Genomic DNA, 72,089 nt, shown 5'->3' with positions numbered 1-72,089 from the left:
TGAACTGAACTCTGTCTCCTGCGTACTCTTTTAATTGTTATACAAGCAAGGTTATTGACCTCTTGAGATATAACTGGGATCATGAAACGTGATTAACCTGCGCCTGCTGTTTTAAATGATTGCTGCGTGGAGCCACTGCTCCCTGCGCTGTTCATTAGCTGCAAGCATCAGCAGGGGGCCTGATATCACGAGTGGCTAGCGCTACCTAAAGGCAGCCTGCACCTCTTAAAGGGCTGGTGCATTTTGGTGCAAGAAGTGGTGGGAGTCCTTTGAAAATGGAATCTTGCGCTGTGATACTTTGAGGAATGGCTGAACATGCGAGAGAGCGAGCACCATGGTTTTCACATACTGCACCGGAGGTCTTGGTGCAGGATTTGGAGAGAAGGAGAGACTTCCTGTATCCAAAGCGGAGCAGGAGGCCCTTCAGACAGATGCTCAGGAGGCAGTGGGAAGAAGTAGCAGCAGAGGTCAATGCCAGGAGTGTACCACCAAGAACATGGATGCAGTGCAGGAAGAAGTTTAATGATCTGATACGAGTGGTCAAGGTGAGTGAGTTCAATCTTCAATCGGCATATCCTACCAACTGCACCACTAGCCTCACCCACTGCTCAATTCGCCACAGTCCCATCACCGACCTACCAACAATCTCTAGCAATCAGTACTCAACCCTCCAATTCATATGGTTCACCTCACCCTCCCACACTTAGCATTGTTGCAAGCCTCGCACCCACAACTCACACACACTGGCATCGATGCAACTATAACAGCCACATCACCCAAACATATTGCAGGACACTCACTGACACACTTCCCTCTTTCTTGCAGGAGAAGGTGGCACATAACAGGAGGCAGCAGGAACAAAGTGGAGGAGGACAAGCGAGCCTGCATGTTTTAACCCCTATGGAGGAGGCAGTGCCGGCCATCATGGGAAGGGGCATCGCTGAGGCCGTGGCCACTGGCAGGGCTGGAAGGATCAATGATGAGGGTATCTGCATACTCAATCCTCCTTCTCTCTTCCCACTTCTCCCTCATCCCACAATCTCTTCTGACTCACAAGCTTCAGATGATGTAAGCATGCGCTTCTTACTTTCCCCTCTCACCTCACCACAACCCAACTCTTGTCCTTTTTTCATTTCACACAACCAAGAACTGAAACCTTCCCAGTCAATGGAGGAAGAGGAAGACAGTGAAGATGATGAGATACCATCACTCGATCTGACACTCGCAGTCCCCAGCTCAAAGACTGACACTGCACGTATTTTAGAGGCTAGGATAGAGGAGGGATCTGCACGGGGCAGAAGTGCTCAGGAGCCAGGACGGGGGGCAAGGATAGCACAGTTGTGAGCTCGCCGGAGGGCGAGGTCGCACACTAATTCTGCTGCAGAGGACTCAGATGAGGACTTCAATGGGCCAGACTACAGAAGAAGGCTGATCGGTGCACTGGAAAGGCCGCCAGAAAGCCTGCGCACAATGTCAAGGAGCATGGAGGAGTCTAGCACCAATTTGGCACAGGGCTTTGCGCAGAGCTTGGAGACTATCCTTTCCAACATGGAATGGGTGGTCACCTTCATCAGCACATCTGTGGAACCCACAATGATGCAGCGTCTGAAAACCTATGTCACACTTTCCATTGCGGCACAAACCACTTCCATTGCAGCACAAACAGCTTCCATCAAAGGTCTGAGTGCAGCAGTGGAAGCTCAGACTGCTGCCATCATGGCTCTGGATACCAATGTCAAAGGGGCATTCAGGGCGTCACAGCAGTCCATCAATCTGTTCTCCAACAGATCAGTAGGATTGCTGAGGCTCCACCCGAGCAGAGTGGCAGTGGCTCTATGGAACACAAGCATGTTGTCCTTTCTCAGGGTGACAGCATTCCTGCTCCCACCCCTGCCACTCCGCCAGTGCCCTTGCTGTTGCCTGTCAGCCAGCCAGCGCAGACTGCTGCCACCCAGGCCGAGATGGTGCAGTCCTAAGCTGGGCCCTCTAGGCCTAGAGCTGCTCAAAGGTCATCCAAGGTCATCTGCAGTTTCTTCAATTGAAGGTCAGCAGCCTTCCACCAGCCATGCTGCAGCCACTGAGGAAGCACCTCGTAGGAGCACGAGGATAAACAAAGGCACATGGAAAACAGGCACAAAGGGAATGCACAAGGGTGAGTAGTTTTATTTTGTATGCATTACGTAATAAGTAAATTTATAAAATTCGATTGGAATATGCATTTTCTGGTGGTTTTTATTTTTAGTTGTCACGAAGAGGATGATGTGATGGTCAGTAATGGAGGAAAGGTAAGGAGTGTGGGATTATTGGTGAATGGCAAGGTGTGGTTGTGGTTACTGGTATCACTCATGAATTATTTGATCAAGTAGAGCTCAGGCAGAAAGGGGCAGTCTACATTGTAGCCTCCCTTCTTCTTCGTGTTCCTTCACTTCCTGTGGCACCTCCTCCACTTCGTCGTCCTCCTCCTCCTGCTCCTCAGCTTCTCGCCTGACAGGTGGTGGCAAGGGCTGTTCCCTTATAATGGTCAGGTTGTGCAGCATACTACCACAAATCTAGATACCCGCTCAGCTGAGTACTGCAGGACTCCTCCAGAGCGATCCAGGCAACTGAAGTGTTGCTTGAGGACGCCAATAGTGTGCTCTATAATGTTCCTTGTGGAAACATGGCTCTCATTGTAGCCCTGCTGTGCATGTGTATGTGGGTTCCAGACTGGAGACATGAGCCATGTCATGATTGGATTACCCTTGTCGCCTCGTAGCCAGCCTGTGACTTGCCGTGGTGGGTCAAATACAGGAGGAACAGAGGACTGCCGCAAAATGAAGGAATCGTGACTGCTGCCAGGATAACAGGCATTCACCAGCATGATGCGCTGCCTGCGGTTGCACATTGAGGGAGTGAAATCCCTTTGGTTCATAAAAATGGCCGAGTTCATGCGAGGTGCTCACAAGACAATGTGCTTCTTCTTCTTAGGCAGTCCCTCGGAAACCGAGGATAACTTGCTTCCACATTAAAAATGAGTTTGCAGGTGACTGATTAGTCCAATGCGGGATCTACAGTCTCTGTCACAGGTGGGGCAGATGGTGGTTGAAGGGGCGGGTAGGTGGGGTGCTTGGGTTGACATGCGCTCCTTGCACTGCCTGCACTTGGCTTCCGCTTGCTCCCGGCGAAGAGACTTGAGGTGTTCGGCGCCTTCCCGGATGCTTCTCCTCCAGTTTGTGTGTTCTTGGGCCAGGGATTCCCAGGTGTCGGTGGGGATGTTACACTTTTAAAGGAGGCTTTGAGGGTGTCCTTGAAGCATTTCCTCTGTCCACCTGGGGCTCTCTTGCCATGCCGGAGCTCCGAGTAGAGCGCTTGTTTTGGGAGTCTCGTATCGGGCATGCGGACAATGTGGCCCGTCCATCGGAGCTGATTGAGCGTAGTCAAAGCTTTGATGCTGGGGGTGTTGGCCTAAGCAAGAACACTGATGTTGGTGCGCCTATCCTGCCAATGGATTTGCAGGATCTTGCGGAGGCAGCGTTGGTGGTACCTCTCCAGTGCTTTGAGGTGCCTGCTGTACATGGTCCATGTCTCTGTGCAATGTGTGTGCAGTCAATGGCATCCTGCACCATGGGGAAGCTGGCAGTCTGGGCAGAACCTTGTGCTCGCTCCACCTGCTTGTCTCTAGCAAGAGGGAATGAGATGTATATTTCAGTGTATAGAGAGCCTCAGTAACCTCCCTGCACTGCAAACTGCGAGATGTTGCTTTTATGTCCAGCAGCAACCTAGAAGGAGCCAGACGCATAAAATTTAAGAGCCACGGTCACCGTGACAGCCACAGGCAATACTGTCCTTGCCCTGCTTTGAAGCTGCAGTTTGTGGCTGCCGCAGTTTACAGATTTCACTCGTGACCTCTTTTGTGAAGTCTCATGGTGTTCGCTGAAGTTGAGGTAAGAGAATTGCTCCCTGAAGATCCTCGGGAGATATGGCCTTCTGCTGAAAGTCTTTTCCTTCTCCTCATCTTCCCTCTTCTGGCAGCTTGTCCTGCTCTGTGTGGCCTCTCTTCATTCTCCTAGTCATATTCAATTCCTAGAGGAAGCTCTACCAGGCTACCCATGTCTGGGAGCAACTTGTTTCACCATAAGATTTTAAACTTTAGCCAAGTATAGGAAAGCTCCAAAAATATATACAATTGCACCAGCAGCCAGAAGGAGTAATCACGCAACTAACGTGTAAGTAAAGGAGGGGATAAAGACAGTAGAGAGAAAGGATCTCGGCTCGGAAAAACAAAATGTAGAATCTGTTTGGGTGGAGCTAAGAAACAACAAGGGACAGAAAACACGAGTGGGAGTAGTTTATAGGCCCCCTAACAGTAGTTGTAGTGTCAGGCAGAGTATAAATCAGGAAATTAGAGATGCATGTAACAGGGGTAATACGGTAATCATGGGGGACTTTAACTTTCATATAGACTGGGCAAACCAAATTTGCAGTAATAGTGCAGAGGAAGAGTTCATGGAATGCATTCAAGTTAGTTTTCTAGATCAATATGTCGAGGAACCTACTCGGGAATTGGCTATTTTAGATCTAGTATTGTGCAATGAGACAGGGTTAATTAATAACCTTGTAGTAAAGGAGCCTCTGGGGAGCAGTGATCATAATGTGATAGAATTTTATGTTATGTTTGAGAGTGATTTAGTTAAGTCCGAAACTAGCATCCTAAATCTGAACAAAGCATATCATCCTATTTGATATCCCTTTTGCTCTTATAATAATGTTTCATTTGTCTTCTTCAGCTTCAATATGCAGTGGCAAACATTCAAGGAAATATTCCAAAATTCTCAATGAATATACACTCCATTGGAAAAGTGAGCCATCCATGGCTAACGAAAGAAGTTAAGGATAGTATTATATTAAGAGGCTTATAATGTTGCAAAGGATAGTAGTAGGCCTGAGGATTGGGAGAGCTTTAGAAACCAGCAAAGGATGACCAAAAAATTGATAAAAAGGGGGAAAATAGAATGAGAGTAAATTAGCAAGAAATGTAGAAACAGATTGTAAGAGCTTCTACAAGTATGTAAAAAGGAAGAGTAGCAGCAAAAATAAGCGTTGGTCCCTTAGAGCCTGAGAAAGGAGAAATTATTATGGGGAATAAGGAAATGGCAAAGACTTTAAACAAATATTTTGTATGTCTTCACAGTAGAAGACACAAAAAGCATACCAGAAATAGTGGGGAACCAAGGGGCTAATGAGAGTGAGGAACTTAAAGTAATTAAGATCAGTAGAGAAAAAATACTTGAGAAACTAATAGAATTAAAAGCCAACAAATCCCTTGGATCTGATGGCCTACATCCTAGGGTTCTAAAAGAGGTGGCTGCAGAGATAGTGGATGAATTGGATGTGATCTTGCAAAATTCCCTCGATTCTAGAACGGTCCCAGCGGATTGGAAGGTAGTAAATGGAAGGAGGGAGAGAGAAAGCAGGGAACTACAGGCCAGTTAGCCTGACATCAGTCGTCGGGACAATGCTGGAATCCATGGTTAAGGAAGTGGTAACAGGGCATTTAGAAAATCTTTACGTGATTAGGCAGAGTCAACATGGTTTTATAAGGTCAATCGCGTTTAACAAATTGATTGGAGTTTTTGAGGATATAACTAGCAGGGTAGATAAAGGGGAACCAGTGGGTGCAGTATATTTGGATTTCCAAAAGGCATTTGATAAGGTGCCACATAAAAAGTTGTTATGCAAGACAGGGCTCATGGGGTTGGGGGTAATATAGTAGCATGGATTGGTTAACGGACAGAAAACAGAGAGTAGGGATAAACAGGTCATTTTCCGGTTGGAAACCTGTAATGAATGAGGTGCCGCAAGGATCAGTGTTGGGGCCTCGGCTATTTACAATCTATATTAATGACTTAGATGAAGGGACTGTGTGTAATGTATCCAAGTTTGCTCACGCTATAAAGCTAGTTGGGAAAGTAAGCTGTGAGGAGAACACAAAGAGTCTGCAAAGGGATGTAGATAAACTAAGTGAGTGGGCAGTAACATGGCAGATGGAGTATAATGTAGGGAAATGTGAGGTTATTCACTTTGGTAGGAAGAATAGAAAAACAGAATCTTTTTTAAATGGTGATAAACTATTAAATGTTGGTGTTCAGAGAGATTTAGGTGTCCTCGTACAGGAAACAGAGAGTTAGCATGCCGGTACAGCAAGCAATTAGGAAGGAAAATGGTATGTTGGCCTTTATTGCAAGGGGGTTGGAGTATAAGAGTAAGGAAGTCTTGCTACAATTGCACAGGGCCTTGGTGAGACCACACCTGGAGTACTGTGCACAGTTTTGGTCTCCTTATCTAAGGAAGGATATACTTGTCTTGGAGGCGGTGCAGCGAAGGTTCACTAGATTGATCCCTGGGATGAGAGGGTTGTCCTATGATGAGAGGTTGTGTAGAATGGGCCTATACTCTCTGGAGTTTAGAAAAATGAGAGGCGATCTCATTGAAACATATAAGATTCTGAGGGAGATTGACAGGGTAGATGCTGAGATACAAAAAGAAAATACTGCAGATGCTGGAAATCTGAAATAAAACAGAAAATGCTGGAGATGCTCAGCTGGTCAGGCAGCATCTGTGAAGAGAGAAAAATAGTTAACGTTTCAGATCGATGACCTTTCATCAGACCTGGAAAAAAGCAGCAAATGGAACAGATTTGAAAGGGCTGGGAAATGGGGGAGGGGATGAAAGAACAAAAGGGAAGGTCTGTGATAGGATAGAAGGCAGGAGAAGTTAAGAGATATTAAGAGATATTCAAGGCAAACAGAGATAGTAATGGGACAAGTTAAGAAACAAAGGATGGCTCTAGATGAAGTGTAAATTGCGCTGGCAGAATGAAAGACAGCTGCCATGTGGGAGAGAAGAACAGAAGGCACAAACGAAAGGTGTGTATAAAAAATATATATATGATAGGGGCCAGGTTATGATCTGAAATTGTTGAACTCTGTGTTGAGTCCAGCAGGCTATAAAGTGCCTAATCGAAAGATGAGGTGCTGTTCCTCGAGCTTACGTTGAGCTTCTGTGGAACAATGCAAGAGGCCGAGGTCTGAGTGGGAGTGGAGCGGAGCGGAGAATTAAAGTGACAGGCGACCGGAAGCTCGGGGTTCCCCTTATGGACTGAACGGAGGTGTTCCGCAAAGTGGTCACCCAATCTGCGTTTGGTCTCCCCAATGTAGAAGAGACCACATCGTGAGCAACGAATACAGTATACTAAATTGCAAGAAGTACAAGTAAATCGCTGTTTCACCTGGAAAGGCTGTTTGGGGCCCTGGACAGTGGGAAGGTATAAGGGCATGTGTTGCATCTCCTGTGCTTGCAAGGGAAGGTGCCGGGCGAAGGGGAAGGGGTGTTGGGGGTGATAGAGGAGTGGACTAGGGTGTCGTGGAGGGAGCGGTCCCTACAGAATGCTGAAAGGGGAGGTGGGGGGAAGATGCGTTTGGTGGTGGGATCACGCTGGAGGTGGTGGAAATGGCGGAGGATGATCCGTTGAATGTGGAGGCTGGTGGGGTGAAAGGTGAGGACAAGGGGAACTCTATCGTGGTTCCAGGAGGGAGGGGCAGGGGTGAGGGCAGAAGTGCGGGAGATAGAACGGACACAGTCAAGGGCCGTGTCAACCGCTGTAGAGGGGAATCCTTGGTTGAGGAAAAAGGAAGACATGCCAGAAGCTCTGGTATGGAAGGTGGCATCGTCAGAGCAGATGCAGCGGAGACAGAGAAACTGGGAGAATGGAATAGAGACCTTACAGGAGGTGTGGTGGGAGGAAGTGTAGTCCAGGTAGCTGTGGGAGTCAGTGGGCTTGAAGTGAATGTTTGTCAATAACCTATCCCCAGGGATGGAGACGGAGAAGTCAAGGAAGGGAAGGGAAGAGTTGGAGATGGACCATGTGAAGGTGAGGGAAGGGTGGAAATTGGGAGCAAAGTGAATGAAATTATCTAGTTCAGGGCGAGAGCAGGAAACAGCACCGATACAGTCATCAATGTACCGGAAAAAGAGGTGAGGGTGGGGACCCGAGTAGGACTGGAACAAAGAGTGTTCCACATATCCCACGAAAAGGCAGGCATAGCTAGGACCCATGCGGGTTTCCACAGCAACACCTTTGATTTGGAGGAAGTGAGTGGAGTCAAAGGAGAAGTTGTTCAATGTGAGAACAAGTTCAGCCAGGCGGAGGAGGGTGGTGGTGGATGGGGACTGGTTGGGCCTCTGTTCAAGGAAGAAGCGGAGCGCCCTCAGGCCATCCTGGTGGGGGATGGAGGTGTAGAGGGATTGGACGTCCATAGTGAAAAGGAAGCGGTTGGGGCCAGGAAACTGTTAAAGTGGCGGAGGGCGTCGGAAGAGTCGCAGATGTAGGTGGGAAGAGATTGGAGAAGGGGAGAAAAATAGAGTTGAGATAGGAAAAGATAAGTCCCGTGGGGCAAGAACAGGCTGAAACGATGGGTCTACCAGAGCAGTCCTGTTTGTGGATCTTGGGAAGGAGGTAGAAGCGGGCTGCGCGGGTTTGGGGAACTATGAGGTTGGCGGCCGTGGGGGGTAGATCTGCAGAGGAGATGAGGTCAGTGACAGTCTTGGAAACGGTGGCTTGATTTTCAGTAGTGGGGTCATGGTCCAGGCGGAGGTAGGAGGAGGTGTCGGAGAGTTGCAGTTCAGCTTCCGCTAGGTAGAGGTCGGTTCGCCAAATAACAACAGCACCACCCTTGTCAGCAGGTTTAATGATAATGTCGGGGTTGGAGCTGAGAGAATGGAGTGCTGCAAGTTCAGAGGGAGGTAGGTTGGAGTGAGTGAGGGGAGCAGAGAATTGGAGACGGCCGATGTCACGCTGGCAGTTTGCAATGAAAAGATCTAGAGAGGGTAAGAGGCCAGAGGGAGGGGTCCAGGTAGAACGAGAATTCTGAAAGCGGGAGAAAGGGTCAGCTGTGCGGGGGAAGACTCCTGGCCAAAGAAGTGGGCACGGAGACGAAGGCGGCGGAAAAAGAGCTCAGCATCGTGCCGAGCTCGAAATTCATTGAGGTGGGGGCGTAAGGGGATGAAGCTCAGGCCTTTGCTAAGGACTGATCGTTCGGGATCAGGGAGGGGAAGGTCAGAGGGGATAGTGAAAATGCGGCAGGGGGTGAGATTGGGAGAAGGGATGGGGTCAGAGGAAAGTGAAGGGGAAGAAGGTTCCGGAGGGGCGTTGTTGTCCAAGAGTTGTTGAAGCTTGCGATCCTTGACACCTCAAATGAAGAAAAAAAGTTTTTTGTTAAAGCGCCGGATGAGGTGAAGGATGAAATGGAACTGCGGACCAGGACAGCTTTGAGATAGAGTGAGTCGGTGCTGCTGAAGAGAGGTCGAGAGTGTTAATGTGGCATCACATGGCATTCAGCGTGGATCTCAGGATACGGCGAGAGCAGTGGTTCGAGGAACGCTGAATATCTTGGAGATATCTGTAGTCCTGAGTGGATCCAAAACACGAAGGGTGGAATTTCAGTTGGAATCCATGTGCAGTAAGCCTGAACCGGATATAATTGCTGAGGAAAGATATGTTGCTGTGAAAGCGAGTTTTGGTAGATACCTGATCAAACACGAGAAGGGAGACAGAAAGCAATGAAGGTGAACAAGGTAAAAGAGACAAACGGAAATCCCATCGGAGAGAAGAGAACTTCTTCAAGGTGGGCATTCCTGGAAGAGAGGTGGCAGTGAATTAAACACTAATATAAAAAGAAAATACTGCAGATGCTGGAAATCTGAAACAAAAACAGAAAATGCTGGAGTTACTCAGCAGGTCAGGCAGCATCTGTGAAGAGAGAAACAGAGTTAACGTTTCAGGTCGATGACCTTTCGTCAGAACTGGAAAAAAGCAGGAAATGGAACAGATGCTGAGATGCCGTTTTCCCTGGCTGGAGCGTCTAGAACTAGGGGGCATAGTCTCAGGATAAAGGGTCAGCCATTTAAGACTGAGATGAGGAGGAATTTCTTCACTCAGAGTTGTGAATCTTTGGAATTCTCTGTCCCAAAGGGCTGTGGATGCTGAATCGTTGAGTATATTCAAGGTTGAGATAGATAGATTTTTGGACTCTGGGGGAATCAAGGGATACGGGGATCGGGCAGGAAAGTGGAATTGAGGTCGAAGATCAGTCATGATCTTATTGAATGGCAGAGCAGGCCCGATGGGCCGTATGGCCCATTAATATGATCCTTTCACACTCACAAGCCCAGTAACAGCACCGTTACTCATCTGACATCTAGATTTCATGATATTGGGATGTGCTTGGATTTCCTGAGCTAAGCAGACTTGCAATTCTTTGCAGATTTTTCCACAGTCACCTGCTGCCTCCGGTGTTCCTTAGCTTTCTCATTTCTTTCTGTGTCGTACACTGAGATGCTCAGCTCATTCGCCCTGCGTTCTGTTGCCCTGTCCTTGAGAAATTCACGTACCTTATGTAACGGCTTCAGCGGCACTTCCCTCTGCTCGCCGCCTGAGGGCGGTTTTTGAGCCTTCGGTGCGCTGCTGCCGTGCCTTTGGGCCCCTCTCCTCACCTGCTTCTCGAGTAATTGATCTCCTCATCAAAGTAATTAGGCTAGTTAATAAAGTTGTTTGTTTTTGTCCTTGTCTTGTCACTCTTTTGGTAGGACCAAAAAATAAACAAATAAACTGTAACTAATAGAACTTTACTTAAACGTTAATAAATCAAATTAGAATTTGGTTATCCAAATTAATTATGCACTCCAGTCCCCGTGGCGCCCACCGGTCACGGAAGTCCTCGAGCGTGCCGGTGGACACCGCGTGCTCCATCTCCAGGGCCACCCGGGCGCGAACATGGCCGCGGAAGAGAGGGAGGCAATCTGGCTGGAGGACCCCCTCGACCGCCCGCTGCCTGGACCAATTGATGGCTTTCTTAGCCAGGCCCAGGAGCAGACCCACGAGGAGGTCCTCCAACCTGCCCGCTCCCCTCCGCACCGGGTGACCGTAGATCAAGAGCGTGGGACTGAAGTGCAACCAAAAATCGAGGAGCAGCCCCTTCAAATAATGGAAGAGGGGCTGCAGCCTCTCACACTCCATGTAAATGTGAAAAACGGACTCCTCCAGGCCGCAGAACAAACAGGCGGCCTGGGAGTCCGTGAACCTACTTAAAAATATATTGCACGGGACTGCTCCGTGCAACACCCTCCAGGCCAAGTCCCCAATAGAACAAGGGAGGACTCCCGCATAGAGAGCCTTCCACTGGGGACCTCCGCCTCCGCTGGAAGGCAAGACGGCACGCCACGGCGTGTCCGGACGGTAGGCGAAGATGACAAAGTGGAAAGTGTGCAGGAGCAGCCCGTACAGGAAACACCTCCATGCAGAATGAAAAGGCACGGAGAGTATTTCCTCGAGCCGGCTCAAGTTGTGAGGCGCCGGTTCCCGAGGGGGGTTTCGGGGCTGGGCGCCGATAAGGAATTCCGTCCGAACGGGGGAAAGCTCGGACGGGATCGCCCCACGTGCTTCAGCCGCCTCGATACACCTCGTGGCGCCGGGGCGCAGCGTCGCTTTCATCGACTCGATGGCATTGACTGCGAGCTGGACGTTGGCCCAAGACATGCGCCGCGCCAACTACTCCGGCGCCATCCAGCCCGCTCCTCCGCCATCGAGCAGGTCCCCGACTCTAGTCACCTTGCCAGGCACAGCCCTGCCCTCCACCAGCCACCCGAACCCGCAGACGTGGAGGTGCGGATTCCTGAACAGCGGCTCCCGAAGGACAGCCGCCATTCCTGACGGGGGAGAGCTCCGCCTGGAAGCGACGTAGTTCCAAACCCATAGCAGTTCCTGGTAGAAGACAGGCAGCTCCCGCAGGCTGGCACGCGTGCCGCCCACTTCCAAAAACAGGAGCTGCATGTCGTAATTGAGGCCGTGCAGCTGGCGGAAAAAATACGTCGCCAGCCCACAACTTCTCGGAGGATCCTTGACTTACAGGTATCTCTGCAGCGTCTGAAGACGGAAAGTCGCAGCCTGGGTGCGGAGGCACACCAGCGCCTGACTGCCCTCCCTAAGCGGGAGACTCAGAACCGTGGCAGAGACCCAGTGCTTCCTTTTGTCCCAGAAGAAGTCGACGAGCTTCTTCTGTATCTTGGCGACAAACGCAGGGGGAGGGATCAAAGTGACGAACCGGTACAACAACATGGTGGCCACCAGTTGGTTTATGACCATCGCTCGACCCCTGTAGGACAACACTCGGAGCAATCCTGTCCAGCGTCCTAAGCGAGTGGTGACTTTGGCCTCCAACTCTTGCCAGTTTGCCGGCCAGGCGTCCTCGGCAGGGCTAAGGTAGACTCCCAAGTAGAGGAGGTGCATGGTGCTCCAGGCGAAGGGCCTGAACTCCTCCAGCAGGGAGTCCACCCGCCACTGACCCACCAGGAGTCCGGAACATTTCTCCCAGTTGATCTTGGCGGAGGATGCGTCCGAGTAAATCTGCTGGCATTCCCGCATCCTCCGCAAGTCAGCGGGATCCGTGACCGTGAGGAGCACGTCATCGGCGTAAGCCGAGAGGACCACCTCCACGCCCGGCCCTTGCAGAGCCAGTCCCGTCAACCTCTTCCGCAAGAGGCGCAGGAAAGGCTCTACGCAAACGGCGTATAACTGGCCGGACATGGGGCATCCCTGACGCACCCCCCTCCCGAAGCGAAGGGGCGCCGTCAAGGACCCGTTAACTTTAATCAGACACTCTGCGGCAGCATACAGAAGTCGGATCCGGGCGACAAAATGCGTCCCGAACCCGAATGCGCGCAGAGACCCGAAGAGATACTCGTGATCTACCCTGTCGAACGCCTTCTCCTGATCCAGGGAAAGGAAGGCGACCGACAGACCAGCCCTCTGGGAATGGTGGACCAGGTCCCGGACCAGATGGATGTTATCATGGATGGTCCGGCCTGGGACCGTGTAGGACTGGTCGGGGTGGATCATGTGGGCCAGCACGGCGCCAAGGCGAGCAGACATGGCCCTGGCAAAAATTTTGTAGTCCGTGCTGAGGAGGGAGACCGGGCGCCAGTTCTTAAGGAGGCGGAGATCGCCCTTCTTAGGCAGCAGGACAATAACCGCCCTGCGCCAAGAGAGGGGCATCTCCCCGGTCGCCAAAGTTTCCCCCAGGACCCACGTGTAGTCGCCCCCCAAGACGTCCCAGAATGCCCTGTGGAACTCCACTGTCAGCCCGTCCAGCCCCGGGGACTTTCCCCTGGAGAGCTGGTGGAGGGCGCTGGTCAGCTCCTCCAGACTCAGAGGAGCGTCCAATTTTTCGGCGCCCTCCAGGCCGACCTTCGGCAGGTCCTCCCACAAAACTCTGCGTGCATCCTCGCTGGACGGATCCGGAGAGAACAGAGCCCCGTAATAGGCGTGGGCCTCCGCGCTGATTCCCTCCTGATCCGAGACCAGAGATCCGTCATCGGCCAGCAGTCCCAAGAGCTGCTTACGGACCCCCATCTTTTTTCCAGCGAGTAGAAGAAGGGGGAGCCGCGGTCCAGGACCCGCAGGAACTGGATTCGCGACCTCACGTATGCGCCTCGGGACCCGGCGAGCTGCAGGTCCTTCAGCGCGCCCTTCTTCTCTTCGTACACCTTCCGCACGGCCGGGTCCTCGACGACTTGACCGAGACGGGACTCCAGGTCAAGCACCTCCTTCTCCAAACGCCCAACCCGGGCCTCCCACCTCTTGGTCGACCCCTTCGCGTACTCCTGACAGAAGAGACGGACGTGAGCCTTGCCCACGTCCCACCATAGCCTCAAGGAGGGGAAGCCCCCCCGCTTCCTTCTCCAGTCGGCCCAGAACCGACGAAACGAATCCTGGAACCGCGCGTCCTCCAGCAGCAGGTTGTTAAAATGCCAGTACGCGGACCCCCCCCCGCGCGCACGCAGCGGAACGAGCTCCGCCCACACTAGGTGGTGGTCCGTGCACGGCACCGGCCACATGGAAGCCGCCGGAACGCAGGAGACGTACGCCCAGGAAATATAAAGGCGGTCGATTCTAGACCGTCCTCCTCCAGACCTCACGCTAGTGAAGGCGCTGGAGTCGGGGTGGAGATGTCGCCAGACGTCCGCCAAGTCGAAGGACCCGACCAGGTCCCTCAACTTCTCCATCGCCACCGGGCATCGCTGGGGGGCCGAACGGTCCCTCGCCTCAAGGGTGCAGTTAAAATCCCCCCCTGAGGATGACGCGCTCGCCCGCATCGATGGAGCCCAGAAGAGCGGACACTTCTTCAAAGAAGCGCTCTTGCTGCGCACCGGCCTGAGGGGCATACACGTTCACTAGATGGAGCGGCACGCCCCCCAGGCGAACAGTGACCTGGAGCAAGCGACCCGGCACGTGCTCCTTAACCCCCAAGATCTCCGGCTGAAAATGCGGGGCCAGCAAGATAGCCACCCCGCTGGAAACGCTGGAGAGGTGACTCATGCTGACCCCTCCTTGCCACTCCAGGAGCCACGTGGCCTCATCTCCCGGAACAGTGTGGGTTTCTTGCAGGAAGCACACCGCATACTTCCCGTCCCGAAGGACCTAAAGGTTATTAAAACTGCGGCGAGCCTCCCTGCTGCCGTTGGTGTTGAGGCTGGCTATGGTTTCCTTCATCTCAGAAGCATAGTGCAACCTCTACCTACACCTAACGGGGGGAGGGAGCGCAGCCGCTAGTCGACTGCCACTCCCTTAGCAGCCCAGTGAGGAACGACCTGAGCCGACGCATCTCGAGCGGGCTCACATCCGCGTCCGCGCCCATGGTCTTGACGGCGGTGCAGACCGACCCGATGAGCAGCGCCAGCTCCGACCACCTGGTGAGGGCCAGCCGGGTCTTGTTTTGACGACCCTGGCACACAGCCACAAAATCCCAGGAGTTCCCTGACGGGAATGAGGGGAGACTCGGCGAGGGGCACGAGGTCATCCATCGCCTCGTCGGCGATGAAATCCAACTCGTCCTCCGCGCCCATCACCGAGTCCCCGTCCTCCTCCGGGGGGTCGTCACCGGCGGCCGACCCGTCCATCGCGCAGTGCGCAGCGAACGGCTCGGCCGCAACGGCCGGCAGCACCTCTGCCCAGATCCCAACCCCAGGATCGGTGGCAAAGGATTCCTCCCTGGGCTCCTCTGGGGGCGCTGGGCCCGAAGACAGCGGCGGTTCGGAGCCCCCCTCCGACTCAGACGCCGGAACGACTGGAGAAATCGGAGAAAAAACAAATCCGAATTCCTCCAGGACGTCCGGCACCGGAGACACAGTCAGAGGGCCTTCCTCTTCCCCGCCACCGGCCTCCGACCCAGCAGATGGGGTGTTTTTAGCTAAAACCTCGACCAGGTCGAGCAGCCCCTGGGAAATGTCTGGGTCGCTTTGGGCGAGCTCACTTTCCTCGAACTCGCCCGACCCAGACCCCAGGCCGCCCGACCCGTCGAGGGGTAACGGTACCGATAAAACATCTATATCCACCGCGGGTTGTTCCGCGACACCCCCCACGGGCAGGGTCTCGTCCCCATCCCCGGGAGGCACGTGCTGGACAGACACATCTGCCTCAGCCTCCCGAGGGACAGGCGACCCCTGCCGATCACCGGTGATGGTGACAGCGGGGGGGGGGCGCAGTACCCGCGGCAGGCAACGACTCCCCCTGTTCGGAGGGACCTTCCTCCTCCCAGTCCTCCTCCTCTTCCAGGGGGTCGCGCCTTCTCTTTAACACGCAGGGAGCGAGGGAGACCTCCATGCCTGCAGGGGCCCCCTCCTCTGCTCCCTCCGGCGGAGCAGGTTTGTCGGGTCCCTCGGGCCCGAGCCCGGACGCAGGTATTAATGTTTCCGCCTCGGCGGTCGCGACCACAGGCTTGGGCACGAGGTCCCTCCCACCCTCGTCTGCCCCGATCAACTCCGCGATGAGTGCGGGTGTCAGGGGCTCTAGGTTCAAGGGCTCGCCCTCCACGGGGGGACCCGCCCTGAGGTGTTTCGTCTTGCACCGCGACTTCCTTCCGCCCGGACGGGCTCCCTCCCCCCCGCCGGAGGCCCCGGTGGCATCGGCCTCCGACGTCGACCGCGCATCAGTGGCACCCGACGCGCGGACAGATCCGGGGGGGGCGGCGGCGTCGCCAGCCTCGGCCACGCCAGATGATCTGGCAGCCTTGGTGGCGGGGCAGTTCTATCTGATGTGCCCCACCTCCTTGCAGGCGTGGCACCGCACACCGTCCGACGTCCAGAAGACACAGTAGGCGGTCCCCTCATGGAGGACGACAAAAGCCCCGTCGGTGTCCTCCTCCCGCGCCAGCTGAATAAAAACCTGGCGCCGGAAGGAGACGACGTGCCGAAGGCTGGCTTCTCGGAAGCCGAGCGTGATGGGTGTAATCCCCGACCTCACCTCCCCAAGTTGGTGCAAGTGGGGGAGGAGGAGCTCACCAGGAATATAGGGCGGGACGTTGGAAATAACGATCCTCCGCGCGGTGGCCTCAAGAGGATCCCCGGCAGGAAGGTCCCGCCCACGGTGAGCCCCTTGGCGATGGCCAGGGACACCGCGCGCTCTGACCCCAGGAAAAACACAGCCTTCCCGTACATTTTTGAGGCGGCGAGGATGGCTGAAGGGCCGACAACCCCAGCCATGGCCTTTACGCACGCCTCAATTGTCATTGTGGGGTGGGTGTAGCTCTTCACCCCAAGCTTTTTGGTAATCAGTTTGAAAGGTGACGGGGCAGCAGAAGAAGCGGGAGCAGCTGTGGCTGTGGCTGCCACTCCTGCATAAGTCCTGGCTGGCCCCGTCACCGGCGAAGAATTAGACTCCATTATGGAGTGGTTTTTTTTAAAAAGAGCTACACCCACCCCAAGTCACAGGCCTGAAGATGTTGAAAAGGCCTCCATTTTTTTTTTAAGTCCTCCCTTGAGCAGAGGGAGCTGTTAAATTAAAGGCCCACCTCTCCCCTTGTTGATTGGGATTGGAAGAGGGGCCTTCTCCCCTCTGCTCAAGTGGCAATTAGTTAAAGGTGGAAAAAGAGGTGCCCTTTGAGAGAGACAAAGAGAGAGACAGAGAGAGAGAGAGGGGGGTGGGAAGGAGGGAGGCCGCAAAGGCAGGGTCACCACTCAGGATGGTAGGTGGGTGGGTGTCGGCAGGGGTGCACTCCCCGATGGAAAAAAATAAAGTCTCTGAACAGGTGTTCTTCTGGTAGGGGGAGAAGATGTCTTCACCTGGGAAAGCTGGAGAATGCCCAGGCTCAGCCCTACACCAGGTCTTAACGATGTAATAAATGAATTAAAGGCTTCACCTAGGCAGCTCCAGCCGTCCCAGGCCAGGCAATGGAAGGGGCGCTTGTTAGTGGTGTGTGTGGCCTAGTATACTACAAGAGCCACGCACACACACCCCTTGGTGTTCCGGCCGGTCTTCTTTCCTCCCCCCACCTACAATACAAAGTCTTTTGGGGAATGCACCAAATGACACCCACCTGCAGATGTTCAGCAGAAGAAGTTGCTCCTTCCCTCCTTCCAAGCAGTTGGTGTGGATGCTGTTTCTCTCCCCTCTCTCCCTCTCCTGGAATGGAGGCCAATTTGGGGAGGCAGTGGTGGAAAGGCCTCTCCTCTTGTAGATGTTGGCCTCCTTCTCCCTCCATCCTCTTCTCTCCAGGCACCTCAGTTGTAGCTGTTGTTGCTGGTTTGTGGTAGTGGTGGTCTGGGGTCTCTCCTTCTCCTCCACTGCCTGGTCAAGGAGACCACCACTTTCCACTCTGCTGCAGCTTGAACCAGCAGCACAGAGAGCAAGGCAGAGAATGAATAAAGCTGTGAGGTTTGTCCTTATCTTGTCCTCTGTGCCTCTGGCCTCACCTGTGTGTTGTTAGTGTATTTGCCTCCTGTCTCATTTGATTAATTATGTCACGTGACCACTCTGGCCTGTATTTAAGCTTCCTGTTTCCTGTCCTCTTTGCTCAGTCCTGGGTTTGCCTGTCTGCAAGTAACAGCTCTTGCAGTGTCTCTGGCGTTCTCGAGTTTCTCTGTGTTTTCGAATCTCAACTGAATCTCCTTTCGAGTGTTACCCTGTTTCTATGTTCTCGAGTCTCAAGGAAGCATCTTTCGAGTTCTACCTGGTCTCGAGTCCTTGGATAGGTTTCCTGCGCTTGGGTCCACTACCGTAACCCTAGCAAAACGGCCCCGTGAATGCACGTCCCCGTGACAGTGGGACTGAGCCATACATGGACCCAGCAGAAAACAACCAGCCAAGGTTTGAAACTCTCGAGTTAATTTTCGAGCTCTCTTGGGCAATATTTGGTCTCCTAGGAAGAAGACTCCCTGCTGTGTCTTTGTGTTTAATTTTTGAGTCTCCTAGGAAGAAGACCCCCACTGTGTTAAATTTTTGAGTGAACTTTCAAGTCTCCTATGTTAAGTGAACTTTCAAGTCTATTGGGCCTTCATTGTGTTAAAATTTCAGTGAACTTTCAAGTCTTCTGGGCCTTCGTTGTGTTAACTCTCTAGTTAACTTCCAAGTTTCCTGGGCCTTCGTTGTGTTATATTTTCAAGTCAACTCTCAAGCTTCCTGGGCCTCTACTGTGTTAGACCCCCAAGTGAACTCTCAAGTCTCCTGGGCCTTTGTTGTGTTAAATTTTTGAGTGATCTTTCAAGTCTCCTATGTTAAGTGAACTTTCAAGTCTTTTGGGCCTTCGTTGTGTTATATTTTCAAGTCAACTCTCAAGCTTCCTGGGCCTCTACTGTGTTAGACCCCCAAGTGAACTCTCAGGCCTCCTGTTGGCCTTCATAGTGTTAGATTTTCGAGTCAACTTTCAAGTTTCCTGGCCTCCCGTTGTGTCCAACTTTCAAGTCAACTTTCAAGTTTCCTGGGCCTTCATAGTGTTAAATTTTCGAGTGAACTTTCAAGTTTACTGGACCTTCATTGTGTTTAACTCTCAAGTTTCCTGGCCCTCTACTGTGTTAAATTCTCAAGTTAAATTCTCAAGTAAACTCTCAAGTCTTCTGGGCCTTCATTGTGTTAAAATTTCGAGTGAACTTTCAAGTCTCCGATGTTAAATTCAAGTGAACTTTCAAGTCTACTGGGCCTTCATAGTGTTAAATTTTCGAGTGAACTCTCAGGCCTCCTGTTGGCCTTCATAGTGTTAGATTTTCGAGTCAACTTTCAAGTTTCCTGGGCCTCCCGTTGTGTTAAACTTTCAAGTCAGCTTTCACGTCTCCTGGCCCTCATTGTGTTAAACTCTCGAGTGAACTTTCAAGTTTCCTGGACTTTCATTGTGTTAACTTTCTAGTTAACTTTCAAGCTTCTTGGGCCTCTACTGTGTTAGATTCCCAAGTGAACTCTCAAGTTTCCTGGGCCTTCATTGTGTTAAATTCTCAAGTGAACTTTCAAGTCTCCTGGGCCTCTCGTTGTGTTAAATTCTCAAGTCAACTCTCAAGCTTCCTGGGCCTTCGTTGTGTTAAACTCTCGAGCTCTCTTGGGCAAATATTTGGTCTCCTAGGAAGAAGACTCCCCGCTGTGTCTTTGTGTATAATTTTCGAGTCTCCTAGGAAGAGGACCCCCGCTGTGTTTGCCACCCTCCTGGTTTGGACAAGTTTAATTTTCGAGCTCTCCTGGACAAGATAAAGAGTAAAGAAAAGTAAGAGGAAAAGGAGTTTTCCAGTTCTCCTGGGCAAATTAAGCAAACTTTCGCGCTCTCCGGGACAAAATAAACTCTCGAGCTCTCCTGGACAAGAAAAAACTCTCGAACTCTTCGGTTTTGGTATCGATAAACTTTCGAGCTCCCCTGGATAAGAAACTTTTGAGCTCCCCTGGATAAGAAACTTTCGAGCTCTCCTGGATAAGATACACTCAAGTTCTCCTGGACAAGTTAAATTTTCAAGCTGTCCTGGACAAGATAAACTCTCAAGTTCTCCTGGACAAGATAACTTTCGAGCTGTCCTGGACAAGATAAACTCTCAAGTTCTCCTGGACAAGATCACTTTCGAGCTCTCCTGGACAAGATAAACTCTCAAGCTCTCCTGGACAAGTTAAACTTTCGAGCTCTCCTGCACAAGATAAACTCTCAAGTTACCTTGGGCAAATATTTGGGCTTTTGCTGTGTTTTGTGCTGTTAAACTCTCGAGCGCTCCCGAGCTCCCACTGTGTTTTTTGTGTTTAATTCTCGAGTCTCGCTAAAAATAAAGTATAAAAAAATAAAAAATAAATAAATAAAATTGTGATCATCTTAGGCTTATGGGACGTCACGTGCCGTCCCTAAAAGGGGGGGTACTGTAATGGCTTCAACGGCACTTCCCTCTGCTCGCCGCCTGAGGGCGGTTTTTGAGGCTTCGGTGCGCTGCTGCCGTGCCTTTGGGCCCCTCTCCTCACCTGTTTCTCAAGTAATTGATCTCATCAAAGTAATTAGGTTAGTTAATAAAGTTGTTTGTTTTTGTCCTTGTCTTGTCCTCTGTGCCTCTGGCCTCACCTGTGTGTTGTTAATGTATTTGTCTCCTGTCTCATTTGATTAATTGTGTCACGTGACCACTCTGGCCTGTATTTAAGCTTCCTGTTTCCTGTCCTCTTTGCTCAGTCCTGGGTTTGCCTGCCTGCAAGTAACAGCTCTTGCTGTGTCTCTGGCGTTCTCGAGTTTCTCTGTGTTTTCGAGTCTCAACTGAATCTCCTTTCGAGTGTTACCCTGTTTCTATGTTCTCGAGTCTCAAGGAAGCATCTTTCGAGTTCTACCCGGTCTCGAGTCCTTGGATAGGTTTCCTGCACTTGGGTCCACTACCGTAACCCTAGCAAAATGGCCCCATGAATGCACGGCCCCGTGACACCTTAAACATAGTTATAAATCACAATATCACCCGTTAACTGAATGCTTTTAAAGTTTAGATCCTGTTCAGTACATAACTTCAGGGTAGAAGTTCCGATTGGCAAAGTTCACATCGAACACTTAATGGGTTCAGTGCAATTCTGGGCGTGCTATTTTTACAAAGGCATTAACTCATTTATTGTAAATTGGTTCCTGCCTGCATAAAAATACAGCACAAATCATATTACAAGCGCAATGTTTGACGTGAACTTTGTGTGCTTTCTTTGTGTCTAAATGACCCAATTTGCAGATTGCACTTTCCTCGTGCCCTACATTGGCATCAGCCATGGCTCAGTGGGTCGCTCTCTCACCTGAGTCAGAAGATTGTGGGTTTAAGTCCTACTCCAGAGACTTGAGCACATAATCTTGGCTGACACTTCAATGCAGTTCTGAGGGAGTGCTGCACTGTTGAGGCGCCTTCTTTTGGATGAGACGTTAAACCAAGACTTATCTGCCCTCCCAGGTGAATGTAAACAATCCCATGGCACTATTTTGAAGAAGAGCAGGGGAATTATCTCCGGTGTCCTGGACAATAATTATCCCTCCTACCAACATCACTAAAACAGATTATCTGGTAATTATCTCATTGCTGTTTGTAGGATCTTGCTGTGCATAAATTGGCTGGCGCGTTTCCTACATTACAACAGTGATTACACTTCAAAAAGTACTTCATTGGTTGTAAAGTGCTTTGGGATGCCTTGAGGTAATGAAAGGTGCTATATAGATGCAAGTTTTTTCTTTCTTTCTTTCTTTCAATTGCCACTGCAAGAACCCTGTACAGAGCTGCACTGAGGGCTGATCAAAGTCTTATGTTCATTAATAAATAGACATTCTTATTATGAACACAGCTAGCTTTTGCTAGACACTTTTATTGAGCACATGTGGACTAGGTACAGTATCTGTAGAGGCATCCATCTTGACTGCTGCCTTGTGGGTAGCCTAGTGCCTCCTGGGTAATGTAGTCCTAATATACATACAGCTGGGTAGTGTAGTCTTATACCTACAGCTATATACTGCTCTACGGCTCCACCTGGTGTCCACTATAGAATGACATGTTATTGATCATTACATCCCACTTTCTTTGAGGTTTAACAAAATCAATATCAATCAACTTTCAAGAAAACAATAAAGATAATATCAGTAACACTTTTGTTAGTGCTCTATAAACATAAACATTTTCAAAACAGTCAACACATTTTCAAAGCTTTACATTGTACTCAAAGATTAAGTCTATCAGGCTTTTTTACTTCACGTGTGGATCTTCTCAACACGGGTAAGTCTGATGTGTCTTCATGAGATTGTTCTGGCGGTGAATGACAAGATGCAGTTGCGGCATTGTCATCAATCTGCTCTTGAATAGTCTCTTGTGTTTTTAGGAGGGAACGGCGGTTCCTCCTGAGAATCTGTCCTTCCTCAGTTCTAACAGTGTATGACCTTGGTCCTACTTCCTCAAGAACTGTAGCTTTCCTGTTCCATGCATCTGGATCCTCAATCCTGACAACATCATCCCTTGTCAATGGTTTTAGAGTTTTGGATGACTTGTCATAGTATGATTTCTGTTTCAGCTTTAACAGTTGAAGTCTCCGGCCTAGAAATTGAGTTTTGGCTTAGCCAGGGCTTTAGCGCCGGAAGTTAGTGCCGGCGCTAAGTCCCCCTGCGCGCGCCAAAAATTCAGCAGGGCCGCGCCCAAACGGCTGCCGGCACTACTGAAGGGTCTTTGCGGCGGTAAATCGGCGCTAACTGCCGTTTCGCGCCGCAATTCCGGCGCTGCGGCACCCGATGCGGTGCGGCAGGCTCGGGAAGTGCAGGCCTCCTCCTTCCCTTAAGGAGGAGCTGCCTGCACCCGATCGCGGCCCGCGAAAATCTTTTAAAAAATGAGCCCGGCACCTCGGACAAGTGCCGGGCTTGCTTCTGTTCCGGAGGGGGGGGGGGAAGTCCGGGGAGGGAGCTGCGGCCAGGCGGCCGGCGGGAAAGCGGCCGGCCGCCGCGGGGCCTTTAATGCGCCGGCGCAAAGACTCGTAAGACTCTGTTGCCAGAGTCTTAGTTGCGGCTGTCACGGGCGAGGCGGCCGCAACTGAATTTCGGCGCTGGGGCCCGTCGGCATGGCAACCGGGACGCTGCGCACACCGATGACGTCATCGGTGCCGGCGCAGCGCTACCGGTCTACCGCGGCGTAAGGGCCCCAGGCAATTTCGGCGCCGGCGCCAAATGCAGCGCTAGGCCCTCTAGCGCCGCAAAATCGGCGCTAAGGGCACTCAATTTCTAGGCCTCTGTCTCAGTTCCTCACTTTGCTGTTCCTTTGCACAGCAGGGTAGCGTGGTGCGCAACTTGCGACCCATTAGTAGTTCAGCAGGTGAAGAACCACAGTCTAAAGGTGAGGCTCGGTAGCTCAGCAGGGCGAGATAAGGGTCAGACTTGCTTTCTGTCGCTTTCTTCAGTAGCTGCTTGAGAACTTGAACACCTTTCTCTGCCTTACCATTTGACTGAGCGTACAAAGGACTGGATGTGATGTGCTGAAAGTCATAATGTGCTGCAAACTGTTGCCACTCCTTACAGTTGAAGCACGGACCATTGTCGCTAACGGCAATCCTGGGAATTCCATGTCTGGCGAAGATGGATTTCACATGCATTATGACACTGCTTGCTGTGGTGCTTGAGAGCAGTGCCATCTCAGGATAGTTAGAATAGTAGTCAATCACTATTAGATAGTCTTTACCATTTAAATGAAAAAGGTCCATACCAACCTTTTGCCATGGTGCTGTTGGTATGTCAGCTACTATCATTGGTTCCTTTGCTTGTTTGTTTTGGTGTTTCTGACATGTCTCACATTTGCCTATCATGTTCTCAATGTCCTTATTTATGCCAGGCCAATAAACAATGTTTCTTGCTCTCCTTTTGCATTTTTCAATTCCGAGGTGGCCCTCATGAATCCTTTTGAGCATGTCTTGACATAGAGCCTGTGGAATGACTATTCTGTTCTGTTTTAGTGATAGTCCACTTGCGACACTCAATTCTGACCTTATGTGAAAATATTTTGGACAGGAACCTTTTGGCCAACCATGATGAATGTTCTCTATTACTGTTTGTAATACTGTATCTTTTACTGTTTCTTCTGCTATTTGCTTTGATTTTGTGTCTGACATGGGCAGCGCAGCAGTGACCATACTCACATGAACATCCACGTCTTCTTCAGTAGAGCTCACATGACTCATTGTGGCTGCTCGGGACAGTGCATCTGCTAACACTATGTATTTGCCTGGTGTGTAGATCAGTTCAAAGTCATATCTTTGCAGCTTCATCATGAGTCGTTGAATCCTTGGAGACATCTCATTCAGGTTTTTTTTTATGATGGCAACCAGAGGGCTGTGGTCTGTCTCAACTGTGAAGGTGGGAAGTCCATATATGTAGCCATGAAACTTTTCTAGTCCAACTACCAAGCCTAGACATTCCTTTTCAATCTGGGCGTATCGACACTCAGTATCAGTCATAGACCTGGAGGCATAGGCAACAGGCTTCCAATCTTCACCCTCTGCTTGTAGCAAGACCGCACCTAGGCCATCTTTTGATGCATCCGTTGACACTTTGATTCTTTTTGTTGGGTCAAAGAAGGTGAGTATAGGTGTGGTTGTCAGCACTGTTTTGAGGTTTATCCACTCTTGTTCATGTCTTTCTGTCCATGCGAACTCATTTGTTTTATGTAGCAGGTCTCGCAGACAGGCTGTCTTGGCTGACAAGTTAGGAATGAACTTTCCAATGAAGTTTATCATCCCCATGATGCGTAGCACTCCTTTTTTGTCAGTGGGTCGGGGCATTTTGAGGATGGCGTTTACTTTTTCCATATCTGGCTCTATTCCTTTACCAGATAGATTATCTCCTAGAAAGTGACTTCCTGGATGCCAAACTGACACTTGGCTTTGTTGAGCTTCAGTCCATTCCGGCGTATGCTCTGTAGCACTTTACTCAGTCTCTCATTGTGTTCTTTCAGTGTGGAGCCCCAGATGATGATGTCATCAACATAGACCTGAACTCCTTCCAGACCTTCAATTATGTGTTCCATCACTCTATGAAAGATTTCAGATGCAGATATTATCCTGAAAGGAATTCTGAGGAAACAATACCTGCCAAATGGTGTGTTGAAGGTACAGTATTTGGTGCTCTCTTCATCCAGTTTTAGTTGCCTAAAATCCTTGTGAGGCATTGAGCTTTGTAAAGTATCTGGCACCTGACATTTCACTGGTGATTTCTTCTCGCTTGGGAATCTGGTAGTGTTCACGTTTTATGTTTGCATTTAAGTCCTTTGGATCCATGCATATTCTTAGATCATTGTTCTTTTTCTTTACACATACCATGGAGTTAACCCAGTCTGTTGGCTCTTCGACTTTCCTGATGACTCCTAGTGTGATCATTCTGTCCAGTTCATTCTTGAGCCGGTCACGCAGGGGTGCTGGAACTCTTTGTGGAGCATGTACCACTGGCTGAGCATCCTCCTTTAGCTGGATCTTGTAATTGAATGGTAGAACTCCAAATCCTTTGAACACATCCTGGAAATTATTCACTACAGAATCCACCGAGTCATCTGGTCTGCTTATGGCACAGTTTATACGGTAGACTCTCTTGACCAGTTCTAAGTGCTCACAAGCTTTGTCACCCAGTAGTGAATCAAGTCTTTCAGCCACAACAGAAAACATGAGATGATGCACTTTGTCTTTGACTGTCACTTTAAGCCTGCATACACCTAAGCTATCTGTTTTCTGTCCATTATAGCTCTTCGGTAGTACTGACTTTTTCTGTATTTTGGGCTTTTCTTTCATATTTTTTATGTCACTCATACTGATTAAGTTTGCTTTTGCCCCAGTGTCCAGTTTCAATGTAACTAATGCTCCATTTACCTGCAGTGGGATCATCCATTTGTCCTCTTTTACTGCATTAACTTTATGTTCAGCATTGTCCATTTCTGAGGGCTGCACATTTTCTGTATCTTTTTTGATATCATCACATGACACCATTCCTACAAAAAATGTCTCACTTAAATCAGTGTCCTCAATCACATTAACTTGTTGCCCTTTCATTGTTTTTACTTTTGAAAAGCATTGTTTGGCAAAGTGATTCTTTCCATTACACTTTGTGCACATTTTTACAAATGTTGGGCATTGTCTTAACTGGTGTTTGTAACCACAGCGTTTACAATTAAAAATTTCATCCTCCGATTGCTTTTCATTTCTGTTCTGCCCACGTTTCTTCCCCTTGTAGGACACAGCACCGACAGCAGCATTATCACTCATTACAATCGCATCATTATTGATTTCACTGAAAGTCTTCGCGTGCTTTCGAGCTAGCTCGCTGGCTTGGCATATTTTCACAGCATTTTCCAACTTTAGTTCGGTTTCTCTCAACAGATGTTCCCTGAGTTTTTTATCATGAATACCAAACACAATCTGGTCACGAATCATGGATGCTTTGAGCTCAGAGAAATTACATGTCTGTGCTTTCAGTTTCAGATCAGTTATAAAGCTATCAAAAGTCTCATTTTGCTGCTGTGTCCTTGAACAGAACATGTATCTTTCATAGGTCTCATTCTTTTTGGGAGAGCAATGTGCATCAAATTTTTTTAGCACATCTTCTAATTTTTCTCTGTTCTCCTCTGGATTAAATACAAATGTATTAAATACCTCTATCGCCTGTGGGCCTGCAACCGTAAGCAGCAACGCTATTTTTCTTGCGTCTGGCTTCATACAGAATCCGATGGCAGCAATGTAGAGTTCGAATTGTTGTTTAAAAGTCTGCCAATTGTAGTTGATATTTCCTGTGAGTTTCAAACGCTCTGGTGGCTTCAAATTCTCCTTGTCGCTTTTCACAATTTTCAGCAGACCTTCACCATCCTGGCACCATCTTATGTTCATTAATAAATAGACATTCTTATTATGAACACAGCTAGCTTTTGCTAGACACTTTTATTGAGCACATGTGGACTAGGTACAGTATCTGTAGAGGCATCGATTTTGACTGCTGCCTTGTGGGTAGCCTAATGCCTCGTGGGTAATGTAGTCTTAATATACATACAGCTGGGTAGTGTAGTCTTATACATACAGCTATATACAGCTCTACGGCTCCACCTAGTGTCCACTATAGAATGACATGTTATTGATCATTACATCCCCCTTTCTTTGAGGTTTAACAAAATCAATATCAATCAACTTTCAAGAAAACAATAAAGATAATATCAGTAACACTTTTGTTAGTGCTCTATAAACATAAACATTTTCAAAACAGTCAACACATTTTCAAAGCTTTACATTGTACTCAAAGATTAAGGCCTAGAAATTCAGTATAGCCACTTTTGGGGCGGTAAATTCGGGCGGGCGCTAAAGTTTGCGCCCGGCGCAAAGTCGATGGCACTTCGCCGATATTCAGTAGCTTCGCCCTAAGAAGTTGCTTGAGCGCTAAAACTGGCATTGCACGCCTATCTTTAGGCGCTAAGCCGATGGTGCAGAGGGATAGCGCCGAGGCCGGGCGCAGCGCAGGTGCAGTCATTTCTTGATTGACAGCAGACACCGTGGCGCCGGCCAGCTCTTAAAGGGGGAAGGGTCGACTTGCTCTGCTGCAACGGCCTGCACACTGCAGCCTTCCAGCTAGGCCTGAACACTGCTGGTGATCAGAAGGAGCCATGGCAATGGTACAGAAGGCCCGTGAGCGTGCCCTGCGCTTCTCAGCCCATGACTTGAAGGTGATGGTGAGGGCCTTGGAGAAGAGACAGCACATCTTGTTCCTGGACACTGGCAGGAAGCCTCCAACCAGCGTCTATAGGAAAGCCTGGAGGGAGGTCGCCCGCTGGGTGTCGGCCACCGGCGATGCCCCCAGGGACAATGTCCAATGCCGGAAGAAGTTTAATGACCTGACCAGGATTGTCAGGGTGAGTACCCTTTCCAGTCTCCTCCTCATCCTTGCATGTACACCTGACATGATGGGCAAAGGGACCTGAAAGCCCTAATGGCCAGCCCTCAGCCAGCAGCTATGGGACAGTCATGAACATCAATTGCACATTCTGCACTTTACACCATGGGAGGCAGTGCACACCACATCAGGGCTACACACTGGCCAAGCTATTCCACCATGGGAGGCAGCGCACACCACATCAGGGCTACACACTGGCCAAGCTATTCCACCATGGGAGGCAGCGCACACCACATCAGGGCTACACACTGGCCAAGCTATTCCACCATGGGAGGCAGTGCACACCACATCAGGGCTACACACCGTACTTACAGGCCGTCCTTTCTCTTGCAGGCTAAACTTGCCAACAACCGAAGGCACCAGGAGCAGACCAGGGGAGGCCGCCCCCAGATCCAGGAGCTCACTCCCCTGGAGGAGCGCGTGAGTCGCCTCATGGGACCCCGGGTGATTGGGCCCGTCGCCTGTGGAGATGCCGACCCTCTTCTGGGCCACAATGGTATGGACATCACCTTTTGGACCTCTCTCGTCGCACTTGCGCATCCGATCTACCTCCTTTGCCATTGTCCGACCAATGCGCTGAATGCCACCAGTCATGCCTCCCTCGCTGATGCCCTCTCCTCACTCTAAAGCTACTCTTGTGCCTTCCTGCTTTCAGCTGGTGACGAGGAGCTCCCTGAAGCTGCCAGTGACAGCCCCTCCGAGGAGGAGGAGGAGGAGGAACAGGAAGGCGGACCATCAGGGCAGCAGTCAGGTGCGGCTGCAGATGCCGAAGTAGTGGACACGTCTTCCCTGGAGGAGAGCCTGGAGGAAGTGTCGGAGGGGAGTGGAGCTGCTGGGACCAGTGGCGTCCAGCAACCCAGGAGGGCTGCGGTTGGTCCGCGGCCTTCCCCCCAGAAGGGGAAGGATCGGAGGGGAGTGCAGTTGCTGGGCCCAGTCGCCGCCGGCAACGTGGCAAGGGTCGGCCAGCTCTGCCCCCTGCTCCCCAGCGGGAGAGTCCGGACTCCAGTCCGGCCACCTTCAACTCAGATGAGGTGCGCCACCTCAATCAAATGGCCCAGGATTCGGATCGCCGGCACACCGAGCTGATGGGGGTAGTGGCACGGATGCCTGAGGCCATCGAGTCCCTGGCTAGTAGTGTGCGCGAGTTCGGGGCCTCACATGCCACGAGTGGCCGGCTGTTCAGTGATGCCGTCCAGACAGTGGCTGCTCTGTTGCGGTCGCAGACCAGGGCAACAGGGGCACTGACTGCTGCCACACGCGTTGCGTCAGCCAGGCATCGCCTGGACACCCGCCGCGCTGCAGCAGCACAGCGGGCTGCCCTTCGGCAGATTGGTGCGCATGCTGCAGTGCGGGCCCGTGCGAGTGCCAGAGTGGCACATCACCAGCCAGGGCCGACCATCCGCCAGATTGCACACATTCCTCCAGCCGTCACCGCCACTCCCCCAGTGGCGCCTCAACGGCAAGCGGCTGCGAATGATATTGGCCAGGCACAGCTGCGCCAATCACCAGCCGGACCCTCGAGGGGCAAACCCCGTCTAGGCCGCCCCCCAAGGGCATCTGCCGGAAGGACATCTAACCCTCAGGAGCCTTTCCCCAGCCTCGCAGCAGCCACTGGGCAGAGCTTGCGGAGGAGCAGCAGGCCGGGCAGGGGCCCCAAAAGGCTCGACAAGGTCTCGCCCTCGCGGCCCAAGAAGTAGACGGTGTGGCCAAGTGTTATTTTATATGGCGATGCCTATGTTTCTTTTGGCCATGGTTGTTTTGTTTCTGGGGATGTTTTTTGGGTTAAGGCCGAGGATGAAGGCCATTTTTGAACAAATGTTCAGTTATTCCTCCCCAGGTTGTGGGAGTGAGTCATTTGATGTACTGTTTTTTGGGGCCGTTTAATGTTTCTGGGTTTCATGTGTGAAGGGGTTTCATTGGTCTAAAATAAAGATTTCTCTTTATTCAGAGAGTGTCCATGTTTGTTGCTGTAAGTGTTTGTTGCCTTTGCCGGCTGAGGGCTTGCGGAGCGGCTGCGTTCATGTTCCTTCATGGCCACAAGGCATTCCCTGACAGGGGGCTTAGAAGTGCTGTTCAATAAGCCGCCGACGGACGGCCCTTGGACCTTCTCGCTCCCTCCTGGGATGGTACTCCTCCTCCTCCTGCTCCTCCTCCTCATGCTCCTCCTGCTCCTCCTCCTGAGGTGGTGGTCCAACGTGAGGTGGCAGTGCCTGAGTCCTGCGGAGAGCCAGGTTGTGCAGCATGCAGCAAACAACGACGAATTGGGACACTCGGTCCGGGGAATACTGCAGAGATCCGCCGGAACGATCCAGGCAGCGGAACCGCTGCTTGAGGACGCCAATTGTTTGCTCGATTATGTTCCTGCTCGCTTGATGACTCTCGTTGTATGCCTCTTCAGCAGGGGTCCTGGGCGCGCGGAGCGGGGTCATGAGCCAGGTACACAAAGGATAGCCTTTGTCCCCGAGAAGCCATCCTCTTGGGGGAGGCTGTGCCTCGAACATGTCACGCACAGTTGTCTGCCGCAGGATAAAGGCATCGTGGCTGCTGCCTGGAAAGCGGGCATTGACAGCTAGGATGCGCTGCTTGTGGTCACACACCAGCTGCACATTGAGGGAATGGTAGCCCTTCCGGTTGCGGTAATCCTCAGCATGCTCCACAGGTGCCCGCAAAGCTACATGCGTACAGTCAATGGCGCCCTGCACCAAGGGGAAGGCCGCGAATCTTGCAAATCCCAGTGCATGCTGATGCTGCCTCTCCAGGGCCATGGGGAAGGAGATGAATTGGCGTCTCCTTCTGAAAAGGGCATCGGTCACTTGGCGGATGCAGCAATGCACGACGAACTGGGATATGTTAGCTATGTCCCCAGCAGCGGATTGGAAGGAGCCGGTGGCATAGAAGTTCAAGGCCACCGTCACCTTCGCCTCCACCGACAGAGACGTCCTGCTCCTGAGCTTTGGACGCAGATCTCTGCGAAGCAGATGGCAGATCTCTGCAACCACCTCCTTTCAGAATCTCAGCCTTTTTACACATCTCGCGCCACTCATGTTGAGGTAGGTGCGCTGCTGGCGGTATGCCCTGACTGGGTAAGGCCTATGTTGCCAACGCCTGTTGCCCCCTCTGTGTCTAGCCAGGGCTGCCCCTCTCACACCGCATCTGCGAGCCCCACGGACATGACGCTGAAACTCAGCGTTGGCACCCCATGCAGCCCCCATAATATGCTGCCAAACAGTCAAATATACAAGAGGCCACTTGCAACGCTCTGGCCTGAAGCCAAAAATATCTGAGCTAGTGTGGGCCCAAACCAGAAAGCTGTCTTCCTTGGTCTCTCTCCAGAAATCCGTTGCACAAGAGTGTTTGCTGCAAAATGGCTGCCCTTTATAGTGCAGGGTAAGTGCCCTTTAATTTATGCTCCCCGGGTCCCGCGTCGGCTCTGTTGCGTTCCACTAAACAAGCGTGCGGGCCGCCGGCCGCACAATGGGGCGGTCCCACTGAAGTTCTGGATCGGGGCGCACAAAGGGCATTGCACGAGGATATGACGTCATTTTCTGCGCGCGCAGGTGAGCACGCGCTAAACTTTGCGCCGGCGCTAAATGTGTACTTAATTTGGGGCGAGGCGCAGATCGCGCTGCGCCCGGATGCTACACGCATAGCGCCCGAAATTCACTTCTCTTAAGGCGCTAACGGCTGGCGCAACCACCTGAATTTCTAGGCCTAAGTCTATCAGGCTTTTTTACTTCACATGTGGATCTTCTCAACACGGGTAAGTCTGATGTGTCTTCATGAGATTGTTCTGGCAGTGAATGACAAGATGCAGTTGCGGCATTGTCATCAATCTGCTCTTGAATAGTCTCTTGTGTTTTTAGGAGGGAACGGCGGTTCCTCCTGAGAATCTGTCCTTCCTCAGTTCTAACAGTGTATGACCTTGGTCCTACTTCCTCAAGAACTGTAGCTTTCCTGTTCCATGCATCTGGATCCTCAATCCTGACAACATCATCCCTTGTCAATGATTTTAGAGTTTTGGATGACTTGTCATAGTATGATTTCTGTTTCAGCTTTAACAGTTGAAGTCTCTGTCTCAGTTCCTCACTTTGCTGTTCTTTTGCACAGCAGGGTAGCGTGGTGCGCAACTTGTGACCCATTAGTAGTTCAGCAGGTGAAGAACCACAGTCTAAAGGTGAGGCTCGGTAGCTCAGCAGGGCGAGATAAGGATCAGGCTTGCTTTCTGTCGCTTTCTTCAGTAGCTGCTTGAGAACTTGAACACCTTTCTCTGCCTTACCATTTGACTGAGCATACAAAGGACTGGATGTGATGTGCTGAAAGTCATAATGTGCTGCAAACTGTTGCCACTCCTTACAGTTGAAGCACGGACCATTGTCGCTAACGGCAATCCTGAGAATTCCATGTCTGGCGAAGATGGATTTCACATGCATTATGACACTGCTTGCTGTGGTGCTTGAGAGCAGTGCCATCTCAGGATAGTTAGAATAGTAGTCAATCACTATTAGATAGTCTTTACCATTTAAATGAAAAAGGTCCATACCAACCTCCCTGGAATCAGCAAAGGTCCCGGCAGACTGGAAAACTGCTAATGTAACGCCCTTATTTAAAAAGGGCAGTAGACAGAAGGCTGGAAACTATAGACCGGTTAGCCTAACATCTGTGGTAGGTAAAATATTGGAGTCCATTATTAAGGAGACAGTAACAGGACATTTGGATAATCATAATTTAATAGGACAAAGTCAGCATGGTTTTATGAAGGGGAAGTCATGTTTGACAAATTTGCTGGAGTTCTTTGAGGAAGTAACATATAGGGTGGACAAAGGGGAACCAGTGGACGTAGTGTATTTAGACTTCCAAAAGGCATTTGACAAGGTGCCACACTAAAGATTATTGCTTAAGATAAAAAATCACGGGATTGGGGGTAATATTCTGGCATGGTTAGAGGATTGGCTATCTAACAGAAAGCAGAGAGTTGGGATAAATGGTTCATTCTCGGACTGGCAATCAGTAACTAGTGGTGTTCCACAGGGGTCAGTGCTGGGTCCCCAACTCTTTACAATCTATATTAACGATTTGGAGGAGGGGACCGAGTGTAACATATCAAAGTTTGCAGATGATACTAAGATGGGAGGGAAGGTAGTGAGTGAGGAGGACATAAAAAACCTGCAAGGGGACATCGACAGGCTAAGTAAGTGGGCAGAGATTTGGCAGATGGAATACAATACTGGAAAGTGTGAGGTTATGCACTTTGGCAGGAAAAATCGTAGAGCAAGTTATTATCTTAATGGCAAGAAACTGGAATGTACTGAAGTACAAAGGGATCTGGGGGTCCTGGTGCACGAAACTCAAAAGGTTAGTATGCAGGTGCAGCAAGTGATTAAGAAGGCCAATGGAATGTTGGCTTTCATTGCTAGGGGGATAGAATATAAAAATAGGGAGGTATTGCTTCAGTTGTACAAGGTATTGGTGAGACCGCACCTGGAATACTGCATACAGTTTTGGTGTCCATACTTAAGAAAAGACACACTTGCTCTCGAGTCAGTACAAAGAAGGTTCACTCGGTTAATCCCGGGGATGGACATATGAGGAGAGGTTGCGTAGATTGGGACTCTATTCATTGGAGTTCAGAAGAATGAGAGGCGATCTTATTGAAACATATAAGATTGTGAAGGGGTTGGATCGGGTGGATGCGGGGAGGATGTTCCCGATGATGGGTGAAACTAGAACTAGGGGGCATAGTCTTAGAATAAGGGGCTGCTCTTTCAAAACTGAGATGAGGAGGAACTACTTCACTCAGAGGGTGGTAGGTCCATGGAATATGCTGCCCCAAAAAGCTGTAGAAGCTACATCATTAAATAAATTTAAAACAGAAATAGACAGTTTCCTAGAAGTAAAGGGAATAAAGGGTTATGGGGAACGGGCAGGAATTTGGACATGAGTCTAGGTTCGGATCGGTCATGGCCCTGTGGGTAGCGCAGCGGGCCCAGGGGCCATATAGCCTGATCCTGCTCCTATTTCGTGTGTCTAATTCTGTTAGATTCAGGAGATGGTTCAGTGATAGTAGATTGGCGGTTAGGATCAGATCAGCCATGATCTTATTGAATGGCGGAGCAGGCTCGAGGGGCCGATTGGCCTACTCCTGCTCCTATTTCTTATGTTCTTATGTTCTTATGGTGCTGTTGGTATGTCAGCTACTATCATTGGTTCCTTTGCTTGTTTGTTTTGGTGTTTCTGACATGTCTCACATTTGCCTATCATGTTCTCAATGTCCTTATTTATGCCAGGCCAATAAACAGTGTCTCTTGCTCTCCTTTTGCATTTTTCAATTCCGAGGTGTCCCTCATGAATCCTTTTGAGCATGTCTTGACGTAGAGCCTGTGGAATGGCTATTCTGTTCTGTTTTAGTAATAGTCCACTTGCGACACTCAATTCTGACCTTATGTGAAAATATTTTGGACAGGAACCTTTTTGCCAACCATGATGAATGTTCTCTATTACTGTTTGTAATACTGTATCTTTTACTGTTTCTTCTGCTATTTGCTTTGATTTTGTGTCTGACACGGGCAGCGCAGCAGTGACCATACTCACATGAACATACACGTCTTCTTCAGTAGAGCTCACATGACTCATTGTGGGTGCTCGGGATAGTGCATTTGCTAACACTATGTATCCATGAAACTTTTCTAGTCCAACTACCAAGCCTAGACATTCCTTTTCAAACTGGGAGTATCGACACTCAGTATCAGTCATAGACCTGGAGGCATAGGCAACAGGCTTCCAATCTTCACCCTCTGCTTGTAGCAAGACCGCACCTAGGCCATCTTTTGATGCATCCGTTGACACTTTGATTCTTTTTGTTGGGTCAAAGAAGGTGAGTATAGGTGTGGTTGTCAGCACTGTTTTGAGGTTTATCCACTCTTGTTCATGTCTTTCTGTCCATGCAAACTCATTTGTTTTATGTAGCAGGTCTCGCAGACAGGCTGTCTTGGCTGACAAGTTAGGAATGAACTTTCCAATGAAGTTTATCATCCCCATGATGCGTAGCACTCCTTTTTTGTCAGTGGGTCGGGGCATTTTGAGGATGGCGTTTACTTTTTCCATATCTGGCTCTATTCCTTTACCAGATAGATTATCTCCTAGGAAAGTGACTTCCTGGATGCCAAACTGACACTTGGCTCTGTTGAGCTTCAGTCCATTCCGGCGTATGCTCTGTAGCACTTTACTCAGTCTCTCATTGTGTTCTTTCAGTGTGGAGCCCCAGATGATGATGTCATCAACATAGACCCGAACTCCTTCCAGACCTTCAATTATGTGTTCCATCGCTCTATGAAAGATTTCAGATGCAGATATTATCCCGAAAGGCATTCTGAGGAAACAATACCTGCCAAATGGTGTGTTGAAGGTACAGTATTTGGTGCTCTCTTCATCCAGTTTTAGTTGCCTAAAATCCTTGTGAGGCATTGAGCTTTGCAAAGTATCTGGCACCTGATATTTCACTGGTGATTTCTTCTCGCTTGGGAATCTGGTAGTGTTCACATTTTATGTTTGCATTTAAGTCCTTTGGATCCATACATATTCTTAGATCATTGTTCTTTTTCTTTACACATACCATGGAGTTAACCCAGTCTGTTGGCTCTTCAACTTTCCTGATGACTCCTAGTGTGATCATTCTGTCCAGTTCATTCTTGAGCCGGTCACGCAGGGGTGCTGGAACTCTTCGTGGTGCATGTACCACTGGCTGAGCATCCTCCTTTAGCTGGATCTTGTAAGTGAATGGTAGAACTCCAAATCCTTTGAACACATCCTGGAAATTATTCACTACAGAATCCACCGAGTCATCTGGTCTGCTTATGGCACAGTTTATACGGTAGACTCTCTTGACCAGTTCTAGGTCCTCACAAGCTTTGTCACCCAGTAGTGAATCAAGTCTTTCAGCCACAACAGAAAACATGAGATGATGCACTTTGTCTTTGACTGTCACTTTAAGTCTGCATACACCTAAGCTATCTATTTTCTGTCCATTATAACTCTTCGGTAGTACTGACTTTTTCTGTATTTTGGGCTTTTCTTTCATATTTTTTATGTCACTCATACTGATTAAGTTTGCTTTTGCCCCAGTGTCCAGTTTCAATGTAACTATTGCTCCATTTACCTGCAGTGGGATCATCCATTTGTCCTCTTTTACTGCATTAACTTTATGTTCAGCATTGTCCATTTCTGAGGGCTGCACATTTTCTGTATCTTTTTTGAAATCGTCACATGACACCATTCCTACAAAAAATGTCTCACTTAAATCAGTGTCCTCAATCACATTAACTTGTTGCCCTTTCGTTGTTTTTACTTTTGAAAAGCATTGTTTGGCAAAGTCATTCTTTGTGCACATTTTTCCAAACGCTGGGCATTGTCTTAACTGGTGTTTGTAACCACAGCGTTTACAATTAAAAATTTCATCCTCCGATTGCTTTTCATTTCTGTTCTGCCCACGTTTCTTCCCCTTGTAGGACACAGCATCGACAGCAGCATTATCACTCATTACAATCGCATCATTATTGATTTCACTGAAAGTCTTCGCGTGCTTTCGAGCTAACTCGCTGGCTTGGCATATTTTCACAGCATTTTCCAAATTTAGTTTGGTTTCTCTCAACAGACGTTCCCTGAGTTTTTTATCATGAATACCAAACACAATCTGGTCACGAATCATGGATGCTTTGAGCTCAGAGAAATTACAGGTCTGTGCTTTCAGTTTCAGATCAGTTATAAAGCTATCAAAAGTCTCATTTTGCAGCTGTGTCCTTGAACAGAGCATGTATCTTTCATAGGTCTCATTCTTTTTGGGAGAGCAATGTGCATCAAAATTTTTTAGCACATCTTCTAATTTTTCTCTGTTCTCCTCTGGATTAAATACAAATGTATTAAATACCTCTATCGCCTGTGGGCCTGCAACCGTAAGCAGCAACGCTATTTTTCTTGCGTCTGGCTTCGTACAGAATCCGATAGCAGCAATGTAGAGTTCGAATTGTTGTTTAAAAGTCTGCCAATTGTAGTTGATATTTCCTGTGAGTTTCAAACGCTCTGGTGGCTTCAAATTCTCCTTGTCGCTTTTCACAATTTTCAGCAGATCTTCACCATCCTGGTACCATCTTATGTTCATTAATAAATAGACATTCTTATTATGAACACAGCTAGCTTTTGCTAGACACTTTTATTGAGCACATGTGGACTAGGTACAATATCTGCAGAGGCATCCATCTTGACTGCCGGACATGCAAAATCAACGTTGAAGCATACGGAGATGAAAATCTCCGTATTTGACAACAAACACTGTTGCTCAGCAACAGCTCGTAAACACTCGGCCCGTACCTTGAAGCGTCTCTGAAGCTGCTGCGAAGCTCCAAAGACGCTTTCCAGAGCCTGCCTGTTAACAGAATGCTAGGAGAAGAACAAAAAACTAACTAAAACGGCTGCTAATTTCTGCCGTTAGAGCAAAGTTTCCAGCCATACAACCTCCGGATAAACCAAAGTTTCCTGTAGTGCCTTTAACATAGTAAAACTCCCAAGGTGCTTTACAGGACTGTTATCAAACAAAATTTGACACCAGAACTTAGGCACCACCACCAATGGCGGAGTGATGGAAATCAGGGATGCCCAAGAAGCCAGAATTGGGGGAGCATAGAGTTGTAAGGCTGGAGGAGGTTACAGAGATAGGAAGGGGCAAGGCAATGGAGGGATTTGAACAGCAGGATCAGAATGTTTTAATTTGAAGCAGTGTCGGACCAGGAGCCAACATAGGTTAGCGAGCACGGTGTGATGGGCAATGTTCCCTGGCTGCGCAGCTCTCGGACGGTCCCACGCAGCCAGCTTGTCAGCTTTTAAATGGAAAAACCGCGCATGTGCGGTATTTTGAATACCCGCTAAAGGGGCCACGCGGCCCCCAAAAAATGACAGAGAACATTGATGATGGGTGAACGGGATTTCGTACAAGTTAGGATACGGGCAGCAGTGTTTTGAATGAGCTGAAGTTTACGGAGGGTAGAAGGACGGATAGGAGAACATTGGAATAGTCGAGTCTGGAGGTAACAAAAGCATGGATCAGAGTTTCAGCAGCCGATCGGGCTGAGAGAAGGGTAGAGACGGGCGATGTTTCAGAGGTGGAAGAAGGTGGTCTTGGTGATGGAGAAGATATGTGGTCAGAAGCTTAGCTCAGGGCCAAATAGAAAAAGAGAGACATGCATTTACATAGTGCCTTTCACAACCTCAGGACATTCTAAAGTGCTTTACAACCAATGAAGTACTTCTGAAGTGTAGTCTCTATTGCAATGTAGGACACTAAGGTTGCGAACAGTCTGATTCAGCCTCAGACAGTAGTCATGGAGAGGGATGGAGTCAGTGGCTAGGGAACAGAGTTTGTGGCGGGGACCAAGGACAATGGTTTCGGTCTTCCCAATATTAAATTAGAGGGAATTCTGCTCATCCAATGGTGGATGCCCAGGGTTGCTGGAGACTGAACCATTTCCCATAGAACATTTCAGCAGTTGATGGACTGAGGCAGAGATGGAAATGAGCGATATTACACAGGTGGAAGTAGAAGATTTAAGCAACCCTATGTGAAGATTCATGGTAGCATTTTGAGGCCATTTTTAAAATGTTTTTCCCATTTTGTTTCTTTTATCCTCTGTCTTCTTAGCTTGTCAAAAGTTTTGTTGGGACACTTTATGCTCAAAGGTGACGACCCTGTTGGAAAGAGAATTTGTCTGGATGACTGGGCTCATGACTGTTGAGGTCAATACAAGTGAGGCAAGCTCTCCTGTGCATTTCACAGATCTAAACAGCCCATCTGGGGTTAACAGGGTACTGCGGTTCATGTTTCTGCTGCTGCTAATTCTTCAAAAGACTTATCGAGAAATGAAAGAGAGGGCTCAAAGACTCTGCTGCAGGACACCATGGGGTTGAAACTCCGCAAGGGGTTCTCCTGATCATCACAGCAGAAGAGCCACCAACTCCCCGGAGAAACGGTGCAAATATCATTTACGCCATTTCTCTGGGCTTCCCCAGATCTTCTCTTGCGTTAATTAAACCGGTAAAAAGTAATAGCGGGGAATCAGAGAGCAATGACTAGATGATGCCAAGCTTGGGTTTTAGCAGCCTGATGATTGTAGGAAGAAGGCAATACTGGGGGAGATAAGGAAACAGTTACTTGGGAAGTCGATGTACCTCTGAATCACATCCCAGCAAGGGTCAACACCGTCAAGAGAGCAGGGGGTGGGGGGTAGGAATTGGAAGAAATAAATCAACAATACGCCTTTGAGAATTAATGGGTAGCTGGCTAGAAAACCATTCTTGGTAAGGCTCTCACTTAAGTCAGAAGGAACATAGGAGCAGGAGTAGGCCATTTAGCCCCTTGAGCCTGTTCCATGATCCATTCAATTAGATCATGGCTGACCTGAATTGTTATGTATTGGGTGTTCTCCTCCCACCTGCGGTGGTGCTGTCACAGCAGATAAATGGTTGGGGTTGTTCTCTTGGTTAAGCTTTAGCTCTCTTTGTTCGGTACTCTCCAGAACCTTCTTTTTGAATAAAGCACTTCATGTTTGAATCTCTGAGTTCTGAGTACTAAATTGTGTCTAGACACAACAAAGTGGTGACGAGTACGATAGCAAAATACTGCAGATGTTGGAAATCCGAAATAACAACAAAAAATGCTGGAAAAACTCAGCAGGTCAGGCGACGAGGATCGGATGAATCTGCGTTGTGGAACTTTCTTGTTTTCGACTACAAAACACTCGGAACAGAGATTGCAGCATCACATTAACGTTACGGGTGCAGTGAGTAAACAGAAAATAAAATTTGAAACGTGAGATGGCTACTATATTAGGAAACATTGGTGATTTTGATGAAAATGTGGAGCAATGGAGTGCTTATACAGAAGGATTTGACTATTTTGTTTTGGCGAATGCGGTGGCAAATGAAAAGGTCGTGCCTACCTTTTTGAGTATAATGGGGGCAAAGACATTCAATTTACTTCGCAGCCTTGTACAGCCAGATAAGCCAGGAACTAAAACATATAAACAACTAGTGGAAATTCTTGGAGCACATTTTTCACCAAAACCTCTGGTTATTGCTGAGAGATTTAGATTTCACAAACGGAATCAAGAGGAGGGGGAATCAGTGACAATGTTTATTGCTGCTTTAAAAAGGTTGTCAGAACACTGCGAGTTCAAGGAGGTGCTGAATGACACCATTAGAGACAGACTTGTGTGTGGTCTGCTAAGTGCAGCCACACAGAAGCGTCTTCTTACTGAGGACAACCTTACTCTTGAAAAGTCCATTGAAGTTAGTGTCTCCATGGAGATGGCGGAAAAGGAGGCTCACCAGTTGAGTTCAACAGGGAGAGTTCACAAGGTGTCATCTGAGCCTAAAGGTGCGTGGAACAGCACATGTTACCGTTGTGGGAAAACGGGCCATCACGCTAATGACTGCTGGTGTACGGAGCTGGAATGCCGAAATTGTGGCAAAAAATATCACATTGAACGTGCCTGTAGAGGTAAAAAAAGAACAGACAGAGCTGGGAAGCATGAAAGCAAAATGTCTGTATTTGGACAAGAGAAGAAAAAGAGTGTTTATTCAGTGCAGTATGATGGAACAAGCAAAACAGAGGGGAGCGACACCTCTGAGGAGGAAGAGGTGCACATACTGACGGTTGCAGGTGGTCCAAATGGCTACTGGGTGTCGCCACTGGTGGAGGGACAATCAGTGCGGATGGAGGTGGACACAGGCACGGCTGTGTCCCTTGTTTCAGACACTGTCTACAACAAAATGCTAAAGCATCTTACCCTTCAGCCAACAAACATTGTGCTAAAGACGTATACTGGCGAACCTGTGGCTATGAGAGGTGCCATTGAGGTGACAGTTAAATTGAACGGACAGACTGCGAAACTGCCACTATATGTGGTAAAGGGAAATTACCCATCTCTACTGGGATGTGCGTGGCTAGAGAAAATCATGCTGGACTGGCCTGCAGTCCGCATGATGTCAAAAGGGGAGTCAGGTCTGACTGCAGTTTTAAACAAACATGCAGAACTCTTCAATGGTGAACTTGGGAGCATGAAAAAGATCAGCGTGAGACTGGACATTAAACCTGACAGCAAGCCGAAGTTTCACAAAGCCCGACCTGTACCCTATGGAATTAGTCCAAAAGTTGAGGCTAACTTGGAGGCCTTAGTCGAGAATGGAGTCCTGGAGCCTGTGAGCATGAGCAAATGGGCCACACCCATTGTTCCTGTCCTGAAAAAGGATGGATTTGTTCAAATCTGCAGAGATTTTAAAGTGACTATTAACCCGGTGCTGTCTGCGGAACAGTACCCTCTTCCCCTCATTGGTGATCTTTTTACGGGCCTGGCCGGAGGGCAAAGGTTCAGCAAAATAGACTTATGCCAGGCTTATCTACAAATGCATGTTGATGACAAATCAAAGGAGCTGCTGACAATTGTGACACACAAGGGGCTATACAGGTACTGCCGCCTTCCGTTTGGAATTACGTCGACCCATGCTCTATTCCAAAGGGCAATGGATCAGATTTTGAGTGGACTGCCAGGAGTCCAGTGCTACCTGGACGACATCCTTGTCACTGGGACAAATGAGGAGGATCGTCTTCTGAACTTGGATGCGACACTACAGCGACTGAAAGAGTACGGACTCAGAGTTCGTAAAGACAAATGTGAATTCTTTCAGTCTTCAGTCGAGTACCTGGGGCATGTGATTGACGCTACTGGCCTGCATAAGGCGCCGTCAAAGGTCGAGGCGATCGTGGAGGCCCCAGCACCCCAGAATGGGATGCTGGGGCAACTTAACTACTATGGGAAGTTTATTCCAGACTTAGCAACATTGCTGAAGCCGTTACATCAGCTGCTATGTCAAGGCAAAACATGGAAATGGTCTGAACTGTGCAACAAAGCTTTCACCCAAGCAAAGAAAGCATTGCTGAAGTCAGAGGTCCTGACACACTTCGACCCAAAGCTACCCATGCAGTTAGCATGTGATGCATCACCATATGATGTGGGAGCAGTCATATCCCACATCATGCCTTCTGGGGAAGAGAAACCTATCACCTTCGCATCACGCACCTTGAACAAGGCCGAGAGTAACTATGCGCAGATTGAGCGCGAGTCCTTGGGAATCATTTTTGGAATTTGAAAATTTCATCAGTATCTGTTTGGGAGAAGGTTCACACTCCTGACGGACCACCATCCATTGACTTCAATCTTCGGGCCCCACACCGGAATTCCGTCTCTTGCTGCAAGCAGGATGCAAAGGTGGGCTTTACTGTTGTCAGGACACACATACGACATCAAACATCGCAAATCAGACTTGCACGGCAACGCAGACGGTCTCTCGAGGCTGCCCTTGCCTGTTACTCACCCAGAGCCTCATCAGATAGACATCTTCTACTTTAGACGAGTGGAGGGAGCACCTGTCACTGCAGTTCAGGTGCAAAGGTACACCCGCAACGATCCAGTCCTGTCTGAGGTCATGGACAATGTCATTCGAGGGAGAGCTATAGGAGATTCTCCTAGTTTGAAACCTTACGTTTCAAAAAGAAATGAGCTCTCCGTCCAGGCAGGTTGTCTTCTTTGGGGATGCCGTGTCATCATTTCGCCACCTCTGAGGGAACTTATACTGCAACAACTTCATACAGGCCACAGTGGGATGGTTCGGATGAAGGAAATGGCAAGAAGCTACTTCTGGTGGCCAGATGGAAATATTGAGGAGAAAGCCAAAACATGTTCCCCATGTCAAAGGGTCCGGAATGTTCCACAGCTGGCAACCCTACACCCCTGGGATTGGCCTGCAGAAGTGTGGCAGCGAGTACATGTGGACTTCGCCGGTCCTTTCGAAGAGAAGATGTTTATGGTGGTTGTGGACGCTTGTAGCAAGTGGCCGGAGGTCACTGTGATGAGGTCTACCACGGCAGAGAAAACAATTGAGAAACTGGGTGAGATGTTCAACAACAAGCTCAAGTTGAAAGGAGAGAGAAAAGAGCCAAGGAGAGACGGTTTCATCGTGGAGAGCACGTCCTAGCTTGAAACTACAACACTGGACCGAAATGGGATCCTGCTACGGTGATCGCGCAGACGGGCCCTGTGTCTTACACGGTTGAGACTGCTGAGAACGTCATCTGGAGAAGACACACAGATCAACTGTTGCTAGGAGCAGAGACAGCCACTTAGGCTCCAATGGCTGGTTGGCCTGAACTGTTTCCGGATGATACCGCAAACCAGCATCCTTTGCCACAGTGCTCTTCTCCAACACAGGAAGTCAAAGAGACTGTTCCACCTGTGCAAACTCCTGACTTTCGACTGACACAGGCACCTCCTCTATCTAGGCCTGTGTCAAAGCCTACTGCTGTGGAAGCCAGCGATGACTGCCGGTATCCTGTTAGAGATCGGCGGCCTCCAAGACGCTTGGATCTGTAGGCTTAGTGACTTACCCACAAGACTGGGGCAGAATAAACCCCAGGGTAAAGTCAGGGTTTGAGGCAGTCTACCTCTACCTTTGGTTAGTTGAGTGCATTGAAAGTAACTTACCTGTTGAGGAATAATGTGGACCTTTCATTTAAGAGGGGAGGAAAATGTTATGTATTGGGTGTTCTCCTCCCACCTGCGGTGGCACTGTCACAGCAGATAAATGGTTGGGGTTGTTCTCTTGGTTAAGCTTTAGCTCTCTTTGTTCGGTACTCTCCAGAACCTTTTTGAATAAAGCGCTTCATGTTTGAATCTCTGAGTTCTGAGTACTAAATTGTGTCTAGGTAGAAAGGTACAGACACAACATGAATCTTAACTCAATCTTGGTTCTTAATACCCTTGCACAACAAGAATCTATCAATCTCAGTTTTGAAATTTTCAATTGACCTAGTCTCAACAACTTTTTGGTGAGGAAGTGTTTCCTGATGTCACCCCTGAACAGCCTAGCTCTAATTTTAAGGTTACGCCCCCTTGTTCTGGACTCCCACACCAGAGGAAACAGTGTTTTCTCTATCTACCCTATCAACTCCTTTAAACACCTCAATTAGATCACCCCTTAATCTTCTATACTCAAGGGAATACAAGCCTAGTTTATGCAACCTGTCCTCATAATTTAACCTTTTTAGCCCAGGTATCATTCTGGTGAATCTGCATTGTATCCTCTCCAAGGCCAAGATATCCTTCCTGAAGTGCGGTGCCCAGAACTGAACGCAGTACTCTAAATGGGGTCAAACCACAGCAGAAGGCTGTGGTTTAAAGCCCCATGACAGATATAAGCAGATAATTTAGGTGGACACTTCAGCGCAGTACTGAGGGAGCGCTGCATTGTCAGAGGTACTGTCTTTCAGGTGAGATTTTAAACCGAGGCCCTGTCTGCTCATTTCATAGGTTAGATTCCAGGAAGTTCATCTTTTTGCAGAGACTGATCGAACTCCTCAAGTTACCAGGAGATGCAGTGAGTGTGGATTCACTGCAAGTGTTCAAAAGGGAGCTAAACGAGTTCCTGAAGGTGGATTATAGAGGTGGGTGGTATTATGTCCGTGTATAATTGAGACACGGACTGCAGGAGTTGGTTATAACAGGTCTTTACTGAATGGAGACAACCTGTAACTACTATGCAAATGTTACTACACAGGCTTATATACAGGGGTGGTCACTACTGGTACTGCAGTATACAGGGGCTGCAGAATATAGTTCCTTCTGCAAAGTACATACACTACAATTCCTCCCCTTTTAGCTAAACAGTACATAACATTCGATTAACAATGAAATGACATATTTACAATTACAGTTGCTAGATACATTAGTTGAAGTTAAGCAATTATAAGTTCAGTCTTTGAGGAGGCTTCCTGATTCTGTCTGGATAGCGCCTCTTTGGGGTATCAGGTTCTTTTGGCAAAGTTGAGTCGGGATCAATGTCGTTGTTTGGTTCGTCTGCTTCCAATATCACCGATTCTGAGGTAGATGCAATTGGTACTTCGGTTTCATCACCAGGTGTATCAGATCATGGTGTGGAGTTGACGTTTCCCAGTGACTCTAGAATCTGGTCAGCATGGCATCTTACAATGCTCTCTCCAACGTCCATGGTATACATTAGAGGTCCTTGCCGTGTACAGATCGTTCCTGGCTGCCATTTCTCTGTGCGGTAGTCCCGGGCCAAAACTGGTTGACCTATCTTAAAACTCCTGGTCGGCCTTTCAGTCATATTCTGAAACTGCCTGTTCTCCACATCTCTTCTGATGTTTGGCTTAACCAAATCCAAGCGGCATCGTAGTCTTCGATTGAAGAACATCATGGCTGGAGTTTGGTTGGTAACCACATGTGTCGCATTCCGGTAGGCAAACAAGAAGTTATCCATCTTGTGTTGTAGGGGTACATCTTCATTACACATTGCCTTGATAGCCTTCTTGAATGTTTGAACAAACCTCTCGGCCAATCCATTAGTGGCTGGATGATATGGGGCAGATGTGTAATGCTTAACACCATTGTTCTTTAAGAACCTCCGGAACTCTTCAGACACAAACTGTGGTCCATTGTCGGAGCAAATCTGTTCAGGCAGCCCATTCCTGGCGAATATGGTTCGTAAGACTGTGATAGTTTTTTCTGTGGTGGCTGAGGACATTTTTATTACCTCTGGCCACTTTGAATGTGCATCCACCGCAATTAAAAACATCGAGTCCATAAATGGACCAGCAAAATCAATGTGCACCCTTTGCCATGGAGATGAGGGCCACTCCCATGGATGTAGAGGGGCTTGTGGTGGGGCGTTTTGGACCTTCTGGCATCCTGTACAGCTCTTGGTCATCTCTTCGATTTCTCTATTGATTCCCGGCCACCACACAAACGCTCTGCCTAAGTTCTTCATTTTTACCCCTCCCAGATGACCTTCATGAAGCTCATTGAGCACTCTATCCTTCAATTTGGGTGGAATTACTACTCTGGATCCACACATCAAGGTTCCTCTGCACACTGACAGCTGTTCTCTTCTCGGCGAGAATGCTGGCAGCAGTGATTCGCCATGTGCTGGCCATCCCTTCACCGTTAAATCATAGGCCCAGGAGAGTGTCGGGTCATTCCGTGTTTCCTTTTCTATGTTTGCATTCGTCACAGGGAGACATTCGACTATGGTCGAGTGGAATATCTCCACAGGATCCACTGCAGGTGCTTCTTCCACCGTCGGCAACAGTAGGCGCGACAATCCATCAGCATTCCCATGCTGTTTAGTTCCTTTGTACTCGATGTCATATTGGTGTGCCCCTAGGAAAAGGGACCACCTCTGTAGCCGTTGTGCTGTCATTATCGGTACGCCCTTCTGAGGGTTGAAAATGGAGACAAGAGGTTGATGATCAGTAAGTAGAGTAAATTTCTGACCGTGCAGGTAGTGATTCAACTTCTTCACCCCCCACACCAGGCTGAGGGCCTCTTTGTCAATCTGGGCGTAGTTATGCTCGGCTGAAGTTAACGAGCGTGACGCAAAAGCTATTGTTCTCTCTGAACCACCAAGGAATTTATGTGACAGTACTGCCCCAATGCTGTAGGGAGACGCATCACACACCAGTCTTATCGGTAGTGATGGGTTGTAGTGAGCCAATACTTCTCTTGAAGTGATTAGGTCCTTACTCTTCTGAAAGGCCCACTTACATTCATCGCTCCATTTCCATGCTATTCCCGTTTGTAGCAGGGCGTTCAGTGGGTGCAGAATTGTGGACAAATTCGGCAAAAACTTATGGTAGTAATTCACCAATCCGAGGAATGACCTCAGTTGCGACACATTTTCAGGCGCTGGAGCCTTAACTACCGCTTCAATTTTGTCAGGGGACTTATGTAACCCCTCTTCATCAATCACGTGGCCACAATACGATATCTGTTTCTTAAAAAACTCGCACTTGGGGCGATTGGTCCGTAGCCCATGTTCACGTAGTCTAGTGAGCACCTGCTCTAGGTTGGCAAGGTGTTCACTGTCATCTTCACCTGTCACTAGGATGTCGTCCAAGTAACACTGAGTCCCCGGAATCCCTTGCAGGACTTGTTCCATCACTCTTTGCCATATCGCCAGAGTTGATGCTACTCCGAATACCAGTCGATTATACTGGTAAAGACCTTTGTGAGTGTTTATCGTGAGATACTTCCTGGAGGATTCTTCATCCTCCATCTGCAAATATGCTTGTGCTAGGTCAATTTTTGTAAAACGCTTCCCTCCAGATAGTGAGGCGAAGATATCTTCTATCCTTGGAAGAGGATATTGTACTGTGTGAAGGACTGTGTTCACCGTCACCTTGAAGTCCCCACAGATGCGAACCTTCCTTGGCTCCTCAGACTTATTGTTTAACGTTTTCTTCATGACAGGAACGATGGGTGTCGCCCACTTGCTCCAGTCTACCTTAGATAACACGCCTGCATTCTCCAGATTCTCCAGCTCTGCCTCGACGGCTGGGCGAATTACATATGGTACTGGTCTTGCTTTGAAAAACTTGGGAATCGCATTCTCTTCTATTTTTATCGAGGCGGTTACGCCTTTAAGAGTTCCCAGTTCTTGTTGAAATACCTCTTTGGCGTTAGCTAAGATTGTTGACAATCGTCCAGGAGTGACGTCGTCATCCTTTTTACCAGCCACCGTCAGTGCCTGAATGGAGTGCCAGTCTAAACTTATCTTTCTGATCCATTCATGTCCCAATAACAGTGGTCCACCATCTTGCAGTATGTACAGATACAATTTCTGTATTTCCTTGCCGTTGTATTCGACAGGCACCCTTAGTTTTCCTCTGGGGTATACTTTTTGCCCCGTATACGTCTTCAAGACAATGGATGTCTCTTTCAAGGGTATGTGTGAGAATAGCCGCTCGTAGTCTCGTCGATTCATGACGGTTAGAGCTGATCCTGTATCCAATTCCATTTTGACTTGGGACCCTGCTATCGTGAGGGTGACCCAAATGGTTCGGTGATCCTCTTTTGCGATTACGTTGTGAAGTTTGAGACAGCTTAGTCTCGTGTTCCCGGATTCACTATTGCTCATCTGGTCTTCAGAACTACCGTCCGTCATCTTTTGTACTTTCCTGTACGGTTCCTTAGTAGCCTTTTTGTTGTCATTGGTCTTCTTCCCAGACCTGCAAACTCGTGCAATGTGTCCCATCTTTCCGCATTGCCTGCATATTTTGTCCTTGGACCAGCAGTCCTTCTGGTCCTGGGTTGTTCTGCCGCAGCAATAACATTTTGCAAATCCCCATGTCATTTCGTGGGTGCCGTACTCCTGTGGCTTTTGCTGTATTTCCGCAGCTCCCCTTGCTGCTGCTTCGTACGATACTGCCACGCTGAAAGCCTTATCTAGCGTCAGCTCTTTCTCTGAGAGTAACCTCTTCTGGGTTCCTTCACTCAGGAGTCCACAGACAAATTTGTCCCGTAAGGTATCTGCCAGTCCTGCTCTGAACTGGCAGTGCTTTGATAGCTTGCGTAGTTCCGTAAGGTAATCAGCATTGCTCTCATCTTTATGCTGATTTCTCCTGTGGAATTTAAATCTTTCTGCTATCAGCAGCGGTGCAGGATTTAGGTGTTCCTGTAGGATAGCAACAATTTTGTTAAAACTCTTTGCCTTTGGTTTGGCTGGAGTAATCAGGTCCCACAATAGGCCATACGTTCTTGCGCCCATTAAGTTTAGCAGTACCGATGCCTTTTTCTCATCGGCTACTTCGTTTGCCTCGCAATATACCTTGACTCTTTCCACATACGTGGTCCAGTCTTCTATTGCATTATCGAAGGCAGTGATATTGCCAGTCTTCGGCATCTTGGAAATCTAAGGTGGCGCCTCCCGCGCTTTGCCTTCTTCCCCGATTTAACAAAATGGCACCTCCCGCGCTTTGCCTTCTTCCCCGCTGGATTAAGATGGCGCCTCCCGTGCTTTCTGTCTTCTCTGCTGTTGCTAGCGCTGTTGCTGGCATTTTATGCCTTGATGGCGACGCCCTATGGTCTTCGCGCACTTCCCCCCGCGCTACTGCTAACGCCGCTCTCCGTGGTTCCCATGGCAAACTGCAGCTCCTCGCGGCTTTCTGCGCGTTTAATTATTATTATTTCCCCGTCGTCGGAACAACCCTGCGGGACACTTGCCTCCCTCTTCTCGGGTCTGTACGCTGCCCGGCTTCGTAGCACCGGCCGCGCCCTGTGTGCTCCACCCTCTCTCTCTCTCTCCTCTTCCTGACAACGCTGCTCGGCCCCGTTGCAAAGCCACCCGCTCGAGCTCTAGACCGCCGCAGCCCAGGAAGGATCAGTGTACTACCTGCCACCAGCCCGATTAGCTGAAACACCATCGACAGGATAACCAAGCCCCGCTCTCGACAGCCTCTCCTGCAAATCTTCAACTCCGCTGACTCAGAGGCGGATGCCCACGGTCGACGCCCGTTTCTTCTGTTTCTTTCTTCCTTCTGGCCTCGACCTCTGATAATTTCGCTTCAGGGATGGATCCCCATGAGGTGGTGCAGACTGTAGGTAAGTTCGTATCTGCTCGTCGCCAGTATTATGTCCGTGTATAATTGAGACACGGACTGCAGGAGTTGGTTATAACAGGTCTTTACTGAATGGAGACAACCTGGAACTACTATGCAAATGTTACTACACAGGCTTATATACAGGGGTGGTCACGACTGGTACTGCAGTATACAGGGGCTACAGAATATAGTTCCTTCTGCAAAGTACATACACTACAGGTAGGTTGACAGGAATAGTGGCACCAGTCATCGCGGCACCAGTCATCGCAATCTCCTTGCGCTTAATTGATTGCCTACAGCGGTTGGAGAGGAATCTCACAGCTTTTTTCCTAAAATTGCCTTTGTTCCCCCCATTCTGTGCCTGTCCCAGGAGATTGCAAGGGTTTGGGGGGGTGGGGGGTGAGGAGCGCGGTGGGGGGTTATGATGAGGTTAATAGGTTGCACCGTGTGGGACAAGAGAGGCTTGATGGACCAGCTAAAATATTTCAGTCCTTTTCAGTTTGTTCCCCTGGTGTCCTGGCTAATATTTATCCCTCAAACAATACCACCAAAACAGATTAACGGTCCATTCATCACATTTGCTGTTTGTGGGACCTTGCTGTGCACAAATTGGTGCTGCGTTTGCCTGCATAACAACAGTGACTACACTTCAAAAATATTTCATTGGCTGTGAAGTGCTTTGGAACATCCTGAGGACGTGAAAGGCGGTCCATGTAATTTCAACTTTTGTCTTTCTCAAACTGAAAGCTCCTGGTATTACGCATAATAAACTTATGTCTTGTTCATTGCAAATTAACAAAGTTATTGGTGACTCAGACACTACCTCATGCTCAGAATCTCTGACGCTTTGCATTGACGCAGCCTGTGTCTTCAGCAGTCCCATCATAGTCTGATACAGAACCACGTTTTTACATGGCTTCGCTTGTGGGTCAACCTGCAGGACAGTAAAAATAGTAGATGGATTTCTTTAACGTCAGCATCTCAATTGCTCTTTCTCGTGGTTACAGGTTTAGATATCACTCTGACAAAGGTAGAAAATAACAAACAGTCACATCTGCTATTCTAAAGTACAATGGAAACTAGACTGGACATAAGGGGTGAATTTTAACACCCAAAAACAGGTAGGTTGGGGTTGGCTCAGATGCTAAAATTTTTAAAATCTGAAACCAGACCCCAACCCAGCTCCAACCTGCCCACTTATGGGTTTAATGGAGGCAGGATAAGGTGAAGGCAGCCAACCCGCTTCCAAGAGACGGGTTGGCAATTTAAATGTTTTAATGAGGCTGGCAGCCTCTGATTTAACCTGATTTGCAGATTTAACAGTGGCCGGCCGGATTTCCCATGCCCCGGCAGCTGAAGGGAGGCAAGGACAACTTTGGGGAGATGGTAACTGCCTTTACAGTACTGCTTGTGGGCCAGGAGGAGCAAGAGTGCTTCCCCCCAACCACCCATACAAAGACCTCCGGGGTCAGGGATCGGACCGCACCCCGGGATTGGACCCCCCGCCCCGGGATCGTGGATCGGACCTACCTGCTCCTGCAGCTTGCTCCAGAGAGTTCCCCCACCTGACTGGAAGTCAAGCCTGTCAATCATGCTGACCTCCGGGCAGGGAACTTGTCAAGGACAAAAGATGCACGCTGTGGAGCACAACGTGCGGGGAAAGACGGACTTCCGGGTTATGCGTACGAAACTCCACGCCCCCCGCCCCCCCAAGTAACACACCCTGTTAATATCCAGGTTAAGGTCCCTGAATATTAGTTTTTACCTGTTGTTGGGTATCCACAATATCTCTCTGGCCTCTCTAATGGGCAGGGTAATGTAGGTCTGCACCTGTGATTCTCCATAAGTGACCTACTGATTTCAGACATTCCCTGGAACAGGAGTAGGCTATTCAGCCCCTCCAGCCTGTTCCACCATTTAATTAGTTCATGGCTGATCTATATCTCAACTCCATCAAGCCGCCTTTAACCCATATCCCTTGATACCCTTATGTAGTAAAAATCTTTGACCTCAGTCTTGAAAATTTCAATTCACCCAGAATCCACAGCCTTTTGGGGGAAGAGAATTCCATATTTCTACTACCCCTTGTGTGAAAAGTGCTTCCTAATTTTATTCCTGAAAAGTCTAGCTCTAATTTTAAGATTGCACCCCCTTGTTCTGGATTTCCCCACCAGAAGAAATAGTTTCTCTGTACCTACCCTTTATAATTTTAAACACCCCGATCAGATCACCCCCTCAACCTTCTAAACTCAAGGGAATACAAACCACGTTTATACAACTATCCTCTAATTTTAACCTATTTAGCCCCGGTATAATTTTTGTAAATCTGCACTGTGCCCCCCTCTACATCCAATATATTCTTCCTGAGGTGTGGTGCTCAGAACTAAATGCAATACTCTAGATAGGGTCTGACCAAGGCTCTGTACAACAAAAGCATAACTTCCTCTCCTGTGTATTCAAACCCTCTTGAGGTAAAGGCCAACATTCCATTGGCCTTTTTCATTACATTTTGTATCTATGCACTAGCTTTTAGTGATTTGTGTACCTAGAGACCCAAATCCCTTTGCTCCTCCACAGTTTCTAGTCTCTCGCCATTTAGAAAATATTCTGATTTGTCTTTCGTTGATCCAAAGTGGATGACTTCATACGTCACCATGCTGAACTACATCTGCCACATTTTTACCCATTCACAATCTCTCTATGTTCCTTCATCAGGAAGTGTATCCAGCTGCAGCTACTGGCAGACCACACTGCAGCACTGGAGCTGCGAATGGATACATACTGGAGCATTCGCGATGCTGAGGATGTCGTGGATAGCACGTTTAGAGAGTTGGTCACACAACAGGTAAAGGCTGCACAGGTGGGAAGGGAGGTAGTGCAGGTGTCCCCTGTGGCCATCCCCCTCTCAAACAGATAGACCGCTTCGGATATTGTTGGAGGAGATGGCTTATCGGGGAAGACAGCAGCAGCCAACTTCCTGGCACCATGGGTGGTTCTGCTGCACAGGACGGGAGGAAAAAGAGTAGGAGAGCTGTAGTGATAAAGGAGTCTATTGTAAGGGGAATAGATAGGCGTTTCTGCAGCCGCAAACGAGACTCCAGGATGGTATGTTGCCTCCCTGGTGCAATGGTCAAGGATATCTCGGAGCGGCTGCAGGGCATTCTAGAGGGGGAGGGTGAACAGCCAGTTGTCATGGTGCATATAGGTACCAAAGATATAGGTAAAAAATGGGATGAGGTCCAAAAAGCTAAATATAGGGAGTTAGGAAGTAAATTAAAAAATAGGACCTCAAAAGGTAGTAATCTCAGGATTGCTACCAGTGCCACATGCTAGTCAGAGTAGAAATAGAAGGATATTTCAGATGAATATGTGGCTAGAGGAATGGTGCAAGACGGAGGGATTCAAGTTCCTCGGATATTGAAACCGGTTCTGGGGGAGGTGGGACCAGTAAAAAATGGATGGTTTGCACCTGGGCAGGACCGGGACCGATGTCCTAGGGGGAGTGTTTGCTAGTGCTGTTGGGGAGGGTTTAAACTAAAATGGCAGGGGGTTGGCAACCTGTGCAGGGAGACAGAGGAAAGGGAGGCAAGGCTAGAAGCAAAAGACAGGAAGGAGAAAAGCAAAAGTGGATGGCAGAGAAATCAAGGGTGTAAATCAAACATGGCCACAGTAAATAATAAGTCTAAAAGGACTAAGAGTGTTAAAAAAACAAACCTGAAGGCTTTGTGTCTTAATGCGAGGAGCATTCGTAATAAGGTGGATGAATTAGCTGCGCAAATAGATGTAAACAGATACGATATAATTCAGATTGCGGAGACATGGCTCCAGGGTGACCAAGGCTGGGAATTTAACATCTTGGGGTATTCAATATTCAGGAAGGATGGGCAAAAAGGAAAAGGAGGTGGGGTAGCATTGCTGGTTAAAGAGGAGATTAACACAATAGTAAGGAAGGATATTAGCTCTGATGATGTGGAATCTGTATGGGTAGAGCTGAGAAATACCAAGGAGCAGAAAACATTAGTGGGAGTTGTGTACAGACCCCCAAACAGTAATGTGGAGGTTGGGGATGGCATAAAATGGGAAATTAGAGATGCGTGCAATAAAGGCACTGCAGTTATCATGGGTGACTTTAATCTACATATAGATTGGTCTAACCAAATTAGTAACAATACTGTGGAGGAGGAATTCCTAGAGAGTATATGGGATGGTTTCCTGGACCAATAGACCAGGCCTGGGTGTTATGTAAAGAGAAAGGATTAATTAGCAATCTTGTTGTGCGAGGCCCCTTGGGGGAGGAGCGATCATAATATGATAGAATTCTTCATTAAAATGGAGAGTGAAGTAGTTGATTCAGAGACTAGGGTCCTGAATTTAAATAAAGGAAACTACGATGGTATGAGGCGCATGTTGGCTAGGATGGATTGGGGAACGTTACTTAAAGGGTTGATGGTGGCTAGGCAATGGCAAACATTTAAAGATCGCATGGATGAACTGCAGAATTTGTTCATCCCTGTTTGGCATAAAAATGAAGCAAAAAAGGTGACTCAACTGTGGCTAACAAGGGATATTAGGGATAGCATAAGATCCAAGGGGAGGACATATAATTTGACCAGAAAAAGCAGCAAACCTGAGGATTGGGAGCAGCTTAGGATTCAGCAAAGGATGACAAAGGGATTAATTAAGAGGGGGGAAATAGATTACAAGAGTAAGCTTGCAGGGAACATAAAAACTGACTGTAAAAGCTTCTATAGATATGTGAAGATAAAGCGATTGGTGAAGTCAAGTGTAGGTCTCTTGCAGTCAGAATCAGGGGAATTTATAATGGGGAACAAAGAAATGGCAAACCAATTAAATACATACTTTGGTTCTGTCTTTACAAAGGAGGAATCAAATAACCTCCCAGAGATGTTGGGGAACATACGTTCTAATGAGAGGGAGGAATTGAATGAAATCAGTAATTGTAGGGAAATCGTGTTAGGGAAATTGACGGGATTGAAGGCCGATAAATCCCCAGGGCCTGATAATCTACTTTCTAGGGTACTTAAGGAAGTGGCCCTAGAAATAGTAGATGCATTGCTGGTCATCTTCCAAAATTCTATAGACTCTGGAACAGTTCCCTTGGATTGGAGGATAGCTAATGTAACCCCAGTATTTAAAAAAGGTGGTAGAGTGAAAACGGGGAATTATAGACCGGTAAGCCTGACATCAGTAATGGGGAAAATGCTAGAGTCCATTATAAAAGATGTAATAGCAGGGCACTTGGAAAACAGTGACAGGATCGGACAAAGTCAACATGGAATTACAAAAGGTAAATCATGCTTGCCTAATCTACTGGAATTTTTTGAGGATGTAACTGGTAGAATAGATAAGGGAGAACCAGTGGATGTGGTGTATTTGGACTTTCAGAAGGCTTTCGATAAGGTCCCGCGTAAGAGATTAGCGTGCAAAGTTAAAGCACATGGGATTGGGGGTAAGGTACTGTCTTGGATAGAGAACTGGTTAGCAGACAGGAAGCAAAGAGTTGGAATAAACAAGTCTTTTTCCGAGTGGCAGGCAGTGCCTAGTGGGGTACCGTAGGGATCGGTGCTAGGACTCCAGCTTTTCACAATATATATAAATAATCTAGACGAGGGAACTAGATGTAATATCTCCAGTTTGCAGACGACACAAAGCTGGGTGGGCGTGTGTGCTGTGAGGTGGATGCCAAGAAACTCCAGTATGATTTGGACAGGTTGGGTGATTGGGCAGATGCAGTATAATGTGGATTACTGTGAGGCTATCCACTTCGGTGGCAAAAACAGGAAGACAGGCAATAGATTGGGAAAAGGGGAAGTGCAAAGAGACCTGGGTGTCCTTGTGCACCAGTTGCTGAAGGTAAGCATGCAGGTGCAGCAGGTGGTTAAGAAGGCAAATGGTATGTTGGCCTTCGTAGTGAGAGGATCCGAGTACAGGAGCAAGGATGTCTTGCTGCAGTTGTACAGGGCCTTCGTGAGACCACACCTTGAGTATTGTGTGCAGTTTTGGTCACCTTATCTGAGGAAGGATGTTCTTGCCATGCAGGGAGTGCAGTGAAGGTTCATCAGAGTGATACCTGGAATGGCAGCAATGACGTATGAAGAGAGATTGGGTTGATTAGGCTTATATTTGCTAGATTTAGAAGAATGAGAGGGGATCTCATTGAAACTTATAAAATTCTAACAGGACTAGACAGACTAGAGGCAGGAAGGATGTTCCCGATGGCGGGGGAGTCCAAAACCAGGGGTCACAGTCTAAGGATAAGGGGTAAGCCATTTAGGACTGAGATGAGGAGGAATTTCTTCACCCAGAGAGTGGTGAACCTGTGGAATTCTCTACCACAGAAGGCAGTTGAGGCCAATTCATTAAATATATTCAAGAAGGAGTTAGATATATTTCTTAAGGCTAAAGGGATCAAGGGATATGGGGAGAAAGCAGGGACAGGGTACTGAATTTGGATGATCAGCCATGATCTCATTAAATGGCAGAGCAGGCTCGAGGGGCCGAAAGGCCTACTCCTGTCCCTATCTTCTATGTTTCCATGTTTCTATCCAAGTAATTGATATATATGGTGAAAAGATGAGGCCTCAGTGTGGATACCTGGGGAACACCACTTGTCACATCCCGCCAAACAGAGTACATTACCTTCATCCTTACTCCTTGTTTCCTATCTCTCAACCAATTTTCAACCAATGTCCTAAGATTACTTCCAATTCTATGCACTCTCATTTTTGGTAATAATCTCTTGCGTGCAACCTTATCAAATGCCTTCTGGAAGTTCACATAGACAACATCCATAGACACTCCCCATCTACCTTGTTAGTGACCGCCTCAAAAATTCAACTAGATTAGTCAGACATGACCTGCCCTTCACAAATCCACGCTGACTCTCTTTGATCAGCTCATACTTGTTCAAATGCTCAGTCACTTCATCCCTAATGATAGATTTTAGTAACTTCCCTACAACTGACTTTAAACTGACAGGTCTGTAGTTTCCTGGTATCTCCCTCCCACTTGTCTTAAATAATGCAGTAACATTTGCAATTTTCTAATCCATGGGCACAACTCCCGAATCTAATGAGCTTTGGAACATTATTATGAATGCATCTGCAATTTTCCTACCAATTTTTTTAATACCCTAGGGTGGGAATCATCAAGTCTTGGAGATTTGTGAACCTTAAGTCCCATTATTTTCTCCATTACCATATTAAACTTATATTATGTTAAGTATATTCCTTCAAACATAACAACAGAAAATGCTGGAAACACTCAGGAGGTCAGGCAGCATCGAGGAGAGAGAAACAGAGTCAACATTTTGAGTCGGGACCCTTCGTCAAGTATATTCCTTCCCTTTACTTATTTATAGGTTCCCTTGTACCGCTGGTATTTGGTACTCTTCCTTGATTGTGAAAACAGAACAAAGTATTAATTTAACAAGTCTGTCATTGCCTTATTATCCATTAAAGTCTCACCTGCATCTGTCTTTAATGGGCCCACATTCCCCCTTACCACTCTCCTTTCCTTAATATATTTATGTTGAAAAATTCTTCAGATATTTATAAACAGTTTTGATATCGCTTTCAAGTTTTTGTTCATATGCCCTTTTTGCACCTTTTATCACTTTCTTTGTATCCATTTGTTTTTTTTTATATAGATAACACCTTTCCACCTTTTTTGCATTTGTGTAAATTGTGGCCTAGAAATTCGTGGCCGCCACAAAAACTGCCGGTGGCACTGCGGCTGGGGGTTAACAGTTGGCAAAAATGATGGCGCTAGCAGGACTGAAAAATTGGCGCTGGGGACTAATTATCATTAGCCCGGCACGAAACTCAGTGTAACGCCTTCCTGGTGGCATTCGTACCAGCGGCAGTCCCCAGTGAGATGTGCCCAAGCGGCATTGCTGCTTCAATAGCCTCTGAAAGCGAGGCTGTGATTTCGCAAAGCATTGTGGAATCTTAAAAGGGCAATGCTTTCTGAAATGAAAAATAAAAATGAAGTAAAAATATGCAGTTTTTAGCCCTTACAGCTCAACTGCCTTCTGAAAAATAATTAACATTTAAATAAATCCCCAACTGGGACTCTTCAGCTCATAAACTAGGGAGGGCATAGTCTCAGGATAAGGGGTCGGCCATTTAAGGCTGAGATGAGGAGGAATTTCTTCACTCAGAGGGCTGCGAATCTTTGAAATTCTCTACCCCAAAGGGCTGTGGATGCTGAATCATTGAGTATAAGACAGATAGACTTTTGGACTTTAGGGGAATCAACGGATATGGGGATCGGGCGAGAAAATGAAGTTGAGGTAGAAGATCAGCCATGATCTTATTGAATGACGGAGCAGCTTCGAAGGGCCGTATGGCCTACTCCTGCTTCTAGTTCTTATGTTATTAAAGCTGAATTCCCTTCCGCACCTAAAAAAATGGGAAAAGTGCTTCAGCACCAACACAAATGGCTCAGCACCGAGGGTTTTGCATGCAGCACTCCAGCTTTGTGCAGGGGGTCAACACTGCAAGAGAGGTTCTCTACCCACAGGGCCAGGAGGCCCTCCAGAAAAAATGATGAAGGGCCACATCACCGAGATCGTCACTGCCAACAGTATCACAGCCATCTCCTGGTTCCAGTGCCCAAAGAAGCTTCATAGCCTCAAACCAGTAGTCAAGGTCAGTGCATGCATCTTCAAATGCTGCCTCCTACCAACTGCACCACTAGCCTCACACACTTCTCAATGCATGACTCCACCCAACCCCCCACCATAATCACTCACCTACCAACAATCTGTACCAATCATGAGGCACAACTCCCATTCCTAGCTTCACCTCACCCCACTGGAGAAGCCGGTGCTGGCCATTCTTGGCAGGGCCAAGGCTGACTGAGCTCTTGGACAGTGGCAGGGCTGAAAGGATACAAGATGCTGATATCCTCATACGTTATTCCTCCTTCTCGCAAGCAGCTCTTGCTTTCCCGCCCTCCCCTCATCACAACTCCACCCTTGTGCCTTCCTCATTTCACACACCCAGGAAACGCAGCCTGCCCAGCCAGTGGGTGACCAAAAGAGGGAGGAGAAAGAGGAAGAGAAAGAAGATGAGAAGAAACACCGTCACTCGATTTGACACTCCCAGCCACCAGCTTCTCAAGGTTGCCCAGCAAGGCCATTTGCAGTGTACTCCACTGAAAGTCAGCAGCCTTCCACCAGCCATGCTGCAGCCACTGGGGTAGCACTGTGGGACATCAGTATGATAGGTAGGCAAAGGCACACACAAGACAGTCAATAAGGGAATGCACAAGTGTGAGTTGTTGATTTCTTGATGTCATATAGGATGTGTAATGTATATACCTTTAAGGGGGGAACTATCTTTTAGAGCTCATGTATACTGCAGTACTGGCAGTGACCACACCTGTATATAGTGCTGAGTAGTAATCTGTACAGATCAGTTCCAGTGTGAACCACGTTGAGTAAACACCTGTTGTACCGTTCTCCTGCAGTCTGTGTCTTATTATACACAGACACAACATTGGCGACAAGGCAAGTTCGAACCTACCTGCAACTCTGCATCACCTCCCGGGGATTCGTTCCTGGAGATCAGTGGATTGGCGGTCAAGGCCAGAGACTCGCGCGTCGACCACGGGCAACCGCCCAGTCATCCAGCAGAGACTCGAGAATTGCGGGGGAGGCTGTCGAGAGCCAGGCTTGGCTTTCCAGTCGAGGTGGTCCAGCGAAACGGGCTGGCAACAGGTAGTGCGCAGACCCTTCCCGGACAGCGGCGGGCTAGAGCCCGACCGAGCGGCACAGCAAAGGGCCGAGCAGCATCGACGGGGGAGAGGGAGAGAGGGCAGAGCGCACAGGGCGCAGCCGGTGTTCAGGGGCCGAGCAGCGACGAAGAGAGGGAGAGAGGGACGTGCAGAAACACGCGAGGCGCCGCCATTGCCACGAGGACCGCCAAGAGCGGCGTTGGCAGCAGCGCAGGAGAAGCGCGCGAAACCTACAAGGCGCCGCCATTGCCACAAGAACCGCCGGGAGTGGCGTTGGCAGCAGCGGGGGAGGAAGGAAAGCGCGGGAGACGCCATTTTAAGCCATTGGGAGACGCCATTTTAAACCACAACCAAAATGCCGAAGAGTGGCAGTATCACCGCGTTTGACAATGAAGTCGAAGATTGGACTACATATGTCGAACGAATAGTGGTATACTGCAAGGCAAATGAGGTGTCAGATGACAAGAAAGCGTCGGTATTGTTAAATTTAATGGGTGCAAAGACGTATGGTTTATTACGAAATCTAGTAACCCCAACGAAGCCAATGGAAAAGAGTTTTGGAGACATAGTAACAAAACTACAGGAACATTTAAACCCCACACCGCTGCTGATAGCAGAAAGATTCAAGTTTCACAAACGGAATCATAAGGATGAAAGCAATGCTGATTATTTAACAGAACTGCGCAAACTATCGAAACACTGCCAGTTTGGAGCGGGACTAGCAGATACCTTAAGGGACAAGTTTGTGTGTGGGCTTCAAAGTGAAGGAACCCAGAAACGGCTTTAATCTGAAAAGGACCTTACGCTGGAAAAGGCTTTCAGCATTGAGGTATCATATGAAGCAGCAGCACGGGGTGCTGCAGAGATACAACAGAGACCGCAAGAATATGGCACAAACGAAATGTCATATAGAACAGAGAAGTGCTATCGCTGCGGCAGAACAACACACGACCAGAATGATTGCTGGTACAAAGACAAAGTGTGCAGACAGTGTGGAAAAGTAGGACACATAGCACGAGTCTGCAGGTCGGGAAAGAAAACCAGCAATAAGAAACCTACCAAAGAAAAGTACAAGAAGGTACATAAGATGACGGAGAATAGTTCAGACGAACAAAAGAGTGATAACGGCTCCGAAAGCAGGGAACTGAGTTGTCTGAAATTACATAATGTGATCACAACGGAGGATCACCGAACCATTTGGGTCACTCTCAAGATAGCAGGAGTCCAGGTAAAGATGGAATTGGACACAGGATCAGCCCTAACAGTCATAAACCGATGGGACTACGAGTGGCTATTCTCACACATACTCTTGAGAGACACAAAAATTATTTTGAAGACATACATGGGGCAAAAAGTCTACCCCAAAGGAAAAATAAGGGTGACTGTTATATATAACGGTAAGGAAACACCAAAACTAGACCTGTATGTATTGCAAGATGGAGGACCACCATTACTGGGACGTGAATGGATCTGGAAAATACAAGTGGATTGGCATTCCATATAGGCACTGACTGTGGCTGACAAAAAGGATGATGACGTCACACCTGGGCGACTGTCAAAGATCCTAACTGACGTGAAAGAAGTGTTCCAGCAAGGACTCGGAACACTAAAAGGCATGACAGCAACGATTAAAATTGAAGAAAACGCAAGCCCAAAATTTTTTAAGGCCAGACCGGTACCTTATGCGATCCACCCAGCCGTCAAAGCAGAGCTGGAGAGTCTGGAACGTTCAGGTGTACTGTCCAAGGTAGACTGGAGCGAGTGGGCTACACCCATCGTCCCTGTGATGAAAAAGTCGTTGAGCAGCACGCCTGGGGAACCAAGGAGGGTTCGCATCTGTGGGGACTTTAAGGTAACAGTGAACCCGGTCCTTCACACCGTACAATATCCACTTCCGCGGATTGAAGATATTTTCGCCTCGCTATCTGGAGGGAAACGCTTCACTAAGGTTGATCTGGCCCAGGAGTATCTGCAAATGGAGGTAGAAGAAGCATCAAAAAAATACCTCACAATCAACACCCATAAAGGCCTCTACCAATACAACCAGCTGGTATTCGGGGTAGCATCAGCTCCGGCTATTTGGCAGAGGGCAATGGAACAAGTCCTGCAAGGGATCCCAGGGACCCAGTGTTATTTGGACGACATCCTGGTCACGGGCAAAAATGACAGTGATCACCTTGCCAACCTGGAGCAGGTGCTCACTAGATTGCAGGAATATGGGCTCCGAGCTAACCGCCCCAAATGCGAGTTTTTTAGAAAACAGATCTCGTATTGTGGCCACGTTATCGATGAAGAGGGGTTACATAAGTCCCCAGCGAAGATTGAGGCAGTAGTCAAGGCTCCAGCACCGGAAAATGTGTCACAACTGAGGTCGTTCCTCGGGCTGGTAAACTACTACCATAAGTTCTTGCCAAATTTGTCTACAATACTACACCCACTGAACACCCTACTGCAAACTGGGGTGCCATGGAAGTGGAGTGATGAATGTAGGCGAGCTTTCCAGAAGAGCAAAACACTAATCACATCGAAAGAGGTATTGGCCCATTACAACCCGGCATTACCAATTTGGTTGGCATGTGATGCGCCACCCTACGGCATTGGAGCGGTGCTGCCGCACAAATTCTCGGATGGCTCAGAGAGGCCAACAGCCTTTGCGTCACGATCACTAATCTCAGCCGAGCGTAACTACGCCCAGATTGACAGGGAGGCCCCCAGCCTAGTGTGGGGAGTGAAAAAGTTCAATCACTATCTGCACGGGCAGAAATTCACCTTGCTGACTGATCACCAGTCTCTTGTCTCCATTTTTAATCCGAAGAAGGGCGTTCCGGTGATGACTGCGCAACGACTACAAAGATGGTCACTTTTTCATGGGGCGCACCACTATGAGATTGAATATAACGGCACGAAACAGCATGGAAATGCTGATGGGCTATCACGCCTGCCACTGCCTACTGCGGAGGAAGCACCAGCAGTGGATCCTGTCGAAATATTCCATTCGACTATAGTTGAATACCTACCGGTAACTAACGCTTGTATCGAAAAGGAAACCCGAAATGACCCGACACTGTCTCGGGTATATGATTTGACGGTGAAGGGATGGCCAGCACATGGCGACTCACTGTTGCCAGCATTCTCGACAAGGAGAGAACAGCTGTCAGTGTGCTGGGGGACCTTGATGTGTGGATCCCGAGTGGTAATTCCACCCAAGTTAAGGGATAGAGTGCTCAATGAGCTTCATGAGGGTCACCTGGGAGGGGTAAAAAAGAAAAGCCAAGCCAGGGCTTATGTGTGGTGGCCGGGAATCGATAAACAAATTGAGGACCTGACCAAGAGCTGCTCAGGATGCCAGAAAGTCCAAAATGCACCACCACAGGCCCCTCTACACCCATAGGAGTGGCCCTCATCTCCATGGCAACGGGTGCATATTGATTTTGCTGGTCCATTCATGGACTCAATGTTTTTAATAGCCGTGGATGCGCACTCGAAATGGCCTGAGGTCATCAAAATGTCCTCCACCACCACGGAGAAAACTATTGCAGTCCTACGGACCATTTTTGCCAGGAATGGCTTGCCAGAACAGATTTGCTCCGACAACGGACCACAGTTTGAGTCCGAAGAGTTCCGGAGGTTCTTGAAAAAGAATGGGGTAAGGCATTACACATCCGCCCCCTATCATCCAGCCACAAATGGATTGGCTGAGAGGTTCGTACAAACCTTTAAGAAGGCAATAAAGGCTATGTACAATGACAACATTCCGCTGCAGCACAAGGTGGACAATTTCCTGTTCGCCTACATGCAGTCACCAACCAGGCCCCAGCCATGATGTTCTTCAAACGAAGGTTAAGATCTCGCCTGGATTTGCTCAGACCAAACATACGAAGAGATGTTGAGAGTAAGTAATTCCAGCACATCCATGAGAAGCCAACAAGGAGCTTCAATGTAGGGCAACCAGTCTTGGCCCGCGACTACCGAACAGAAAAATGGCAGCCAGGAACGATATGCACACGGCAGGGCCCACTAATGTACACAGTGGACGTTGGGGAGAGCATCGTGAGACGCCACGCTGACCAGATCCTAGAGTCACAGGAACAAGTCAACCCCATGCCTCGCCCATACGTACCTGGTGATGAACCCGACGTACAGGTCGCATCTACCCCAGAAACAGTAGCATCGGAAGCTGATGAACTAACCAACGACAGGGGGCCAGAATCGCCTCCGCACCAAGAGAAAGACACTCGGGAAAGGCGCTATCCAGAAAGGATCAGGAAGCCTCCCCAAAGACTGAATATATAAATAGACTATTTTCAGCTAATGTTGCATGTTAAAAGTGTTAATTGTAATTAGTTTGATATGTAATTGTTAAATGAGTGTTATGGTACTGTTAATCTAAAAGGGGAGGAATTGTAATGTATATACCTTTAAGGGGGGAACTATCTTTTACAGCTTATGTATACTACAGTACTGGCAGTGGCCACACCTGTATATAGTACTGAGTAGTAATCTGTACAGATCAGTTCCAGTGTGAACCACGTTGAGTAAACACCTGTTGTACCGTTCTCCTGCAGTCTGTGTCTTATTATACACGAAGACAACAATGAGCCCTGACTCAGTTGGTAGCACTCTCGCCTCTAAATCAGAAGGATCAAGTCCCACTCCAGAGACCTGTGCACATAATCCAGGCTGACACTCCAGCGCAGTACTTTTGGGTGAGAAGTTAAACCAAGGCTCTGTCTGTCCTCTCGGGTGGACGTAAAAGATCCTATGGCACTATTTCGAACAAGAGCAGGGGAGTTATCCCTGGTGTTCTGGCCAATATTTATCCCTCAATCAACACAACAAAAACTGATTATCTGATCATTATCACATTGCTGTTTGTGGGATCCTGCAGTGCGCTAATTGGCTGCCGCATTTCCTACATTACAACAGTGACTACGCTCCAAAAAGTACTTCATTGGCTGCAAAGCACTTTGAGACGTCCTAAGGTCATGAAAGACGCTATATAAATACAAGTCTTCCTTTGTATCGCCATTGTTGTCACCATTCCTGTAAAGCCATTTCAAAACAATGTTTAAAACAACAAATAATATATATAAACAAAAAAGTTGTTGGTTTCTCTCTTTGCCTTTTAGAAAATAACAGAACGTTTTGCCAGAAACAGGAAAAAGCCAGCCCACCACGATGTGGCGGAGCAAATATTCCTGATCACTGTGGAGCATATCCAGCTGACATATCATCGAGAGGATGAGAGGATCACAGCAGTGAAGCGGGAGTTCATCCTCCCGCCAAACTTGATGCAAAAGGATGACCAGGAGGTTAACATGGAGCAGATTGTCATCACGTTCGAGGTAGAGTAACACCGTATCAGCACACTAAAAAGTACATTGTTTTTATCTTCAAGGCCGGCATTTATTGTCAATCCGTAGTTGCCCCTGAAGTTGGTAGTGGGCCTTCTTGAACCACTGCAGTCCGTGTGGTGAAGATACTCCCACAGTGCTGTTAGGTAGGGAGTTCTAGGATTTTGACCCAGCAATGATGAAGGAACGGCGATATATGTCCAAGTTGGGATGGTGTGTGACTTGGAAGGGATCTTGCAGGTGATGGTGTTCCCATACAGTAGCTCCCCTTGTCCTTCTAGGTGGTGGAGGTTGCGGGTTTGGAAGATACTGCTGATGAAGCCTTGGCGAGAGGCTGCAGTACATCCTGTAGATAGTACACACTGCACGCTGGTGATGCAGGGAGTGGATGTTTAAGCTTTTGGATGAATTGCCAGTCAAGCGGACTGCTTTGTCCTGCGTTGCGTGTCTTGAGTGTTGTTGGAGCTGCACCCATCCAAGCAAGTGGAGAATTTTCCTGACTTGTGCCTTGTTGGTGGTGGAGAGTCTTTGGAGAGTCAGGAGGTGAGCCACTCTCCGCAGAATACCCAGCCTCTGACCTGCTCTACTAGCTACGGCATTTCTGTGGCTGGTCCAGGAGGTGGCTCCAGGATGTTGACCGTGGGGGAACTTGACGATGATAATATCATCGATTGTCAGGCGGAGGTGGTTATTTTCTCTCTCGTTGGAGATGATCCTGCAATGATGTCCTGGGGCTGGTATAATTGGCAACAACCACAACCATGCGAATGACAGGATTGTCTCTGAATAAACTAAAAGCAACTGATCAGCATTTGGTGCCTAGGCCTGTAGTGTTCCTGGTATCACTGGTTAGGGTTGGCAAGATCAGTTAAGGATGGGATTGTAAACCTCTAGGACAGTGGCACTCGTAATATGGTCCACACCTTATTTCAAGTCAACTTGTCTTTATCTGCAACTCTCAGCAGAGCTGGTGCTCCATAGCATCTGAGCCTTCATGGCTTACATGACTGTGGGGTGGTGCCTGAGCTGGAATTCAATTCTATTCCCTTACATTGCCTTCCAGTGGCAGCAGAAGCTGTATCCACACAGCAAGTGACAGGGCGCTCTGTTAACACTTTTGTACCTATAAGCCTAGAATTTACTGTTTGCATTATTAGCAAATTAATACTTAATGCACTCGCATGACATTCCTTTGGTGTTTTAGCAGAGACATTAACACACTGAAAATCAACAAGTTACTCAACACCTGCAGGGAAATGACAGAGGAATATCATGTGAATATGTTGGCTTTCATCTACTAATATCGCTAATAGTATTTTCTGGGCTATAGTGCTCATAGAACTCAATCCTGGAGTTTTATTTGTTCCCTTCCCAAGGGCAGGTATCTAGCCTCCACTTGGTAACTCCCCACAGTTGAATTGATCACGGTAACTTGGGCTGAGCTGTTAATGGGTAAACCTACTGAAAACAGTGGGAAATATTCAAAGAAGTATTGAGTACCATACAAAACTGGTAATACCCCTAAAAGGCAAAAGCTTCACTTGTGCATTTAAACAACCGTGGTCAACCAAGTAAGAGACAGTATTAAGCTAAAAGACCAGGGCCTAGAAATTGGCCCACTTGCCGCCATGAGTTTTCGCCGCGATCCGGTCTTAAAATGGCAGCCGCCACTCTAGTGCCCTTCTCTGGCTTGAGACTCGGCGGCCACCATTTTGGTGAGGGCCTTAGCAATGCCGATGCTTGCAAGGCCTCAGATGGTAGAGGAAGGTCTCTGAGAAGACAAAAAATGCTGAAAATACCCAGCAGGTCAGGCAACATCCGTGAAGAGAGAAACAGAGTTCGCACCTCCGGTCGAGATGCTGCCTGACCTGCTGAATATTTCTAGCATTTTATGCTTTTATTTTAGATTTACAGCATCTGCTCACAGAGGGAAGAGGAAGGCGCAAAAGAGGATGAAACCATCCGTCTGCGGTACCAGTGACCACAGCCCCAATTTCCCTTTCAACACTTGTCCCACACCTTGCCTTCCCTCTATTACTGACCATCACAGTCTCCTCTTGGCCACAATACTGAAATAAAAGCCACCACAAAGCTAACTTTCCAATCCAACTTTATCCATATATCCATCCTGTTGTGTCTGTGTATAATAAGACACAGACTGCAGGAGAACGGTACAACAGGTGTTTACTTAACGTGGTTCACACTGGAACTGATCTGTACAGATTACTACTCAGTACTATATACAGGTGTGGTCACTGCCAGTACTGTAGTATACATGAGCTGTAAAAGATAGTTCCCCCCTTAACGGTATATACATTACAATTCCTCCCCTTTTAGATTAACAGTACCATAACACTCATTTAACAATTACATATCAAACTAATTACAATTAACACTTTTAACATGCAACATTAGCTGAAAATAGTCTATTTATATATTCAGTCTTTGGGGAGGCTTCCTGATCCTTTCTGGATAGCGCCTTTCCCGAGTGTCTTGCTCTTGGTGCGGAGGCGATTCTGGCCCCCTGTCGTCGGTTGGTTCATCAGCTTCCGATGCTACTGTTTCTGAGGTAGATGCGACCTGTACGTCGGGTTCATCACCAGGTACGTATGGGCGAGGCATGGGGTTGACTTGTTCCTGTGACTCTAGGATCTGGTCAGCATGGCATCTCACGATGCTCTCCCCAACGTCCACTGTGTACATTAGTGGGCCCTGCCGTGTGCATATCGTTCCTGGCTGCCATTTTTCTGTTCGGTAGTCGCGGGCCAAGACTGGTTGCCCTACATTGAAGCTCCTTGTTGGCTTCTCATGGATGTGCTGGAATTGTTTACTCTCAACATCTCTTCGTAAGTTTGGTCTGAGCAAATCCAGGCGAGATCTTAACCTTCGGTTACAGAACATCATGGCTGGGGCCTGGTTGGTGACTGCATGTGTCGCATTCCGGTAGGCGAACAGGAAATTGTCCACCTTGTGCTGCAGCGGAATGTTGTCATTGTACATAGCCTTTATTACCTTCTTAAAGGTTTGTACGAACCTCTCAGCCAATCCATTTGTGGCTGGATGATAGGGGGCGGATGTGTAATGCCTTACCCCATTCTTTTTCAAGAACCTCCGGAACTCTTCGGACACAAACTGTGGTCCGTTGTCGGAGCAAATCTGTTCTGGCAAGCCATTCCTGGCAAAAATGGTCCGTAGGACTGCAATAGTTTTCTCCGTGGTGGTGGAGGACATTTTGATGACCTCAGGCCATTTCGAGTGCGCATCCACGGCTATTACAAACATTGAGTCCATGAATGGGCCAGCAAAATCAATATGCACCCATTGCCATGGAGATGAGGGCCACTCCCATGGGTGTGGAGGGGCCTGTGGTGGTGCATTTTGGACTTTCTGGCATCCTGAGCAGCTCTTGGTCAGGTCCTCGATTTGTTTATCGATTCCCGGCCACCACACTTAAGCCCTGGCTAGGCTTTTCATTTTTACCCCTCCCAGATGACACTCATGAAGCTCATTGAGCACTCTATCCCTTAACTTGGGTGGAATTACCACTCGGGATCCACACATCAAGGTCCCCTGGCACACTGACAGCTGTTCTCTCCTTGTCGAGAATGCTGGCAACAGTGAGTCACCATGTGCTGGCCATCCCTTCGCCGTCAAATCATATACCCGAGACAGTGTCGGGTCATTTCGGGTTTCCTTTTCGATACAAGCGTTAGTTACCGGTAGGTATTCAACTATAGTCGAATGGAATATTTCGACAGGATCCACTGCTGGTGCTTCCTCCGCAGTAGGCAGTGGCAGGCGTGATAGCCCATCAGCATTTCCATGCTGTTTCGTGCCCTTATATTCAATCTCATAGTGGTGCACCCCGAGAAAAACTGACCATAGAGTCATAGAGTCATAGAGTCATAGAGTTTTACAGCACAGAAAGAGGCCCTTCGGCCCATCGTGTCTGCGCTGCCCATCCATCCCTGTCCAGTCTAATCCCATTTTCCAGCATTTGGTCCATAGCCTTGTATGCAATGGCATTTCAAGTGCTCATCCAAATGCTTCTTGAATGTTGTGAGGGTTCCTGCCTCCACCACCCTTTCAGGCATTGAGTTCCACATTCCAACCACCCTCTGGGTGAAAAAGTTCCTCCTCAAATCCCCTCTAAATCTCCTGCCCCTTACCCTGAATCTATGCCCCCTTGTTATTGACCCCCCCACTAAGGGGAAAAGTTCCTCTTTATCTACCCTATCTATGCCCCTCATTATTTTGTACACCTCAATCAGGTCCCCCCTCAGCCTTCTCTGCTCCAAGGAAAACAACTCCAGCCTGTCCAGCCTCTCTTCATAGCTGAGGCGCTCCATCCCAGGTAGCATCCTGGTGAATCTTCTCTGCACCCTCTCCAAAGCAATCACATCCTTCCTATAGTGAGGCGACCAGAACTGCACACAGTACTCCAGCTGTGGCCTCACCAGCGTTTTGTACAGCTCCATCATAACCTCCCTGCTCTTATATTCTATGCCTCGGCTAATGAAGGCAAGTATCCCATATGCCTTTTTAACCACCTTATCTACCTGCTCCGCTGCCTTCAGGGATCTATGTACATGTACACCAAGGTCCCTCTGACCCTCTGTACTTCCTAGGGTCCTACCACTCATTGTGTATTCCCTTGCCTTATTTGTCCGTCCAAAATGCATCACCTCGCACTTTTCAGGGTTAAATTCCATTTGCCACTTTTCCGCCCATCTGACCAACCCGTTTATATCGTCCTGTAGCCGGAGGCTTTCCTCCTCGCAATTTACCACCCCACCAATTTTCGTGTCATCTGCGAACTTACTGATCATACCTTTTACATTTTCATCCAAATCATTTATGTAGATCACAAACAATAAGGGACCCAGCACCGATCCCTGAGGTACCCCACTGGACACAGGCTTCCAGTCACAAAAGCAACCTTCGACCATCACCCTCTGCCTCCTGCCACTCAGCCAGTTTAGGATCCAACGCGCCAAGGCACCCTGGATCCCATGGGCTCTTACCTTCTTGACCAGTCTCCTATGCGGGACTTTGTCAAAAGCTTTACTGAAGTCCATGTACACCACATCCACAGCATTTCCCTCATCCACCCCACTAGTCACCCCCTCGAAAAATTCGATCAGATTTGTTAGACATGATTTACCCTTGACAAAGCCATGCTGACTATCCCCGATTAATCCTTGCCTCTCCAAGTGGAGATTAATTTTGTCCCTCAGAATTTTTTCCAATAATTTCCCCACCACAGATGTTAGACTCACTGGCCTGTAATTCCCTGGTTTATCCCTGCTACCCTTCTTGAATAATGGTACTACGTTAGCTGTTCTCCAGTCCTCTGGTACAACCCCTGTGGCCAGAGAGGTTCTGAAAATTAGTGTCAGAGCCCCTGCAATCTCCTCCCTTGCCTCCCACAGCAGCCTGGGATACATCTCGTCCGGGCCTGGGGATTTATCCACTTTTTGGCCCGCTAAAACCGCTAGCACCTCCTCCCTCTCGATGCTAATATGTTCAAGTATGTCACAGTCCCCTTGCCCAATTTCTATGTCTGCATCGTCTTTCTCCATAGTGAACACAGATGCAAAAAATTCATTTAAAACCCCTAATTTCTTTTTTAAGTATGCCCCTGCACTTTTTATACTCCTCTAGGGCTTCTTCTGTCTTTAGTCTTTTGTAACTGCCAAAAGCCCCCCTTTTATTTCTAATGCATTTTTGTATATCCCTTGCCATCTTTGTAGTCGTTGCGCAGTCATCACCGGAACGCCCTTCTTCGGATTAAAAATGGACACAAGAGGCTGGTGATCAGTCAGCAAGGTGAATTTCTGCCCGTGCAGATAGTGATTGAACTTTTTCACTCCCCACACTAGGCTGAGGGCCTCCCTGTCAATCTGGGCGTAGTTACGCTCGGCTGAGGTTAGTGATCGTGGCGCAAAGGTTATTGGCCTCTCTGAGCCATCCGAGAATTTGTGCGGCAGCACCGCTCCAATGCCGTAGGGTGACGCATCACATGCCAACCGAATTGGTAATGCCGGGTTGTAATGGGCCAATACCTCTTTCGATGTGATTAGTGTTTTGCTCTTCTGGAAAGCTCATCTACATTCGTCACTCCACTTCCATGGCACCCCAGTTTGCAGTAGGGTGTTCAGTGGGTGTAGTATTGTAGACAAATTTGGCAAGAACTTATGGTAGTAGTTTACCAGCCTGAGGAACGACCTCAGTTGTGACACATTTTCCGGTGCTGGAGCCTTGACTACTGCCTCAATCTTCTCTGGGGACTTATGTAACCCCTCTTTATCGATAACGTGGCCACAATACGAGATCTGTTTTCTAAAAAACTCGCATTTGGGGCGGTTAGCTCGGAGCCCATATTCTTGCAATCTAGTGAGCACCTGCTCCAGGTTGGCAAGGTGATCACTGTCATTTTTGCCCGTGACCAGGATGTCATCCAAATAACACTGGGTCCCTGGGATCCCTTGCAGGACTTGTTCCATTGCTCTCTGCCAAATAGCCGGAGCTGATGCTACCCCGAATACCAGCTGGTTGTATTGGTAGAGGCCTTTATGGGTGTTGATTGTGAGGTATTTTTTTGATGCTTCTTCTACCTCCATTTGGAGATACGCCTGGGACAGATCAATCTTAGTGAAGCGTTTCCCTCCAGATAGCGAGGCGAAAATATCTTCAATCCGCGGAAGTGGATATTGTACGGTGTGAAGGACCGGGTTCACTGTTACCTTAAAGTCCCCACAGATGCGAACCTTCCTTGGTTCCCCAGGCGTGCTGCTCAACGACTTTTTCATCACAGGAACGATGGGTGTAGCCCACTCGCTCCAGTCTACCTTGGACAGTACACCTGAACGTTCCAGACTCTCCAGCTCTGCCTCGACGGCTGGGCGGATCGCATAAGGTACCGGTCTCGCCTTAAAAAATTTTGGGCTTGCGTTTTCTTCAATTTTAATCGTCGCTGTCATGCCTTTTAGTGTTCCGAGTCCTTGCTGGAACACTTCTTTCGCGTCAGTTAGGATCTTTGACAGTCGCCCAGGTGTGATGTCGTCATTCTTTTTGTCAGCCACAGTCAGTGCCTATATGGAATGCCAATCCAGTTGTATTTTCCGGATCCATTCACGTCCCAGTAATGGTGGTCCTCCATCTTGCAATACATACAGGTCTAGTTTTGGTGTTTCCTTACCGCTATATATAACGGTCACCCTTATTTTTCCTTTGGGTTAGACTTTTTGCCCCGTGTACGTCTTCAAAATAATTTTTGTGTCTCTCAAGGGTATGTGTGAGAATAGCCACTCATAGTCCCGTCGGTTTATGACTGTTAGGGCTGATCCTGTGTCCAATTTCATCTTTACCTGGACTCCTGCTATCTTGAGAGTGACCCAAATGGTTCGGTGATCCTCCATTGTGATCACATTATGTAGTTTCAGACAACTCAGTTCCCTGCTTTCGGAGTCATTATCACTCTTTTGTTCGTCTGAACTATTCTCCGTCATCTTATGTACCTTCTTGTACTTTTCTTTGGTAGGTTTCTTATTGCTGGTTTTCTTTCCCAACCTGCAGACTCGTGCTATGTGTCCTACTTTTCCACACTGTCTGCACACTTTGTCTTTGAACCAGCAATCATTCTGGTCGTGTGTTGTTCTGCCGCAGCGATAGCACTTCTCTGTTCTATATGACATTTCATTTGTGCCATATTCTTGCGGTCTCTGTTGTATCTCTGCAGCACCCCGTGCTGCTGCT

Source organism: Somniosus microcephalus, chromosome 12 (assembly GCF_052327205.1).
Source record: "Somniosus microcephalus isolate GS21.2 chromosome 12, FLI_Smic_1.0, whole genome shotgun sequence".
Taxonomy (NCBI): Eukaryota; Metazoa; Chordata; class Chondrichthyes; order Squaliformes; family Somniosidae; genus Somniosus; species Somniosus microcephalus.
The sequence above is the reverse complement of the archived record's forward strand: the minus strand, read 5'-3'. Positions refer to the sequence as shown.